The sequence below is a fragment of the Capra hircus genome, chromosome 4 (genome assembly GCF_001704415.2).
Source record: "Capra hircus breed San Clemente chromosome 4, ASM170441v1, whole genome shotgun sequence".
Classification (NCBI taxonomy): domain Eukaryota; kingdom Metazoa; phylum Chordata; class Mammalia; order Artiodactyla; family Bovidae; genus Capra; species Capra hircus.
This window is the reverse complement of record NC_030811.1, coordinates 6,593,964-6,662,920: the sequence shown is the minus strand read 5'-3', so window position 1 is coordinate 6,662,920 and position 68,957 is coordinate 6,593,964. Positions and strand designations below refer to the sequence as shown.

Genomic DNA, 68,957 nt, shown 5'->3' with positions numbered 1-68,957 from the left:
CTGTCTGTTTCCTCCTTCAGTTCAAGGTTCATCCACCTCACTAGAACTGACTCAAATGCGTTCATTTTTATTGCTGAGTAATACCAAGGGAACATTCCATGTGAAGATGGGCTCAATAAAGGACAGAAATGGTATGGACCTAACAGAAGCATAAGATATTAAGAAGAGGTGGCAGAAATACACAGAAGAACTGTACAAAAAATATCTTCACAACCAAAATAATCACAATGGTGTGATCACTTACCTAGAGCCAGACATCCTTGAATGTGAAGTCAAGTAGGTCTTAGAAAGCATCACTATGAACAAAGCTAGTAGAGGTGATGGAATTCCAGTTGAGCTATTTCAAATCCTGAAAGATGATGCTATGAAAATGCTGCATTCAATATGCCAGCAAATTTGGAAAACTCAGCAGTGGCCACAGGACTGGAAAAGGTCAGTTTTCATTCCAATCCCAAAGAAAGGCAATGCCAAAGAATGCTCAAAGTAGTGCACAATTGCACTCATCTGACACACTAGTAAAGTAATGCTCAAAATTCTCCAAGCCAGGCTTCAACAATACATGAACTGTGAACTTCCAGATGTTCAAGCTGGTTTTAGAAAAAGCAGAGGAACCAGAGATCAAATTGTCAGCATTTGCTCGATAATGGAAAAAGCAAGAGAGTTCCAGAAAAACATCTATTTCTGCTTTATTGACTATGCCAAAGCCTTTGACTGTGTGGATCACAACAAACTGTGGGAAATTATTCAAGAGATGGGAATACCAGAACGCCTGACTTGCCTCTTGAGAAACCTATATGCAGGTCAGGAAGCAACAGTTAGAACTGGACATGGTACAACAGATTGGTTCCAAATAGGAAAGGGAGTACGTCAAGGCTGTATATTGTCACCCTGCTTATTTAACTTCTATGCAGAGTACATCATGAGAAACGCTGGGCTGGATGAAGCACAAGCTGGAATCAAGATTGCTGGGAGAAATATCAATAACCTCTGATATGCCGATCCACCACCCTTATGGCAGAAAGTGAAGAGGAACTAAAAAGCCTCTTGATGAAAGTGAAAAAGGAGAGTGAAAAAGTTGGCTTAAAGCTCAACATTCAGAAAACGAAGATCATGGCATCTGGTCCCATCGCTTCATGGTAAATAGATGGGGAAACAGTGGAAACAGTGTCAGAATTTATTTTGGCGGGGGGGGGGGGGGGGCTCCAAAATCACTGCAGATAGTGACTGCAGCCATGAAATTAAGCGATGCTTACTCCTTGGAAGAAAAGTTATGACCAACCTAGATAGTATATTCAAAAGCAGAGACATAACTTAGCCAACAAAGGTCCATCTAGTCAAGGCTATGGTTTTTCCAGTGGTCATGTATGAATGTGAGAGTTGGACTGTGAAGAAAGCTGAGCACCGAAGAATTGATTCTTTTGAACTGTGGTGTTGGAGAAGACTCTTGAGGGTCCCTTGGACTGCAAGGAGATCCAAGCAGTCCTTTCTGAAGGAGATCAGCCCTGGGTGTTCTTTGGAAAGAATGATACTAAAGCTGAAACTCCAGTACTTTGGCCACCTGATGCGAAGAGTTGACTCATTGCAAAAGACTCTGATGCTGGGAGGGATTTGGGGGCAGGAGGAGAAGGGGAAGACCGAGGATGAGATGACAGGATGGCATCACCGACTCGATGGACATGAGCCTGAGTGAACTCTGGGAGTTGGTGATGAACAGGGAGGCCTGGCGTGCTGCGATTCATGGGATCACAAAGAGTCAGACACGACTGAGCGACTGAACTGAACTGAACTAAGGGAGGCCTGGCCTGATGCGATTCATGAGGTCACAAAGAGTCAGACACGACTGAGCGACTGAACTGAACTGAACTAAGGGAGGCCTGGCCTGATGCGATTCATGAGGTCACAAAGAGTCAGACACGACTGAGCGGCTGAACTGAACTGAACTGAATATTCCGTTATGTATATGTACCACAACCTCCTCATCCATTCATCTCTCAGTGAACATCTAGGTTGCTGCCATGTTCTAGCTATTGTAAATAGTTCTGCAACGAACAATAGGATATATGTGTCTTTTCAATTTTGGTTTCCTCAGGGTATATGCCTAGGAATGAGATTGCTGTGTCATATGGTGGTTTTATTCCTAGCTTTTTAAGGAATCTCTGTACTGTCTTCCATAGTGACTATATCAATTTACATTTCCACCAACAGTGCAAGAGTATTCCCTTTTCTTCACACCCTCTCCAGCATTTATTTGTCGACTTTTTGATGATGGCCATTCTGACTGGTGTGAGATGGTATCTCATTGTACTTTTGATTTGCATTTCTGTAATAATGAGTGATGTTGAGCATCTTTTCTTCTGTTTGTTAGCCATCTACATGTCTTCTTTGGAAAAATGTCTGTTTAGGTCTTTTCCCCACTTTTTGATTGGGTTGTTTGTTTTTCTGGTATTGAGTTGTATGAGTTACTTGTATATTTTAGAAATTAATCCTTTGTCTGTTCTTTCATTAGCTATTATTTTCTCCCATTCTGAGGATTGTGTTTTCACCGTGCTTATAGTTTCCTTTGCTTTGCAAAAGCATTTAAGTTTAATCAGGTCCCATTTGTTTACTTTTGTTTTTATTTCTGGTACTCTCGAAGGTGGGTCATAGAGGATCTTGCTTTGATTTATGTTATCGAGTGTAGTGCCTATGTTTTCCTCTAAGAGTTTTATAGTTTCTGGTCTTACTTTTAGGTCTTTAATCTATTTTGTGTTTATCTTTGAGTATAGTGTTAGGAAGTGTTCTAATTTCATTCTTTAACATGTAGATGTCCAGTTTTCCCAGCACCATTTATCGAAGGGTCTGTCTTTGCCCCATTGTATATTCTTGCCTCCTTTGTAAAAAATAAGGTTCCCATAGGTGTATGGGTTTATTTCTGAACTTTCTATCTTGTTCCATTGGTCTATATTTCTATTTTTGTGCCAGTACCATACTGTCTTGATGACTGTAGCTTTGTAGTATAATCTGAAGTCAGGAGGCTTGATTCCTCCAGCTGCATACTTTCTCAAGACTGTTTTGGTTATTCAGGGTCTTTTGTGTTTCCATATGAATTGTGAATTTTTTTGTTCTAGTTCTGTAAAAAAATGTTATTGGTAATTTAATATGGATCGCATTGAATCTGTAGATGGTGTTTGATAGTATAGTCCTTTTCACAATGTTGATTCTTCCTACCCAGGAACATGGAATATCTCTCCATCTGTTTATGTCATATTTGATTTCTTTCATTAGTGTCTTATAATTTTCTGTGTACACTTCTTTTGTCTCCTTAGGTAAGTTTATTCTTAGATATTTAATTCTTTATGTTGCAATGGTGAATGGGATTGATTCCTTAATTTCTCTTTCTGACTTTTCATTGTTAGTATATAGAAATGCAAGTGATTTCTGTGTACTGATTTTGTATCCTACAACTTTGCTAAATTCACTGATTCACTCTAGTAATTTTCTGATACTCTCTTTAGGATTTTTTATGTACAGTAGCATGTCATCTGCAAACAGTAAGAGCTTTACTTCTTTTCTGATCTGGATTCCTTTTATTTCTTTTTCTTCTCTGATTGCTGGAGCTAGGACTTCCTGAACCATGTTGAGTAATAGTGGTGAAAGTGGACACCCTTATCTTGTTCCTATCTTAGGGGGAATGCTTTCAGTTTTTCACCACTGAGAATAATGTTTGCTGTAAGCTTATCATATATGGCCTTTACTATGTTGAGGTAGGTTCCTTCTATGCCCATTTTTGAAGCGTTTTAAATTATAAGTGGATGCTAAATTTTGTCAAAGGCTTTTTCGGCATCTATTGAGCTGATCGTATGGTTTTTATATTTCAATTTGTTCATATGGTGTATCACATTGATTGATTTCCGTATATTGAAGAATTCTTGCATCCCTGGAATAAACCCAACTTGATCATGGTGTATGAGCTTTTTGATGTGTTGTTGAATTCTGATGGCTAAAATTTTGTTGAGGATTTTTGCATCTATGTTCATCAGTGATATTTGCCTGTAGGTTCCTTTTTTGTGTGTTGTCTTTGTCTGGTTTTGGTATCAGGGTGCTGGTGGCCTCATAGAATGAGTTTGGAAGTGTTCATTCCTGCAATTTTTTGAGACAGTTTTAGAAGGATAGGCATTAACTCTTTTCTAAATGTTTGATAGAATTCTCCTGTGCAACCATATGGTCATGGGCTTTTGTTCTTTCAGAGATTTTTGATCACAGCTTCAGTTTCAGTGCTTGCAATTGGGTTGTTCATAATTTCTATTTCTTCCTAGTTCAGTCTTGGAAGATTGAACTTTTCTAAGAATCTGTCCATTTCTTCCAGATTATCCTTTTTATTGCCATATAGTTGTTCATAATGGAGAAGGCAATGGCACCCCACTCCAGTACTCTTGCCTGGAAAATCCCATGGACGGAGGAGCTTGGTCTGCTGCAGTCTGTGGGGTCGCAAAGAGTCGGACACGACTACGTGACTTCTCTCTCACTTTTCACTTTCATGCATTGGAGAAGGAAACGGCACCCCACTCCAGTGTTCTTGCCTGGAGAATACCAGGGATGGGGGCGCCTGGTGGGCTGCCGTCTATGGAGTCACACAGAGTCGAACACGACTGAAGTGACTTAGCAGTTGTTCATAATAGTCTCTTACAATCCTTTGTATTTCTGCATTGCATATTGTAACCTCTCCTTTTTCATTTCTAATTTTGTTGATTTGATTCTTCTATCTTTTCTCTTTATGTCAATTTTGTTTATCTTCTCAAAGAACCATCTTTTAGCTTTATTAATCTTTACGATTGTACGTCAAGGCTGTATATTGTCACCCTGCTTATTTAACTTATAAGCAGAGTACATCATGAGAAATGCTGGGCTGGAGGAAACACAAGCTGGAATTAAGATTGCCGGGAGAAATATCAATGACTTCAGATATGCAGATGATACCACCCTTATGGCAGAAAGTGAAGAAGAACTAAAGAGGCTCTTGATGAAAGGGAAAGAGGAGAGTGAAAAGGTTGACTTAAAGCTCAACATTCAGAAAATGAAGATCCTGGCATCTGGTCCCGTCACTTCATGGGAAATAGATGGGGAAACAGTGGAAAGAGTGGCTGACTTTATTTTTTCTGGGCTCCAAAATCACTGTGATGGTGATTGCAGCCATGAAATTAAAAGACACTTAATCCTTGGAAGGAAAGTTATGACCAACCTAAACAGCATATTAAAAAGCAGAGACATCACTTTGCTAACAAAGGTCCATCTAGTCAAGGCTATGGTTTTTCCAGTAGTTATGTATGGATGTGAGAGCTGGACTATAAAGAAAGCTGAGTGCCGAAGAATTGATGCTTTTGAACTATGGTGTTGGCAAGACTCTTGAGAGTCCCATGGACTGCAAGGAAATCCAACCAGTCCATTCTAAAGGAGATCAGTCCTGGGTGTTCCTTGGAGGGCCTGATGTTGAAGCTGAAACTCCAATACTTTGGCCACCTGATGTGAAGAGCTGACTCATTGGAAAAGACTCTGGTGCTGGGAAAGATTGAGGGCAGGAGGAGAAGGGGATGACAAAGGATGAGATAGTTGGATAGCATCACCAACACAATGGACATGGATTTGGGTGGACTCCAGGAGTTGGTGATGGACAGGGAGGCCTGGCGTGCTGCAGATCATGGGGTCACAAAGAGTTGGACACGACTGAGCAACTAAACTGAACTGAACTGAACTGATTGTTTCTTTCGTTTCTCTTTCATTTATTTCTGCTTGGATCTTCGTGATTTCTTTCCTTCTACTAACTTTGGGGGCGGGGAGGTTTGTTCTTCTTTTTCCAGTTGTTTTAGGTGAAAAGTTAAGTTGTCCATTTGATGTTTTTCTTGTTTCTTGAGGTAGGATTGTACTGCTATAAATTTCCCTCATAGAACTGCTTTTGCTGCATCCCATAGGGTTTGAGTTGTCATGTTTTCACCGTCGTTTGTTTCTAGAAATTTTCTGATTTCCCCATTTGATTTCTTCAGTAACCTGTTGGTTATATATAAATGTATTGTTTAATCTCCATGTGTTTGTGTTTTTTACAGTTTTTTTTGTAATTGATATCTAGTATCAGAGCATTGTGGTTCAAAAAGACGTCTGATATGATTTCAATTTTCTTAAATTTACTGAGGTTTGATTTGTGACCCAAGATGTGGTCCATCCTGGAGAATGTTGCACATGCACTTGAGAAGAAGGTGTATTCTGCATTTGGATGGAATGTCCTGAAGATATCAATGAGATCCATCTCATCTAATGTATCATTTAAGACTTGTGTTTCCTTATTTATTTTCTGTTTTGATGATCTGTCCATTGGTGTGAGTGGGGTGTTAAATTCTCCTACTATTATTGTGTTATGGTCAATTTCTCCTTTTATGTCTGTTAGTGTTTGTCTTATATATTGAGTTCCTCCTATGGTGGGTGCATAGACATTTACAATTGTTATATCTTTCTCTTGGATTTATCCCTTGATCATTATGCAGTGTCCTTCCTTATCTCTTCAGTTCAGTCAGTTCAGTCACTCAGTTATATCCGACTCTTTGTGACCCCATGAACTGCAGCACGCCAGGCCTCCCTGTCGATCACCAGCTCCCAGAGTTCACTCAGACTCATGTCCATCGAGTTAGTGATGCCATCCAGCCATCTCATCCTCTGTCGTCCCCTTCTCCTCCTGCCCCCAATCCCTCCCAGCATCAGAGTCTCTTCTAATGAGTCAACTCTTCGCATGAGGTGGCCAAAGTACTGGAGTTTCAGCTTTAGCATCAGTCCTTCCAAAGAACACCCAGGACGGATCTCCTTTAGAATGGACTGGTTGGATCTCCTTGCAGTCCAAGGGACCCTCAAGAGTCTTCTCCAATACCACAGTTCAAAAGAATCAAGTCTTCAGTGCTCAGCTTTCTTTATAGTCCAACTCTCACATCCATATATGACCACTGGAAAAACCATAGCCTTGACTAGATGGACCTTTGTTGGCAAAGTAATGTCTCTGCTTTTGAATATGCCATCTAAGTTAGTCATAACTTTCCTTAAGCATCTTTTAATTTCATGGCTGCAGTCACCATCTGCAGTGATTTTGGAGCCCCCAAAAATAAAGTCTGACACTGTTTCCACTATTTCCCCATCTATTTCCCATGAAGTGATGGGACCAGATGCCATGATCTTCGTTTTCTGAATGTTGAGCTTTAAGACAACTTTTTCACTCTCCTCTTTCACTTTCATCAAGAGGCTTTTTAGTTCCTCTTCACTTTCTGCCATAAGGGTGGTATCATCTGCGTATCAGAGGTTATTGATATTTCTCCCGGCAATCTTGATTCCAGCTTGTGCTTCTTCCAGCCCAGCGTTTCTCATGATGTACTCTGCGTATAAGTTAAGTAAGAAGGGTGACAATATACAGCCTTGATGTACTTCCTTTCCTATTTGGAACCAGTCTGTTGTTCCCTGTCCAGTTCTAACTGTTGCTTCCTGACCTGCATATAGGTTTCTCAAGAGGTAAGTCAGGTGGTCTGGTATTCCCATCTCTTGAAGAATTTTCCATAGTTTATTGTGATCCACACAGTCAAAGGCTTTGGCATAGTCAATAAAGCAGAAATAGATGTTTTTCTGGAACTCTCTTGCTTTTTCCATGATTCAGCAGATGTTGGCAATTTGATCTCTGGTTCCTCTGCCTTTTCTAAAACCAGCTTGATCAGGAAGTTCATGGTTCATGTATTGCTGAAGCCTGGCTTGGAGAATTTTGAGCATTACTTTACTAGTGTGTCAGATGAGTGCAATTGTGCACCAGTTTGAGCATTCTTTGACATTGCCTTTCTTTGGGATTGGAATGAAAATTAACATTTTCCGGTCCTGTGACCACTGCTGAGTTTTCCAAATTTGTTTGCACATTGAGTGCAGCACTTTCATGGCATCATCTTTCAGGGTTTGAAAGAGCTCAACTGGAATTCCATCACCTCTACTAGCTTTGTTCATAGTGATGCTTTCTAACGCCCACTTGACTTCACAGTCCAGGATGTCTGGCTCTAGGTGAGTGATCACACAATTGTGATTATCTTGGTTGTGAAGATCTTTTTTGTACTCTTATTTTAAGGTCTATTTTGTTTGATATGAGGATTGCTACTCCAACTTCTTTTGTTTTCCATTGCATGGAATATATTTTTCCATCCTCTCAGTCTATATGTGTCTTTAGGTCTGAAGTGGCTTTCTTGTAGACAGCATATATATGAGTCTTGTTTTTTTAATCCATTCAGCCAGTCTGTCTTTTTGTTGGAGCATTTAATCCATTTACATTTAAAGTAATTATTGATATATATGTTCCTATTGCCATTTTCTTAATTGTTCGGATTGATTTTGTATATCTTTTTCTTCTCTTGTGTTTATTGACTATATAAGTCCCTTTAACATTTGTTGTCAAGCTAGTTTGGTGGTACTGAATTCGCTTAACTTTTGTTTGTCTGAAAAGCTTTTTATTTCTCCATCAGTTTTGAGATCCTTGCTGGGTACAGCAATCTTGATTGTAGATTTTTCCCTTTCAGTACTTTAAATATATCCTGCCATTCCCTTCTGACCTGCAGAGTTTCTGCTGCAAGATCAGCTGTTAAACATATGGAGTTTTCCTTGTATATTATTTGTTGTTTTTCCCTTGTTACTTTTAATATTCTTTATTTTTGCTAAGTATTTGTTAGTTTGATTACTATGTATCTTGGCATGCTTTTTGTTGGGTTTATCCTGTATGGGACTCTTTGCACCTCTTGAACTTGATTGAGTATTTCTTTTTCCATCTTGGGGAAATTTTCAACTATAATCTCTTCAAAAACTTCTCATACCCTTTCTTTTTCTCTTCTTCTGGGACCCCTATAATTTGAATGTTTGTTCTCCCACTCCAAAGGCTCAGGGCTTGACTTCAAACACAGGAATGTCAACTATGGCAAAGGTGTTGCTTTTTTTCTTTTAAATAATTTGTGTCACTATCTCCTCTCTCCTGGTGCAGGTTCCACAGCTATGACAGGGGAGTTGGTGCAGCTTGTACCTTCCTTGTATTCCTCTTCTGGTGGGGTACTGGGGAGGGACACTGGGCTGCAACCATCTCCAATTGTCCCCAAAAACGGGTGTCACAGTCACTGAAAGACCTTCCTTCTCTTCCCTAACCCAGACTTTATTAACAGTAGTCCAAATCTAATAGGACATAGTACTTCCAACTCTCTGAGTTGATCAAGCAACGCACAGAAACACAAAGCCAGTTCCAGGGACTAGATCTTGGATGGTATTGACAATTTGGAATATGCAGTGGAAATTTGCACCCTATAGCCCCACTTTACTATTAGAGATCCTGTTTTCTGTTCTTCAGTGATTTTGGCCCAGTTTTGTCCATATTCTCAGTATTTGCCCATTTTTGCGTGTTATTTCATGAACAAACACATACCAAGGGGACAGTTATATTCCAAACTGCCAGTAAATAATAATTACCCAGAAACTTGGCTGACAGATTCCATCTCTAACTCCTGACATGAACAGTTGATGGTATACATTTACTAAACTGTGCCCACCTGTTCTACCTGTTTTCCCACAGGCTAAGCTCAGGTCCTTCTAGTCACAACTTTGGCTCAGGCTAATAGGCAGAATGAAGGCAGAAGAACTCATTCCAACTAAGTGGCCATCTGCTTGCCCACAAGAGTCTAAAATGCTCATTGCCATGCCTGCTCTGAATGAAGCCCTGGTGGTATTTGAAGACTCAGAAGAAAACAATCCTGTTTCACCATTGGGCCACCACCAACCTGAGGGAGTCTCCAGATAGTTATACCACCTGCAAGTAGTAGCAGATTTGTTTTTTCTTTTCTAATTGTTGTGACTAATTTTTCCTGTCTTATTGCATTGGCTAAGACTTCCAATGTAATATTGGATAAAGGAAGTGGTAGAAGACATCCTTGCCTTGTTGCCAACTTTAAAGGGAAAATTTCAGGTGTTTCAGCATTAAATTATAAATAAAAATGGACTTTGATTTCTTTCTTTTTTTCTACTTTCTGCCTTACTAGATTACTTAACTTATTTAACTCTCCTTTATGCTGTAAATTATAGATTATATTTTTATTCTTTTAAAATCTACTCTTAAATTTTAAATATATAAATTAATGAGAATTGAAGTTAATCAGTAGCTCTATGCTGCTCCCCATCAGTGACATTCTTAGGTCACTTTGAGATCTTGGGTGTCAGTCTTTTTTTTGTTTGTTTTTGTTTCTCTTTGTCTTGTTTCTTTACTTTCTTCTTTTTTAAAGTATAGTTTTGAAGTCTTGTTGATTTATAATATTTTTAGTTTCATTTCTACAGCAAAGTGATTCAAATATATACATAATTTTTCAGATTCTCTTTCATTATAGGTTATTACAAGATATTGAATATAGTTTCCTGTGCTATACAATAAACCCTTGTTATTTGTTTTACCTAGAGTGGTTTGTGTCTGTTACTTCCATACTCGTAATATAGCACATTCCCTCCGTTTCCTCTGTGGTAATCATAAGTTTGTTTTTTATGTCGGTGGGTCTGTTTCTGTTTTGTATGCAGATTCATTTGTATTATTTTTGAGATTCCACATATAAGTGATATCCTATAATTTTATCGTTCTGTGTCTGACTTACTTCACTTAGTATCAAAAGTTCTAGCTTTATCCATGTTGCTGCAAATGGCAATACTACATTCACTTCTATGGCTGAGTAATATTTCTGCTGCCACAAAATTAAAAGAAATTTGCTCCTTGGAACAATATGTATCTCAAACCTAGACAGTATTTTTAAAAAGCAGAGACATCACTTTGCCAACAAAGGTCCGTGTAGTCAAAGCTATGATTTTTCCAGTCATCATGTATGGCTCTGAGAAGTCGTACCATAAATAAAACTGAACACTAAAGAATTGGCACTTTCAAACTGGTGCTGGAGAAGACTCTTGACAATCCCTTGGACAGCAAGGAGATCAAACTAGTCAATCCTAAAGGAAATCAGTCCTGAATATTCAGTAGAAGGACTGATGCTGAAGCTAAATCTCCAGTACTTTGGCCATCTGATGAGAAGAGCTGACTCTTTGGAAAAGACCCTGATGCTGGGAAAAATTGAGGGCGAGAAGAGAAGGGGGTGACAGAAGATGAGATAGTTGGATGGCATCACTGACTCAGTGGACATGAGTTTAAACAAACTCAGGGAGATAGAGATGGACAGAGAAGCCTCTGCTGCAGCTCATGCAGTCACAAAGAGTTGGATATGACTTAGCAGCTGAACAGGAACAACAAATATTTCACTGAGAATATCCATATTCTATTTAAACCAATTGTCTGTTGATGTGCTTTTAGATTGTTTCAGTGCCTTGACTATTGTAAATAGCGCTGCTATGAACACTGTGGTGTGTGTATTTTTTAAAATTAGTTTTCATCTTTTCTGCATACCTGCCCAGAATTGAGGTTGCAGGATCAAAAGGTAGCTAATTGTTCCACATGTAGATGTATTTTTAACGTGTTTGTTGCAGGAGGGAGGTGCGCTCCACGTCCTCTTACTCTACCGTCTTGATCCCTCTCCTTAGGTGTCATTCCTGATTTGGCCGGGTGGGTGGGGCGGGAACAGCTCAATGAGATCTCTATGGTGAGATCAATTGTCCTTTCCGAAGTAAGATCTCTCTTCCCCCCAGCTTTCCCACTCTCTCTCATTCTAAGTCCCATCTCACATAAAGAGTAAAAGGCACATGGCCCAGCATTTTAACTCTCTCCTGTGAAGTGACCATAACATTTTGTGATGGGGAAGGAAAATGGTGGAGAAGTTGAGGTAGAAAACTGCTGTGGCAGAGACAAGAAGTAATGTAGCTGCACACAGATAGAGTGACAAGTCTCGTTCCTACTATGTGAGACGGTTCTGGGAAATGCCCTAACCTCACTTGTACACACAGACTTCCTGGGGATATGCTGAGATGCACAAACAAAACCCCTCATCATACTGTTAAAGTCAAAAACAAATATAGACCAGCCTTAGAAATTCCCTGGCAGCCAAAACCAGTGTTGTCATACAAAGTTTAATTTATCTTATCTTGAAAGACTAACTTGGACTGGGTCATTTCTTGCTTATGTCTCTGGAACTCACAAGCAAACCTTGAACTGTGCCCCAAAACTGATATGAGATAATCACTCACCAATTCCCCATCATTTAAGAAAATCCTAATATTATTACCATCACTTTGAAAAATAGTCACTGCCTTGTCACTAACCTAAGCTGTCTTGCAACAGCATACCCCTGAGCCCCTTCCATGTTCTGCTTTGAGTGCTCCCAGCTTTCAAATTGTCTTTTTGGTATGGGCAAAATAAACCTTTACAATGACTATTTCAGCAATTCATTGGTTTTACTTCTGTAGTTTCTGAACTTTCAACAGTATCCATAGTAGTAAAGAGGTACAAACTTTGATGAGTGATAGAGAATCTGCATCAAGCAAAGATGGTAATTTGCAGAGGGGAGAACTGCAGACAGTAGAAGACATTGTCCAGACCTAGTGTGGAACCTTGCTGGTGGCACATCACTAGACTGGTGATTCTTCCATGCCTGTCCAGGATCTCCTGGATGGAGTCTGCTCCCACCACCGACATTAAGGAATCGGTAAGAATTCAGGGGCTATTAAAGTGAATAGTGTGCTTTGTGGGGAAGTGAGGAACTTGGGGCTATCTGGAAGGGGCCATGTACACCCTCGTCTCCTTGTTTGAAAAAGTGAACGTGTTAGTTGTTCATTCTTAGCCGACTCTCTCCACCCCATGGACTGTGGTCCAGCAGGCTCCTCTGTCCATGAAATTCTCCAGGCAAGAATCCTGGAGTCTGGTGCCATTCCCTTCTATCAGGGATCTTCTTGACCCAGGGATCAAACCCAGGGATCTTCTGCATCGCGGGCAGATTCTTTACCATCTGATCTATCAGGGAAGCTTGTACCAAAAGGTGAGTATAAATGGCTTAATTTACCCTCAAATGTCTCCAACTCAACATTTCTGAGATGAATCTAGGAATCAAAACCCCAGGACCCAGAAGGCTGGCTTTTATTGCTATTGCCCTGGTAGGACTCTTTATTGTAAGTTTCCCAGATTTGTCACTGTCCCTCCCCTGGACTGGTCACCACCTAGGATCTCTCATCAGGGAGCACTGGTCCTCTGAGCCAGCCCTGCAAAGTGAAAAGTGCATTCTGACCAGCTTTCTGAGGATTTATGGGTTTGTGAGGAAGAGATCATGCTCTTGGGTGATCTGGACTCTCATACTCACTGGGTATGCTAAGAAATGAGACCTCAGACCATTGGCCACAACCTTCATTTTAACCATAAACAAATGCTGCTCAGAAACTTTATGAGCCTTGCCCATAAAATACAGTGGCAGCCCCTTGCCCACAACTTCCATCTTTTGATCTCAACACATATTTTTTTCACTCTATTTGTGTTAACAAGAGGCACAAGTGCTGAGATGACAGTGGGAATGTCCAGTGCTGAGGGGGCTCACAGGAGCAAACCAGCAACTGTGAGCTGATGCAAAAGTCTTAAAGTCACCCACAAGCATAATGAATACTGAAGGACACTCAGAGAGGGAAGATCTAATGTCTTAATAGGAAGAGGCAGAGATGATTTTAGGGGAAGACTGGGGGAAAGCCCCTATATATTTTAATGCAGCGGAAAAAGGGCTTTTGGAGCTAATACAGCCCCCTTTGTTAACCACAATACAGTTTTTTCTAGGTAGGAATTCAAGTTCCTGCCATTGTGTCAATGTGTCTCACTGCCAGTAGGTCTTGCTTATATGAAAGGGGGTTTTGTAACAATCTCTGACCACCCTAACCTAACAGTCAGTCTGCTCCCTGAAATGTCCTTCGTCTCTTAAAAAAGAAAATCTTTGCCAGTATCCAGATTAAATTAACCTGTGAAAAACATTCTTCCATGAGGATGCTAATCTTCAGAAAGAATAAGACCTGAAAGCAGGACAGGCTGGGAATGGGCTGGGGGCTGAGCACCAGAGTTTGTGGTGTGTGTGGGTGTGTGTGTGTGTGTGTTTGTGTATGTACTTAAGTTGAAGAAGTCTCCGAGGAGCAGCTCGGGCAGAGTCTGGAACAGCCTTTCCAGAAAATCTAGTGCCTCTGTATTCTTTGTGACCCTCAGACTCACCGGTTCTCAAATCTGCCAGGACCCCAAACCAGAACTGAAGGGAAGGGTGTTCTCGTGAGGTTGGGTCTCTCAAACTCCCTGGTATAGTGGGATCAAGAACTGGGGTCAAGAGTTAAAAAGATGTTGTGTGAACCTAAAAGCCCATCAACAGATGAATGGATAAAGACACTGTGGCACATAAATACAGTGGTATACTGTTCACCCATAAACAAGAATGAAATCTTGCCATTTGCAGCAACATGGATGAACCTAGAGATTATCACACTAAGTGAAGCAAGTCAGACAAAGACACATGATATCCTTATATGTCAAATCTAAAAAAAATACAAGTGAGCTCATTTATAAAACAGAAATAGATTCACAGACATTGAAAATAAACATGCTTATCAAAGGGGAAAGAGGGGAAAGATAAACTGGGAGTTTGGGATGAACAGATACACATTGCTATATATAGAATAGATAACTAACAAGGGCCTACTTGTAGCACAGGAAACTATATTCCATATCTTGTGATAATCTATAATGGAAAAGAATCTGAAAAAGAATACGTATGTATGTATAACTGAATCACTTTGCTGTTCACCTGAAACTAAGCACGTACATGCTCAGTCACTTAGTCCTGTCCAACTTTTTGTAACCCCATGGACTGTAGCCTGCCAAGCTCCTCTGTTCGTGGGATTCTGCAGGCAAGAATACTGGAGTGGGGTGTCATTTCCTCCTCCAGGGGATGTTCTTGACCCAAGGATCGATTGAACCCGTGTCCTCTGCAAGAGATTCATCAGCAGGCAGATTCACTGAGCCACTTAAGAAGCCCCACGAAACTAAGATAACATTGTAAATCAACTATACTTCAGTTTTCTTTGTTTGTTTAAAAAAAGACATTGTGCAAGAAAGATAGGAGAGGAAGTGGAAGAGAGACCTAGACTGATGCTGGGTAACGCAGGATTGGTGGAGTCAGAAAAAAAGGGAGAAGGGAAAGAAAAACAGGAATTTCAGTGGATAGATGGTAACTTCCTATTGTCTCAGTTTCACTTCTTTAGTCTCCTCTTACCAAATCAAGATTATGCAACTCAGCTTTATCCTGTGTCTGTTGCTCAAGAGACCCCCATTGTAGATCTCAGGTCATACTCCCTGGCCTGGAATTGACAGATTTACCTCAGGCTGCAAACTTTTTCTTCACAGCCCCATCTCCTTACATTTTGCTACACACACTAGCCCTGGGGACACAGCAATAGGCCTGGGGTCCTCAAAGTCCCCTTCCTGGCTCTAACCCCACACTTATTCTCTAAATTGTTCAAGTTATTCACTTTTCTGAACATTGTTTTTACTTATGTAGATATGGATATAATAATCTGTACTTCCCAGTGTGGCTGTAAGTATTAGGTAAGAAGAAGATATAAAACACAGTGTTTCACTTCAGTTCAATTCAATTCAGTTGCTCAGTCATGTCTGACTGTTTGCAAACCCATGAACCACAGCACACCATGCCTCCCTGTCCATCACCAACTCCTGGAGTTCACCCAAACTCGTGTGCATAGTGTTTAGGTCAAAGTAATTAAATGGTAGTGGTGTCTGTTTCACATAGTTCACTTGTGCTCTTCTTCCACCCATATAATGCTTCTACCTCCAAATCATCACTCATGCCACTTCCTCCCACCTGTCTGCTTATCCCCAAAGCACTCCATGTATCCCATCCTCCCATCCTTTAGAGAAAATCTCCTCCATGACTTCCTACATGTCAACTTGAGATCACTGATCAGCCCTCCTCCCATCAATCAGACACTGCCTCCTGGCCACTATTCCACAGTGTCAGTTCTTGTCTCCTCATCAATATATGAAGACACCTGTAGAAAGGAAGTCATATAGGTTTCTTCTTTTTTCCCTGACCTCATCTTCTGACACATGACAGGCACATCAGAGACATCTGAATCTATCTATAGTTTATCTAAATGGCCACTTACTCTGATCATCTCCTGAGTCATGGAAAATGCTACTATCAACTACTTTGCAGACTTACTGCGTAATAGACCAGGGCTTCTCAAAGTGTGGGCCATGGACCTGCAGCATCAGCTTGAACTAGAGACTTGTTAGAAATGCAGTCTTGAGCTCCATCCCAAACTTACTGAACCAGAAACTCTAGGATTAGAGTGAACTTACTGAACCAGAAACTCCAGGATTAGAGTGTAGCCATCTGTGTTTTTACAAACCCTCCAAGTGAGTCTGATGCAAAGTAAAAATTTGAGCACCACAGGGCTAAGGCATTTTCTGTAAAAGGTCTTTCACTTCAGATTAAATCAGCTACCAGGATATCTTAAAGGGGATAGACAAAGCACATGTGAAATGTAAAGGCTTTGGGTGAGAAAGTCAGCCCTGGACCCTCTCATCTAGAATGGACCTCAAAGCAAATGTAGGAGTGCTTTGGACAACCAGGAAATGTCCTAGATGACCCATGTATGGAGAAACCAGAAACTAAAAGTGCCTCAAGGATAAAACTACTACTTCTATTTATAGTTGGTTCTGGGCACATGATGGTAACCCAGCTTCAATGCAAATGATGACAATGACCTAGGGCAGTCGTCCTCAAAGTAAGGTCCTTGGCCCAACAGCACTCATATCACCTGGGAATTTGTTAGAACTCCCACATTTCAGGCTTCACCAAATCCTCCTAATTCAGAAACTCTAGGAATGTTGCCTAGCCCTCTGTGTTTTCACAAGTTCTTCAGGCACACTGGTGCAAGCTAAGGCTTAGAAATCACAGTGGTAGGCACTGGGGTGGCATACTTTCCATACATTTTTCCACTTAATTCTGATAATTCTGTCAATAGTTGAAGTTTTTTATCATTTGAAGATGAAAGAAATTAAGGTCAGATTTGCCTTAAGAGCACATGGCTGGTCAGTGACCAAACAGGAATTGAAATGGCATGTTTCCCAAACCCCACTGAGTATACAGAGGATGTGTTTTGGTCATCCGTGGTCACTGATGGGCCCTGGGAAACTAAAACTGATGGAAGGTGGGGGTGGGCAGGTGAGGACAGCAAGTTAGAACTAGAGCAAATAGAGCCATCCCTACAGTTTCAATGGAGTTGAATACAGTTGAATGGAGTTGAATACAGTTTCAATGGAGTTGAATACTTCAATACAGTTTCAATATTCAAACCCAGGATCTGGCAGCAAGTTAGATCTGAGGTATCCACCTCTTTTAAAATACCCTGTACATCTGAGAGTAAAGGGCCATAGGCTACAACAGCCAAAACTTTCAGACTATATAATGGTGTTTGGAGGACTTGAAGCTTTAACTCTTCGTTTGAACTCCTTCAACCTGTATTCAGCCCCGTTTGACTTCTTTCTCAGTCTCTCTCCCTGTATGCTATTTTCTTTGCCTAAGCACCTCCTGGAAGAGCTTTACTTGAAAGAGAGGAAAGGCAGGTGGTGTTTGGTAGAGGGGGTTTCAGCCCCTTTGGATCACACCTGATAAATTGGTTTTCCTCTCAGAGGAAGGAGCTTGCCTCAGGAGTAGCTCTGGGTCTTGTGGTTTCCTTTTGCAGACAGAATAACAAACAGTTATTTTTCTCTCTTGGTTCAAAAGAAATGCCCCCAAACCAAGCTCTTCTCAAGACATAGTTGAACTTAGAACAAGAGGTGAAACAAGAAAGCATTTTATGCAGGAAGTGGTTGGAAAAAAGTGAAGGGTTGACAGAGTCCTGAGCATGGGGGAGGGTGTCAGGAAATAGTTGAGGCAGAGGGCTTGCCTCAGAAGTCACAGCCAGGGTACTTCTCGAGCTCACCTGAACCACAATAGGTCTGTTTCCACGCCCTGAGTGGAGTGAGTGGGGAGGCAGAGGAAGTGAAAGAGAACATTGAGGAAGACCCCAGGAAAGATCCCCAAATGCAGATCATATAAAGAAGGACAAGGGACAGGACTTTCCTACCCATTCTTCACACAACTCATATTCGGGGCCAGGACACTACAGCCCCAAGTCAGTCCCAGAGGGAGTTTCCATTGTTTCGCAAGAAAACATTTAGGACCAAAACTTGACAAATCCCTGTCTTGATCTCCAACCTCATTTCTACATAATCTGACTTTCTGCCTCTGGGTTCTAGCCATCCTTGGCTTCCTTTAAATACCTGAGAACTCCATGTGGTCACTTGCCTTGGAATGTGGTGTGACTTATTCCTGGAAATACCTCCAATCCCCACCTCCCTCACTTTTCAAGTTCAGCTCAAACAATGTTGGGCTTCCCCAACAGCTCAGTTGGTAAAGAATCTGCCTGCAATGCAGAAGATCCTGTTTCAATTCCTCATCTGGGAAGATCTGCTGGAGATGGGATAGGCTACCCACTCCAGTATTCTTGCCTGGAAAATTCCACCAACTGGTATAGTCCATGAGGTCACAAAGAGTCAGATGCAACTGACTGACTTTGACTTTCAAACAATGTTACTTTTTCTCAGAAGTCTTTCCTGACAACCCCACTCCAATCAGTTAAACTCATCTATTATACATTCCTGATGCACACTGACATTTTTCTTAAAAAAAAAAATCACTATGTTGTATAATCTTCATTCAATGTCAGACTTGCCTAAGAAAAGAAGAGAAGATGGAGAAAGGTGGTGATGGTAAAAATCTTATTTTCTTTAAAGACAGAACCAAGATTCTTCTGTAGTGCAAGTATCTACTCAAGGAAAACATCATGGTTGATATGTTCAGAAGGAAAAGGAGACTCCCAAACCAGGGTAATCAAAAGGAAAAGAATCTCTTTGTTTTAGAAAGGAATAAAATTACTCACAAAGGAATGCAGAACCTCAAAATTAGCTATTATCAAATAAAATACAGCAATAACTTAGATGATAAAGATTTGTCCTAGGTGTTCAAAGAAGATTCAATATGAGGAAATATTTTCATATAATTTAATGTATTATGAAGCTATGGAGCAACATAATCCAATCATGGCCTTAGCAGTTGGAAAGTAATTTGGTAAAAATTTAGCATCTAATAATTGGCCAACAAAGGTCTGTCTAGTCAAAGCTTTGGTCTTTCCAGTAATCTTATATGGATGTGAGCTGCTGCTGCTGCTAAGTCGCTTCAGTCATGTCTGACCCTGTGCGACCCCATAGACGGCAGCCCACCAGGCTCCACCGTCCCTGGGATTCTCCAGGCAAGAACACTGGAGTGGGTTGCCATTTCCTTCTCCAATGTATGAAAGTGAAAAGTGAAAGCAAAGTCACTCAGTAAGTGTCCAACTCTTTGTGACCCCATGGACTGCAGCCTACCAGGCTCCTCCATCCACGGGATTTTCCAGGCAAGAGTACTGGATTGGGTTGCCATTGCCTTCTCCAATGGATGTGAGAGTTGGACTATAAAAAAAAGCTGAGCACCCAAGAATTGATGCTTTTGAACTGTGGTGTTGGAGAAGACTTTTAAGAGTCCCTTGGACTGCAACATCCAACCAGTCCATCCTAAAGGAAATTAGTCCTGAATAATCATTGGAAGGACTGATGCTGAAGCTGATGCTCCAATGCTTTGGCCACCTGATGCAAAGAACTGACTCATTGGAAAAGACCTTGATGCTGGCAAAGATTGAGTGCAGGAGGAGAAGGGGACAACAGAGGATGAGATGGTTGGATGGCATCACCGACTCAATGGACATGAGCTTAAGTAAGCTCCAGGAGGTGGTGATGGACAGGAAAGCCTAGCGTGCTGCAGCCCATGGGGTTGCAAAAGTCAGACGTGACTGAGAGACTGAACTAAATAATTGGTTACATTTTTACAATAATAATTTCCATCTCAATCTCAAAGCTTGTAATTTACTTAACTGGAAGCATTGAGCTATTGCCACAAAAGTTAGAAACAAGTTAAGGAGGCCTACTATATTGTGATTTTTGAACATTCTTCTAGATTTTGTTGTTGTTGTTGAGTCACTAAGTTGTGTCTGACTATTTGCCACCCCATGAACTGCAGCACGCCAGACTCCCCTGTCCTTCACCATCTCCCTGAGTTTGCTCAAAGTCATGTCCATTGAGTCAGTGATGCCATTCAACCACCTCATCCTCTGTCATCTCTGTGGATCACAACAAACTGTGGGTTCTTCTAGATACTAGCCACAATAAACTAACAGCAAATGAAATTAGATTTTTTTTAATCCAAGAAGAGGATGTAAAATGATCATTTTGACTGCATAAAGAACTTCTCCAAATCAATATCAAAAGGATTAACAGAATTTAACCATGAGTAACAAATATATTCTGAGCTTCTCACGTGGCTCAATCATAAAGAATTCACATGCCAATGCAGGAGATGTAGGAGATGAGGGTGTGATCCCTGGGTCAGGAAGAACCCCTGGAGGAGGAAATGGCAACCCACTCCAGTATCCTTGCCTGGAAAATCCCATGGACAGAGAAGCCTGGTGGGCTACTGTCCATGGAGTCACAAAGAGCCAGATATGACTGAGCTACCAAGCATGCACAGCACAAAAAACAAATATATGAGAAGATATCAATTAAAAAGACATAGTTCTTTAACAATGGAAAAATAATTTGACCACATTCATATTGAGTGATACATGTTACCAACACATGAATTTGCCACATCCTCACCAACACTCCTCTCCTGTCTTTGTAATAATAGCCATCCTAACGGGTGTGAGATGCAATCTCAGGATGGTTTTGATTTACATTCCCCTGATAAATAGTGATGCTGAGCATGTGTTCAAGTACCTGTTGGCCATTTGTATGTCTTCTTTGAAACAATATCTATTCAGGTCCTTTGCCCATTTTTAATTGAGTTATTTGTCAGGATACTTACATTATCCAATACCTTTCTTTCATAAATCAAAAACATTTTGGGTATTCAAAATAGCAATATTTTACGCTGTTTTATTCTATGGAAAGTTTTATAGAGGTGCTTTACTGAATTTTACATATGATTTAGAAAATCAGTGGGTTTTGAATTCGATATTGCATTATATTTGTTTTCATATAAAACAATTGGAAATAGGTCCCTGTTAGTGTTTTGACACAGAATGTTTTGTTTTTAGGAAGAGATTACTGTTATTAAGTAGAAGACTACAAAGTAAAGGATGTGGAAGAACTCAAAACAGTGATAACAGTGGTGTCCCCCTGGGTCCCGCTGCACTGTGTTTTCCAGCCTCTCGTATGATGAGGTCCGGGCCTGGGAATCGTTTCTCATCAACAGTTGGTAGGGAAAGTGAAGTGCATCACTACTGATCTGGGATGTTTAAAGGCTGCCTAAGAAGTCCCACATTTCCTCTGTCCCTACTGCGCTGAATGTCACAGAAATAAAGATAAAAACATTTGAGTGATTTCAAATTTAACCCTTTGGGTCGTTCCCGCTGACTGTAGACACTCAGAGCATTATTGTAGACATTGCCTAGATCATTGTAGACACTGCCCGGATCACTGCTCCCCCAGGGAGGCTGCCCTGAACTGTGTAGCTGAGCAAAGGAAAAGCAAAGAAACCATGAATGAGTCATTTCCAAATGCATTCAGACAGGCATCTCCCTCTCTCATTTCCCCTTTCTGTACTCTCCCCTTGCACAGCGCCCTGTCCTTGCCCCCAAGCGCATACTTTCTGCCCCTGCAGTGGCACTTGCCTTTAGAACAATCACTGCTAAGTGTGGATAAGGTTATTTCTCCTGGGAGGCCTTGGAGGGTTGCATTCAGGCAAACTTGTAAATGTAGGGACACAGCCTTGGGATGGGGGAAGGAATCAAATCTCCCAGCATCGTCAGCCTCCCTTTTATTCCACTTTAAACAATTCAAATGTTGTTTGTTTTTTCAACTGAGGCAAGGACAACAAACGACAACAAATGACTCATTAAATTTTGCCATTTTAACTGTTTATTTTTAAAAAGAGAATTTCAGACAGTCATGGTGCAGGGGCTCTGTTGCAGCACAGAAGCTCACTGGAGATTCAAGAGAGGAAGAAGCAGACTAGATTTTCAGCTTTTCTCTCTCTCTCTCTCTCTCTCTCTCTCTCTCTCTCTCTCTCTCTCTCTCTCTTGAAGCTGAACTGTCAAGTCACAGATTTGAACAAGGAAGCATCTGTTTCTTTCAACGATAACTCAGGTAAGCCCACACTCGTGAGAGTTCTGTGCCGTTCATTCCTAGTTTTCAGGCTATGCTTGAAAAAGAAAAAAAAAAGTCTAAACAAATTTGCCCTGTTTTCAGGGAAACAGAGTGATGCTAAAGTGAGGCCAGTTTGCAGGACCTTTAATCTTCTTGGAATTTGGTTTACACAATTGTGGCAAAGAGAACATTACACAAAAGGGCTGACTGGGAAGAACTTGCTCATTAACACAAGAGTTTTCTGTGCCATGTCGCTTGGTACAGGTTGTCAGTTTTTAAGATACTTCCCTCTGCATAGGAAAGGGAACTAAATGGCAAGGCTTCTTGTGGAAAGAGGAAAATTCAAGTAACTAACAGATCAAATAAAGCACATTTCTGGTTTGAAGAAGAGTGCACTTTCCCGAGTCGCGTTTTTAATTCACTGAGTCTCTCAGAAAGTCCTCCGTGTGAGGGCAGGGGTTTGGCGGCAAGTGGAGAGCTAAGGATGGGAGCAGGTGGGGAGGAGGGAAGGAAAGAGGACTCAGCCTCGGACAACCATGGCAGACCTGGAAAGGAAACAAAAGAAGGCCACGGAAAGCAAGAGAGGGGGCGGGGGGGGGAGGTCCCCCACGGAGGAGGGACCCTAGAGGAGAGGTGGGAGTGGGGGTAAGACGCAGCAAGTGGGGCCACAAACGAACCCAATCTTCTGACTCACTGAGTGAACTCTGAGCAAGTGACTACATTTCTCTGTAAACCAGTGATCGTAATTCTTTCCACCCACCTCCTCAGCTTTGTGCAGACAACTGAGGCATGGTTGTGAACATGCTCAAGAAATATAAGGTTCTTTCATGTGTCATAACTCGAAAGTGATCATTTTTTAATTGACCTCTGGTCTCTCTGTCCCTCAGGAACAGCCACGGGCCAAAATGAAGGCAGTCCCTCTGGTGAGTAAGTGACCTCCTGTGCGTGGCATTTCTACCCTACTCTGTGCCTGAAGTGAAAGGGAAAGTCACTCAGTGGTGTCCAACTCTTTGTGACCCCATGGATTTCATGGTCCATATAATTCTCCAGGCCAGAATACTGGAGTGGGTAGCCTTTCCCTTCTCCAGGGGATCTTCCCAACCCGGGGATCGACCCCAGGTCTCCCACATTGCAGGTGGATTCTTTACCAACTGAGCTCTCAAGGAAGCCCTATTTTGTGCCTAGTTTGTATAAAAATCATGCTATCCTCTAGAATCACAATATGAGCCAGAAACTGTTTCTTCATCAGAGAGAATAACTTTGCACTGTTCATTTCAATTTCCCTGGTCCAATCATTTCACTGGTGATCGTGACCACATCTCTGCCCAGACAAGGTCAGAGGAACCATCTCTGGCCCTGGAACAAGCAGGTTACTTACCCACCTGGAGATGGAACCACCATCTTGGCTACACATTTCTGATCTTCAGAAAATTTGCCTTTTAGGGGGCCAGAACCGAGTGATATAGACAAACTGAATGACAAGATACATTTCTAATTCTATCTCATCCCCCAGTTTTCTTGGATCCAATATGACAATGCCCTGCAGACCTAGAGAAAGCTAGATGCTTTAAAATCATTATCTTGTTGATCATAGACTCAGCTTCTACTTTATAAATACAATATATTTATTATGAGAGTATCTTCTCCCAGATATTTCCTTATCATTAAAAATATTCCATTGGCATGACAGTATGGTAATAACAAAATAAGTTTGCTCTTTTTTCACCTTTTTTTTAATTGAAATATAGTTGATTTACAATGTTGTGTTAGTTTCAGGTATGCAATGAAGCGATTTAGGTCTACACACAAACACACATATATTCTCTTTAGACACTGTTACATTACAGGTTATAACAAGATATTTAGTACAGCTCCCTGTGCTCTGCAGTAGTCCTTGTTTGTTATTTTATATATAGTAATGTGTACATTTTAATCCCAAACTCATAATTTATCCCTCCCCTGCCCCTTTCCCTTTTAGTAGCCATAAGTTTGTGCTCCATGTCTGTGAGTCCACGTCTGGTTTCTGTGATTTATTTATGCTGCATCGGGTTCATTGCGGCACTTGGGACTCTTTGATGTATTGTGCGGGTTAGCTAGGTGCAGCACACAGCCTTTTCTTGCAGCGCATGGGCTTAGTTGCCCTGCAGCATGTGGGATCTTAGTTCCCTGACCAGGGATTGAACCTGCGTCCTCTACATTGGGCCATCAGGGAAGCCCCTATAGCTGTTTTTTGTAAGTGAGTTCATCTGTATCCTTTTTTTGGGGGGGAGACTCCACATATAAGCGATATCATGTGTTATTTGTCTTTTTCTTCTAAGTAAACTTGCTCTTAGCAGGACCTCATACAAAGAGTCACCCAGCTCACTGTGCCAGAGGATCAGAGCTGAGAATCATTCTGGTGGGCAAAACGGGAACTGGCAAAAGTGCGACAGGGAACAGCATCCTCCAGAAGCCAGCATTTGAGTCCAGGCTGAGTGCCCGGTCCTTGACGCAGACTTGCAGTGAGAGTCGGGGCAGCTGGGGAGACAGAGAGGTGGTGGTTATTGACACACCAGATATGTTTTGCGGCAAGCACCTCTCTGACTCCCTGTACCAAGAGGTGCAGAGGTGCTACCTGCTCTCTGCCCCAGGCCCCCACGTGCTGCTCCTGGTGACACAACTGGGCCGATTCACCACGGAGGACCAGCAGGCTGTTCAGGGGGTGAAGGAGATCTTCGGAGAGGGTGCCATGAAGCACACAGTTATTGTCTTCACCCGCAAGGAAGACCTCGAGGGAGGCTCCCTGAGGGATTATATCCAAGGCTCAGACAACAGAGCCCTAAGCGAGCTGGTGGCAGCGTGTGGGGGGCGAGTGTGTGCCTTTGACAACCGTGCTACAGGGAGCATCCGGGATGACCACGTGAAGGAGCTCATGGACTTGACTGAGAGCCTGGGGACAGTGGAAAGGGGTGACCACTACACTAACAGGCTGTACAGCCTTCTAACACAGTCAGACTGTGGGCCTGTACAGTCAGAGGAAAGACTGCAAGATGTCAAAAGGAGCTTGGTAAAATACATGGAAATTCAGAGACGTGGTACAATCATGGCCAAAGCGAACTGCCTGAGAAAAGCCCTAATCCAAGCTGTGCTGAGTATTGTATGGTGTGCTCAGGTGTCTGCCGCATTGCTCATTCAGTTATTTTGTGTATTGCACAGGACGTGTGATTTCTTTTGCCGCTTACCCTTTAGTATGTGCAGTTTATTCTGTAGTTTACTCTTAGTCGTACCCAAAAAATTAGTGATGATTTTTAGAAAGACTGGTAGACTGGAATGCAAGACTCCTGTGTCATAGTTGCCAATCAGTGCCTCTTCATTCGCTGTCATATCCTGGGTAAGTTACAGTTGCCTGCCCCAGATAGTCAGTGTCTGATATCGCAAAATGTTTGAGATTCTGTGAACTGTTTAGATCTCAACCTCATCCTATTTGTTAATGAATCAAATGATTTTAAAATTTCCTGTTTGTTTTGAAATATAATACCAAAACCTTCTGAAAGTTATAAACATAAAATTCCTCTCATTTGCAAGTCTCTATCTAAAGTCAGTTTTATGCTCCTGAAAACTCCGTTTCTTCTTTATACTATCACTATTTCTTCTGAATATAACAAAAATGGCAATAAAATTTCTACAAGGTATAGTAAATTAACAAGTGAGCTGTAAAGTTCCTGAGATCACATGACTTTAACTCCATGCTATGGTTTTATCCTCTGAAGATGGTAAATGGACATATGGCTTATTTCTCTGACACAACCAGCTCACACTCAACAATCACACACAGACACACACATGAATAGTCTGTTTTATGTGCATCAAAAGAAGCTCAACTAGACTTTATCCCTTGTGTCCAATCCCAGTCAGCATTGAAACATACTAGAGGCTTATGTTTCAGACAAGAGTGGACCTTTTGCATTTTACAGTATTTTACATTTAACATCTTCTTGTTAAATGCAACTAGGATTTATTAAAATAAACACAGTCTTTATGACTGATGAGCTCACTAGATAATTAGGAAAACTCCAAGGAAGCAGCAAACAATACACATAAAAGAGAGGTGGGAAAAAGTAAGAAGGATGTAGAGCTAAAAGCACCCTCTCGTAACCAGGTAAAGCCTCAGGCAAAGTCACAGGTGGTGAAGAAAGACTCCACATGCGTGCATGAGAACACAGAAAGGCAAGGAGTTATCGAAGAAACACTGGAAGCATCTTAATGAAAGGTATACGTTGTGTAGCAAAGACTTAGTCAAGACTCGTCTGTGGTTCGGACTCGGGTGAAGCCAGTGAGGAGCCATATTCTCCTCAGTCTTAAGGAAATACTCACTGCCGGGGTCATTCACCTGCAGGATTGGCACTTGAGAAACCTTGGCAGTGTGTCTCCTTCAACTCTGTGCCCTGGACACCAAACTTTCTTCACACTAGTCCTGGCCCCACTAGCCTACTGGGAGAATGAGAGACCCTGGGCTTCAATAATGCTGAATGGAAAAAATGGAGGTGTCAGTCATTCAAGAGACACTGTACCTGGAAAAAAAAAAAAAAACAGAAAACAGTTGACCTTGGGTCTCTTTCCCACCTGAGAAAATGGGCTGGAAAGAAAGATGAAATAGCAGGTCCCAGCCAGTAGGTTAGGGCTCAGGACAGTCTTCCTTCCCACATCCAGCGACAGTCAACTCTAAAGTCAACTCCTGAGTTGGATTGGTGAGCTGACCAGTTCTAGGGCCAGTCCTTTGGTACCTGTTCACCACACCACTGGGTCTTTTACTGACCTCACTCTCATGACCCTCACGAGAGAAGGCAGAATAACTAGAATAGGTGCTACCAACACAGATGACCAGACTAAGCTCTATATAATGCTAACTCAGAAATAGTGTAAACGCATGGTGGCTCAGCAGTAAAGAATCCACCTTCCAATGCAGAAGACACAGGCTCGATCCCTGGGTTGGGAAGATCCCCTGGAGGAGGAAATGGCACCCCACTCTAATATTCTTTCCTAGAGAATCCCATGGACAGAGGAGCCAGGCGGGCTAAGTCCATGGGGTCACAAAGAGTTTGACACGACTGAGTGACTAAACAGCAACAGCAATTCATCCTCATCCTCAATACATCGGCTGGCTTCAAGTCCTTCCACGGCTGAGAAGACATCCTTTCTCAGATAAAACTCTGCTTCTGGATTTTTCTGACAGACTGGACCCAGAGGGGCACTGGCCATAGGGACGTCCAGTCAATGGACAGCTGTTGAGAAAAGCTATCATGTGTTTGTTCTGAAGCAGGAATCACCCTGGACTTTTTTTATATGGGGGAAATGCTTACATGGTAAAAAGTAACTGAAGATTAGATCACTAAGCAGTTCTAAAAAGAGACTCAGGCCTTGGGGTCCTACAAGAAGATATTTGGTATGGGGGTGGGGGAGGGCCCTGCTAGAGAACACAGATTAGTCACAACAGGAGAGAGGTTTTGTGAGATAAATGCTTTGAGCCTACAATGAATGTTCCTGTCTCTTTAAATCATCACCACCACCTAACCCTCCCTCTGGGCTCACAGGAGCTATGAGTCTCAAAGACTTCCTCTATGCAGAGTGGAAGGAAACAGCCTGCCAACTCAAAACTGAAGGGAAGGCAGAGATCAGGGCCTTCTTGGATCACCGGTGAGAGCCTGTCACCAGGAAAGGCGAGCCCCGCAGGGAGCAGGAGCTACAACCAACCAGAAGGAACATGGTTCTGAGAGCATTTACTGTCTGAGCACCCGGGCTCCACCAGGCACCTTTCAGGTGAGTAACAGCCGGACCCAGTAAGATGGGGCGTCCAGATTTGTGAAGATGTTCCAAGTTTCCAACAGAGGAAGTTCAAAAAAGGTTTATGAGAATGGTCCCCAGTCTGGAGGGCCCACATGTCTGTCTCCATCCACACTTCCCCCATACAGTAAGAAAAGTCTGTACTCATGTCTAGGAGTAAAATGCATTTTAAAAGGCATTCAACATTGCTCAGATTGAACATTCAGCACAGGCAAAATATCTTTCTTGTGGCCCCAAAGCCATCTAACTTCAGAGCAAGTTACAGTGTGCTGAGTCAGGAAACCATCAGAATTCAACCCCGCCCCAGATTCCCCTTCTCCCCTATGTCCACAATAAGGGACCCTCAAGAGACTAAAGAGGTTAGGAACCAGGTCTTCAACCCCTCATCCTCATGACCCCTGACACGCTGGCTCCCTAAATCAAGTCTCTCCCACCCCTGCTGTAGGAACACCTCAGTTTCCTCATCCGTACAATGAAGGGGTCTGAATAAATGGTTCGTTTCCAAACTCTGATGTGTGGACTGATGATATCAGATACACTGGATTCATAAATCAGAATTTCTGAGCATGGTCCCCCCAGAATCAACATTTTTAAAGAACATTCAAGTAGTTCTGAAAAACAATATATTTGAGAGGCACTGAGTTACGTGAACTTTGAATTTTCAGAGTATTCAGAATACAGGAATTCAACATGCTTTACAATAAAGGAAAGAGCTATTTATCACCCCAGATTTCAGGAAGAGCTTATCACCTTCTTAAAATTTATTTTAAATGGTTTTAACCCACATTTCAAACTATCTGGAAATCCCAGTGACCTACTCGAGAGTTCTGTGGATTCCCTGTAGCACACTTTCTCATTTCCATCTTTGGCGAGGACCTCTTGCTTTAGCTACTCTTCTTCTAGGGTTCGAATCTTGCGGCTTTTTCTTCATTTCTGCTCTGATGTCAATTATGGGAGTTTGTTGATGCTTAGACACAAAATAACTAATCATATCATGTGATTTGTCCTGGGGTAAACTTTACTGAAAGCTTTGCGTGGGGCAGCAGGAGAGCGACAGCAGAAACACAAACAGCTTCAGCTTGAGTTCTGGACAAACTTGCCCTCTGAGTCCTTTGGCCAGAGAGGGGCTATTCACCCAGCCTCTCCCTTCGTTTTTCCTTCCCTGTTGGTGCCAAATGGGGTTGAATACAGTTACCTGCAGAAAACAGGTGGGCAACGGAGAGGAGGTAGAATTTGAAATGGATGTTGAAGTACAGACAGGACTTTCAGGCAGAAATGTAGGGTGGGATGAAGGGTCCTGGGAGGGAAAGCAGAGGCGGGTTGGGAAAGGGCGCTGAAATCTGTGTCTGGAGTGGCTGACTGGGGGCAGGGGTGAAGAGGGGGCAGGCGAGGTGGGATTCATTGGAAATGAGGCTGGAGAAGTAGACTGAGCAGAGACTGTGGGCTCATGGTCAGAAGCTTGTGTGATCAGGCAAACGACCACAAAATGTTTAATTGTATTAGATGATGTCTGAGTGGGTGTAATCATTGTACTTTGAGACGCCTCAGACTCGAGAGCCAGAACATAAAGAGCCAGAGGGGAGCATCCCAGTCTCCCCATATTTAGATACATAAGGAGAAGCCAAACTATGTAGTTATCTAAGAGCAGAAACTCTCCAGATGAGTTTGGGAAATACATCTGTTTTCCAATTTTCTTCTTGCTTGTTTCATAGGCCAGAGACCCTAAGGTAGTTCCTCAGTCAGTGAGCAAACTCTTGTTCTCAGGGTTTTCTGAAGCCCACCCTCCATCACCAGCCTCGCTGCTGAAACTCCTGGGAAATCTTGTTTCCGACAGCTTACATCACTGACAAAGGTGCTCAGTCTCTTAGTCGTGTCCGACTTTTTCTGACCCTTTGGACGGCAAACTGCCAGCCTCCTCTGTCCAGGAATTTTTCAGGCAAGAGTACTGGATTGGGTTGCCTTTTCCTGCTCCAGGGGATCTTCTTGACCTAGGGATCGAACCCGAATCTCTTGCATCTCCTGCATTGGCAGGCAGATTGTTTACCACTAGCACCACCTGACATAGAATCACCTGGAGAAATTAACATCTGAAGTTCACTCATTGGCATGGGTGGGATTAAGCGTTATCATCTCCCCTTTGCTCTTTGCATTTGGGGGCCCTGAGACGACAAAGCCAAGCTCACCAGGTATTCTCACAGCATCATCCCAACCCAGACCAGGCTACTCCTTCCCTAAACTCTGATGCTCAGAGGAGGGCAGGGACTATGACCTTCTCACAGTGGGGTCACCAGCATTTTAGACTTGACCTGACATTGTAGACAGTTACACCTATTTGATGAATGAGTGAATGAACAAATTGTGTCTGGGATTCTTTCAGGTAATCATGGGAGGACGGAAGATGCCAAGAGATGAAGAAAATGCCTATGGTAAGAACATGTCTCACAATGAGTGTTTGTCCCCAGGAGTGAGCTCTAGGTAGTAGGGGAATGGGCTAATTCAAGACTGAACAGAGAGAAGCCGAGAGGTGACTCGATGCTGGGGTGAAGCAGCAAGAGCCCTGGGGCTGGCACTTCACCTGATCTGTACCACCGCCCTGCAGTGAGATATTAAGTTCTTTGACTAACCTGCAGCCCTGTTCCCAAAGTAAAATGAATAAACAGAAGGCGACGTAGAGGGCATCAGATTGTATATTAGAGAGAACATGATTGACCAGGTAGAACGTGTTAGGGAACACGGATGGAAGTTATTAGACGGCAGTTTTAAGAGAGAGGAGAAGAGAGGAGGAGGAGGGAGGGAAGAGAGATGGCCTGGTCTTATCCTCCCAACAGCCTATGAGGACAGCGCTACAATATTGATTCTGTTTGTGCAGAAGAGGTTTAACACTTAGATTAAGCAGCTCCCAGGATTACAAGGCTGGTAGAGGACAGGTCTATGATTCAAAGCCCCTGCTTTGGGACTCCAGATAGCCCTCCTGGCTGGGCCCACTGCCCCACCCTTTTCTCCAGTGGGACAGTATCAGGGAAAATAAGACAGAAATTGTCACTGGGGACCAGCTCTGCACAGCCTGGATGACAGATCATATCAGACGAAGTAATGGCCTGTATTACAAAGGCGCATTCTCTAGAGAGACATTCAGCAGCTGCTGGAGTACCTACAGGTGCACGTGTGACGCCAAAGACGGGAGAAACAGACGGGTAGAGACCCCTTGGAGTGCCCAAATCTCACACCAGGTCACTCAGTAAAGGTCTGGCCCCAAACACAACCGAGAAAGCGCTCTGTTCTTTGCTCGCAAGGCGTCCAGGAGACCCGGGGACCGGGACATGTTGCTCTCAGATCCCGAAGCTTACAGACCACCGGTGCCCACAGGTTTCCAGGAGTTCAGGTCCGCCCTGCAGGAGCGCAGGCTGCGCCTCCTCCTGGCCGGGAGGTCGGGGACCGGGAAGAGCGCCACGGGCAACAGCATCCTCCAGCGGAAGCACTTCCTCTCCAGGCTCGCGGCCACGGCGGTGACCAGGGCCTGCGCCACGGGGAGCTGCCGCTGGGCCTCGTGGGACGTGGAAGTCCTCGACACCCCCGACCTCTTCAGCCCCGAGGTCGCCCAGGCAGACCCGGGCTTCGAGGAGAGAGGCCGCTGCTACCTGCTGTCGGCCCCGGGGCCCCACGCCGTGCTCCTGGTGACCCAGCTCGGCCGCTTCACCGCCCAGGACCTGCGGGCCTGGCAAGGGGTGAAGGCGCTCTTCGGGGCGGGCATCGCGGCGCGCACCATCGTGGTCTTCACCCGCAGGGAGGACCTGGCGGGGGGCTCGCTGCAGCAGTACGTGCGCGACACCGACAACCGCGCGCTCCGGGAGCTGGTGGCCGAGTGCGGGGGCCGCTGCTGCGCCTTCGACAACCGAGCGGCCGACGGGGAGCGGGAGGCGCAGGTCGGGGAGCTGATGGGGCTGGTGGAGGAGCTGGTGAGGGACCACGGCGGCGCCCCCTACACCAACGACGTGTACCGCCTGGCGCAGACCCTGGGCGGGCTGAGCCCCGAGGAGAGGCTGCGCAGGGTGGCGGAGCGACTGGCTGCCCACGCGCCGTCGTGGCCGGAGCGCTGGCCTCTGGCTGGGTTGTGGCGGTGGCCCAAGGTGGGGCCGGGGACCCGGTGTAAGCTGGGCCTGGCCTCCCTGCTGGGTGCCCTGTTCCTGCTGTACCTGCTCTGCAGGCGCCGGCCCGAGGCGGTGACGGTGTGACCTCAGTCTTGCAGGTCACCTGGCAAGAAAGGACCTGGACCTTAGATCTGAAGGGGGATTTCCAAGGAATCATGCTTACTCCAGCACATAGTTTTAAAATAAAGTTGTACCACTCTAAAACATCCTTAAAAATGTGTTTAGTTATTTTGAGGTATTGGTCATCTGTGAGAAATCGTAAAATGACTGGCAGTTTTTGGTAAAAAATGGATTCCTAGCCAAGGGAAAACCCACTCTTTATTTTGAGCTTGTCTGTGTCTGTTTGCTGGTTTGTTTAGACCCGGCCTTCCTCTCTTTGGACTGCTATTTTAAACACACACACACAGAGCTGGGTGGCTTAAAAACAACAGACATTTATTCCTCACAGTTCTGGAAGCTGGAAGTCCATGATCATGGTCAGGTTTGGGGGAGAGTCCTCTCTGAGATTGCAGAATGCCAACTTCTGACTGTGTCCTCACACTCAATTAGAACAAAACACTAAGTCCAATCATGAGGAATCTACCCTCCTAAACTAAGATCCTCCCAATGACACTACCTCCTATACCCTCCTCTCCAGACTAGGTTTTCAACCTGTGAATGTTGAGGGGGGAGGGGGCGGACACAAACATTCAGACCATAGCCTACACAGACTCTTCTTGATATTTTCTAGTTCTTACAGCTAGTTACCTCCCTTCAGTGTTCTTGCAGATTTTTATTATCATCAAGGAAACAGAAGTCACAGTCAAACATGTAAATGTTTAATTCCAGGTGACATTGCAAGTGAAAGTCACTCAGTCCTGTCCAGTTCTTTGCAAACCCAGAGACTATACAGTCCATGGAATTCTCCAGGCCAGAATATTGGAGTGGGCAGCCTTTCCCTTCTCCAGGGGATCTTCTCAACCCAGAGATCAAACCCAGGTCTCCCACATAGCAGGCAGATTCTTTACCAGCTGAGCCACAAAAAGAATCCACCTAGCAATGCAGGAGACCCACGAGCTGTGTATTCAATCCCTGGGTCAGGAAGATACCCTGGAGCAGGTAATGGCAACCCACTCCAGTATTGTTGCCTGGAAAATCCCATGGCCAGAGGAGCCTGGTGGGCTACAGTCCATGGGGTTGCAAAGAGTTGGACACGACTGAGCATGCACACATACATCAGTTTATTTACCAGTACAATGACTTAGAACCAAGAAGTTAAATGTGACTATACTGAAAATAACACAATTTCAAATTTTCTAGCATGTATTATGGTTCATGTCTGTCCCAAATGAAGTAAGATTTGGGGAAACTAACATGCAATGTCTTCAATGTAGTTTTCTCTCTGGATTTTTATGCAAATAATAATAAAGTTCCTGTCTCAGAGAAGACAGGAAGCCGCAGGTACGTCAGCAGAGAGGCACAGAGAACTCGAGGTTAGGTGTGGCTGCACCGCTATGGGTTTTTACATGGGGTGGGTCAACCCACCTAAGTCCTTGAACCCTGTCCTTAGATTGTGTGAACAATCGTTATCGTTATCATTTCCTTATGTCTGAAACAACACTTCAAAGGGAAGCCTTTCTATCAGCCACGCCCTAGTTAGGTGGTGTGGATGCGGCAGGATGAAGACACCCCAAGACTATCAGGGCTCAAGTGTGCTAACGGGGAGGGTGATGTGCGGGGGGCATGGAACAGGCCAGAGGGATAATAGAGGGTGGGAGGAGTGAGGTTGTGTGCAGGCACCCTAGGGCCATCCCAGTTCCGTGGAGCAGGAGTCTATGCTCATGCGCTTCAATGCCACCTCAGAGTAAAGCTCTAGGGAGAGGGAGACTCGGGATGAACTCTGGCCTTAAGGCTGCCTGCAGTTGGGGAGCCTGAGGGCAGTGACTTAGACTCAGTGAAGTTCAGCTGGAAAAAAAATTTATTATCAATTCCTTCTTTAGCTGCCTTCTGGGCCCATGCAGAGACTGTCAGCCAGAGAGAAAATCCTTCTACAACCTGAGGCGCCCAGGAAAAGGCCGCTGTGGCGGGGATCGCCAGGTCTGCAGCTTGCCCATCCAGGGCCACGTGTGCATGAGCACGCGCTGTGGGCCAAGTCTGCTTACCACAGGGCTGAATTTAACCTGCTGTTCTTTCAGGTTTTCGTTTTCTCACATCTGAATGTGCATCTATACCCTCCAATTTCTATCATTACTTGTTATTTGTCTTGTTTGTAAATGTAAATACAATTTTTAAGACAAATATGAGTGTTAGTTGCTCAGTTGTATGCGATTCTTTGTGACCTGATGGACTGCAGCCTGCCAGCCTCCTCTGTCCATGAAATTCTCCTGGCAAGAATACTGGAGTGGGTTGTATTCCCTTCTCTAGGGGATCTTCCTGACCCAGGGATTGAATTCAAGTATCCTGCATTGCAGGCAGATTTTTTTACCGTCTAAGCTACCAGGGAAGCCCCAAATATGAGTGTTCAGTTCAGTTCAGTTCAGTCGCTCAGTCGTGTCCAACTCTTTGTGACCCCATGAATCGCAGCACGCCAGGCCTCCCTGTCTATCACCAACTCACGGAGTTCACTCAGATTCACATCTATCGAGTCAGTATTAGGAATGCCAAATTCTCATGCAAACTATAGTGTCTAGAAATGTATAGGATCAGAAGAAACCTTGACATTGTGGGTAAAATGCCCTGTTTGGGTATTAGTGGGACTGCTGTGGGGTACAGTAGAAAGAGCAGGAGATGTGCGGAGGGCTTATGTTCTAAAACCCATCCCTATGAACTTGCTCAGAGACTTTGTGGCCAAGGGGCTTCATCTTTTCTTGAGATGTTATATTAAAATTAATCTTAATATGTATGATGAAGTAATGCAAAAGAAAGCACTTTGTAGGTTGAATTCCACAAGAATATGATACAGAAATGAAAAGTGTAGAGGAAATATCATAATAATAATCTTCATAAATAAACTTCATACTCAGAAATACATAAATTTCACACTCATGAATTCTCCACATTTAGTATTTGTAATAATAACTATTCCACATTATTCTATTCTACAGAGTTGGGTGCTAGTGGTAATAAAAGGTCTGTATGATTAGTCATCAAATATATTTACAAAGTACAAAGTTGTATTTATTCTCTAAAATATTGCTAATTTCTAATTCTTAGATTTAGAGCTATATAGACTCATAAGTGGGACTTCCCTGGTGGCTCAGACAGTAAAGAATCCACTTGCAATGCAGGAGACCTGGGTTCTATCCTTGGGTTGGGAAGATCCCCTGGACCAGGGCTCAGCAACCCACTCCAGTATTCTTGCCTGGAGAATCCTCATGGACAGAGGAGCCTGGCAGGCTACAGTCCATGGGGCTGCAGTGTCAGACAAGACTGAGCGACTAAGCACAGCATAGCACAGGCTCATAAGTAAATGGAAGACACAATTTTTAGTTTTTTAAGTGTAATAATTTAAGAACTTCCCTGGCACCTCAGAAGTTAAGACTCCCTGTTTCCACTGCAGGGGGCATGGGTTCAATCCCTGGTCTGGGAACTAAGATCCCACATGCTACATCAGTTCAGTTCAGTTCAGTCACTCAGTCGTGTCCGACTCTGCAACCCCATGAATCGCAGCATGCCAGGCCTCCCTATCCATCACCAACTCCCAGAGTTCACTCAGACTCACGCCCATCGAGTCAGTGATGCCATCCAGCCATCTCATCCTCAGTCTTCCCCTTCTCCTCCTGCCCCCAATCCCTCCCAGCATCAAAGTTTTTTCCAATGAGTCAACTCTTCGCATGAGGTGGCCAAAGTACTGGAGTTTCAGCTTTAACATCATTCTTTCCAAAGAAATCCCAAGGTTGATCTCCTTGCAGTCCAAGGGACTCTCAAGAGTCTTCTCCAACACCACAGTTCAAAAGCATCAATTATTTGGCACTCAGCCTTCTTCACAGTCCAACTCTCACATCCATACATGACTACTGGAAAAACCATAGCCTTGACTAGGCAGACCTTAGTCGGCAAAGTAATGTCTCTGCTTTTGAATATGCTTTCTGCTGCTGCTGCTGCTAAGTCGCTCAGTCATGTCCGACTCTGTGTGACCCCATAGACGGCAGCCCACCAGGCTCCCCCATCCCTGGGATTCTCCAGGCAAGAACACTGGAGTGGGTTGCCATTTCCTTCTCCAATGAATGAAAGTGAAAAGTGAAAGTGAAGTCGCTCAGTTGTGTCCAACTCTTAGTGACCCCATGGACTGCAGCCCACCAAGCTCCTCCGTCCACTGTATTTTCCAGGCAAGAGTACTGGAGTGGGGTGCCATTGCCTTCTCCGAATATGCTACCTAGGTTGGTCATAACTTTTCTTCGAAGGAGTAAACATCTTTTAATTTCATGGCTACAGTCACCATTTGCAGTGATTTTGGAGCCCCCCAAAATAAAGTCTGACACTGTTTCCACTGTTTCTCCATCTATTTCCCATGGAGTGATGGGACCGGATGCCATGATCTTCGTTTTCTGAATGTTGAGCTTTAAGCCAACTTTTTCACTCTCCTCTTTTACTTTCATCAAAAGGCTTTTTAGTTCCTCTTCACTTTCTGCCATAAGGGTGGTGTCATCTGCGTATCTGAGGTTATTGATATTTCTCCCAGCAATCTTGATTCCAGCTTGTGTTTCTTCCAGTCCAGTGTTTCTCATGATGTACTCTGAGACAGTTCCAAAGAATAGCAAGAAGAGATAAGAAACCCTTCTTCAGTGATCAATGCAAAGAAATAGAGGAAAACAACAGAATGGGAAAGACTAGAGATCTCTTCAAGATAATGAGAGATACCAAGGGAATATTTCATCCAAAGATGGGCTCAATAAAGGACAGAAATGGTATGGGCCTAACAGAAGCTGAAGATATTAAGAAGAGATGGCAAGAATACACAGAAGAACTGTACAAAAAGGATCTTCATGACCCGGATAATCATGATGGTGTGATCACTCATCTAGAGTCAGACATCCTGGAACGTGAAGTCAAGTGGGCCTTAGAAAGCATCACTATGAACAAAGCTAGTGGAGGTGATGGAATTCCAGTTGAGCTGTTTCAAATCCTGAAAGATGATGCTGTGAAAGTGCTGCACTCAATATGCCAGCAAGTTTGGAAAACCCAGCAGTGGCCACAGGACTGGAAAAGATCAGTTTTCATTTCAATTCCAAAGAAAGGCAATGAAAAGAATGCCCAAACTACCGCACAATTGCACTCATCTCACATGCTAGCAAAGTAATGCTCTAAATTCTCCAAGCCAGGCTTCAGCAATACGTGAACCGTGAACCCCCTGATGTTCAAGCTGGTTTTAGAAAAGGCAGAGGAACCAGAGATCAAATTGCCAACATCTGCTGGATCATGGAAAAAGCAAGAGAGTTCCAGAAAAACATCTATTTCTGCTTTATTGATTATGCCAAAGCCTTTGACTGTGTGGATCACAATAAACTGTGGACAATTCTTCAAGAGATGGGAATACCATACCACCTGACCTGCCTCTTGAGAAATCTGTATGCAGGCTAGGAAGCAACAGTGAGAACTGAACATGGAACAACAGACTAGTTCCAAATAGGAAAAGGAGTACCTCAAGGCTGTATATTGTCACCCTGCTTATTTAACATGCTACATAGCACAGCCAAAAAAAGTTTAAATATATATAATTTAATAATACAGATGTAATACCGTGGTCATGTATGGATGCGAGAGTTGGACTGTGGAAAAAGCTGAGCACCGAAGAATTGATGCTTTTGAGCTGTGGTGTTGGAGAAGACTCTTGAGAGTCCCTTGGACTGCAAGGAGATCCAGCCAGTCCATTCTGAAGGAGATCTGCCCTGGGTGTTCTTTGGAAGGAATGATGTTGAAGCTGAAACTCCAGTACTTTGGCCACCTCATGTGAAGAGTTGACTCACTGGAAAAGAGTCTGATGCTGGGAGGGATTGGGGGCAGGAGGAGAAGGGGACGACAGAGGATGAGATGGCTGGATGGCATCACCAACTCGATGGAGGTGAGTCTGAGTGAACTCCGGGAGTTGATGATGGACAGGGAAGCCCGGCGTGCTGCAATTCATGGGGTCACAGTCGGACACAACTGAGCAACTGAACTGAACTGAACTGAATACAAAATAGATAATAAAGCAAAAGAATGCAAGATTGACCATAAAATAGAAAACCTAATTGTAGAGAGAATACTATAACAATTTATTGCTTAATATTTCATGATAAAAACTACCTCATGAAGTATGAAGGATAATTAATCAGTAGGAATAAGGAAAACAATTCATAAGGAAAATCATTAAGAACCTTTTATTTGCAGAGGAAAGTAATCTACTGAGAATCAAGTGATTTTCTAAAGGCAAAAAGTGGCAAATCAGAACCTGAAATTATTTTTCCTTACTGTCATATAAAAAGAGCTTCCTTAACCAAACACAGGATCAAAACACTATAACTTCTCAAAAATGCTCTAAGTGAATGTATATTCATATCATTTACATAGGTCTCCTCTCACCTTTTATCTCTTCATGCACAAAAATTCCTTGTTCGTGTGTTGATCAGCTTCTTTCGTATTTCCATGCCCCTACTGCCTGAATCAGCTTCATTTTACACAGAGAGGTTCATCCTTAGCTTACTTCTGAGAGTTGTTTTTGGCCATGATGAGGTTTTCAAGCAGATTTCAAACAATGCATACCCTCTTACCTAGTCTTGTACCATATTCAGTGTTGTACAATATTCAATAATTATGCACAATATTCAGTGTTCATCAGCCTGGCTGGACAGATGCCACTACTCCTTCCAGAGAATACCATGTGGGCTAAATGCCCTAGAAGAGGAAGCCAGAGCTAGACTATGACCCAAGACTTTTTTTTTCCCTGCCCTGGAGCCTTCATCTGATAGTGGTAATATATGCCTTTTCTAATAGAACTGGATTTGTGCTTGCTTATTTCAGCAATAAATATTTTAAGTTTTTTTTCTAAATTTGTCTTTTACTTTTTCTTTTAATGTAGTTGTCTTCCAAAGTAATGTAGTATTTTGTTTTATTTTATATCTTATGAAAGTGAAAGTCGCTCGGTCGTGTTCTACTCTTTGCGATCCCATGGACGATACAGTCCATGGAATCCTCCAGGCCAGAATACTAGAGTGGGCAGCTTTTCCTTTTTCCAGGGGATCTTCCTGACCCACGGATCTGTCAAGGGTGTGTGTAATTTCCTCCGTTCTGTCTCGTCACAACAAAAATTTGAAGCAACAGACGTTAAAGCCCTTTGACAGACCATGTCTCAGCTCTCAGAGAGACTGTTACAGCTCTCAGACAGATCAGTGTCACAGCTCCATGTTACAGCTCAGTTTTATTTAGAAAATAAAGGAAAATACATCCTCCAGGCATGAGGGGGCATGCTGACCCAAAAGACTGCGAAGAGGAGAGAGAGGGAGAGCAAGGGAGGGAAGAAAGGAGGGAGAAAGAGCAAGAGAGAGACAGACAGAAAGGGGAGAGAGAGAAAGAGGGAAGGAGAGAAAGAGAGGGAGAAGAAGGGAAAGACAACCCCACCCCCCACCCCACCCCCACGGCCCTTTGGCTCCTCATGTTTTTTCCCTCCCCTGGGCCTGACCTATGTAAACTGGGCTAGCCAGAGGTGCTGTTTGTTCTACCTGAGGTTCTCTCTCCAGTCCTCAGACCTTCCTTTGTTCTTTTTTATCAGGCTTTTCCCTTCCTAGTCTCTTAGCCACCACTATTCTGGATTCTTTTTTTCTATTCCAACTACCTAACAGATCGAACCCAGGTCTCCAGCATTGCAGATGGATTCTTTACTAGTTGAGCCACAAGAGAAACCCCAGTATAGTCCATGTGGTACCCACTCAAGTGGGTAGCCTATCCCTTCTCCAGTGGATCTTCCCAACCCAAGAATCAAACCAGGGGTCTCCTCCATTGCAGGCAGATTCTTTACCAACTGAGCTATGAGGAAATATCTCATATTCAGCCTCATTCTTGGCCCAATTCTTATTTTGTATTTCTTTCACTCTTTACCCCCACTAAGTTTCAGTTCAATTCAGTTCAGTCACTCAGTCATGTCCGATTCTTTGTGACCCCATGGACCGCAGCATGCCAGGCCTCCCTGTCCATCACCAACTCCCCAAGCTTGCTCAGATTCATGTCGGTGATGCCCATCCAACCATCTCATCCTTTGTTGTCCCCTTCTCCTCCCGCCTTCAATCTTTCCCAGCATCAGGGTCTTTTCCAATGACTCAGCTCTTAACTGGAGAAAGCAATGGCAACCCACTCCAGTACTCTTGCCTGGAAAATCCCATGGACGGAGGAGCCTGGTAGGCTGCAGTCCATGGGGTCGCGAAGAGTTGGACACAACTGAGCGACTTCACTTTCACTTTTCACTTTCATGCATTGGAGAAGGAAATGGCAACCCACTCCAGTGTTCTTGCCTGGAGAATCCCAGGGATGGGGGAGCCTGGTGGGCTACCGTCTATGGGGTCACACAGAGTCGGACACGACTGAGCGACTTAGCAGCAACAGCTCTTAACATCAAATGGCCAAAATATAGGAGCTTCAGCTTTAGCATCAGGCCTTCCATCCAATGAATACTCAGGGCTGATTTCCTTTAGGGTTAACTGGTTTGATCTCCTTGGTGTCCAGGAGACTCTCAAAAGTCTTCCCCAGCACTACAATTTAAAAGCATCAGTTCTTCAGTGCTCAGCCTTCTTTATGGTCCAACTCTCACATCCATATATGACTACTGGAAAAACCATGGCTTTGACTATATGAACCTTTAATGACAAAGTGATTTCTCTGTTTTTTAATACACTATCTAGGTTTGTCATAGCTCTCCTTCCAAGGAGCAAACATCCTTTAATTTTGTGGCTGCAGTGATTTTGGAGCCCAAGAAAATAAATATCTGTCACTGATTCTACTTTTTCCCCTTCTGTTTGCCATGAAGTGATGGGACTGGATGCCATGATCTTAGTTTTTTGAATGCTGAGTTTTAAGCCAACTTTTTCACTCTCCTCTTTCACCCTCATCAAGAGGCTCTTCAGTTCCTCTTGGCTTTGTGCCATTAGAGTGGTATCATCTGCATATCTAAGGCTGTTGATATTCCTCTTGGCAATCTTGATTCCAGCTTATGATTCATCCAACCCAGCATTTCACACGATGTATTCTGCTTATAGGGCTTCCCAGGTAGCTCAGCTAGTAAAGAATCTGCCAGCAATGCAGGAGAAAGTGAAAGTGAAGTTGCTCAGTCATGTCTGACTTTTTGCAATGCTGTGGACTGTAGTCCAGCAGGCTCCTCTATCCATGGGATTTTCCAGGCAAGAATCCTGGAGTGGGTTGCCATTCCCTTCTCCAGGGGATCTTCCCAACCCAGGGATTGAATACGGGTCTCCCACATTGCAGGCAGACTCTTTACCGTGGCAACCCAGGAGACGCCAGTGCAATTCCTGGCTGAGGAAGTTCCCCTGAAGAAGGGATAGGTTACCTACGCCAGTATCCTTGGGCTTCCCTGGTGGCTCAGATGGTAAAGAATCCACCTGCAATGAGGGAGAGCTGGGCTCAGTCCCTGGATTGGGAAGATCTCCTGGAGGAGGACATGGCAACCACTCCAGTATTCCTGCCTGGAAATCCCCATGGCCAGAGAAGCCTGGTGGGCTTCAGTCCATGGCGTTGCAAAACGTCAGACAGGACAGAGCAACTAAGCAAAGCACAGCACATTCTGCGTATAAGTTAAATAAACAGGGTGACAATATACAGCCTTGATGTACTCCTTTCCCGATTTTGAACCAGTCAGTTGTTTCATGTCCAGTTTTAACTGTTGCTTCTTGACCCACATACCAGCACCACAGTTCAAAAACATCAGTTTTCAGGAAACAAATAAGATAGTCTGGTATTCTCATCTCTTGAAGAATTTTCCAGAGTTTGTTGTGATCCACACAGTCAAAAAGAACTGCCTACCACTCCTCAAAAATCACACACACACTCCCTAAGAACAGACACTCCAACCCCAAAAACAAAAGACAAGGACAGTGGCTCTCTGCCTCCCAGTTCTGCGGAGTTTCTGGAAAGGAAGAGGGTTCCATTCCATCCTGTTCTGCACCTTGCTCCAGCTTTGCGCTGAGGGTAAAGAAGTTCTCCGCGAAAACCCAACACTCCCACGGAGGCAACCAGTGGGCTTTAGCAACGAGGAGGTGAGGGACAGGAGTTGGAGGGGGTCCATATTTTGCTCTCTCACAATCCAAACATCACTTCTTTTCTTCTCTCACGTCTTAAGGAGGAAATGAGATGGGGCGAGCCGCTCGCGGTCTTCGACAGGAAGCATCCCTGGGTGCAGTGGGGGTTGGGGGGTAAAGGTTGGGGGGCGGGGGCTGGCCCACGCTCTGAACCCAGTGCTCTCGGTTTCGGCGGCAGCAGTTTCTCCCCGCCCGGAGGGGACAGGGGGCGCCCTCCGTCAGCCCCACTTTCCTTCTTATCCTACAGTCGTGCCCTGCAGCCTTCGGCCGCGCGCTCTCACCGACCTGCCCGCACCCAGCCCGCAGTACCGCGCCTGGTAAGGGGACCCTGGCGGGGGTCCCGGGGTTCTGGGGAGGCCGGGGGGTGGGCGGCGAGGAGCAAAGCAGGAGGGGAGCTGGGGCTGGGGAGTGCGTCTGGAGCCAGCAGTTGAATCAGGGCTACTGACTTCTGGTGCGACCTCACACCGGTTCCATGCCTCTGGGCTCCTCTGTCAGTGAAACCCGGCGCCAGTGGAGAGCGTTATGGACAACAGCGGGTTCCCAGTGCGACTGAAGCGGGTTTGGGAACCTCTCACTCCGCGTTCACAGCCCATCGCTTTCCACAGGGCTGCGATCTTTTCCGTTTTGTGGCTTACTTCTTAGCTCCTTTGATTTTCATAAGCTTCACAGGGTTTCACAGAGCTTCACTAATAGTCTTCACAAATAGTTCATAGCTTGTGAAACTTCCATAGAGCTTCACAAATAGTTCATTTGATAGATGAGAAAAACTCAAATTCACAAGGTGAATTCACAAGGTAGGTAGAACGTACATCTTAAGTTTTACCTTCTTAATTTCTTCGATACCACCCCCGGCCCATCCCTGACAAGCACCACCTCCCAGAGACGGCAGGGTGCAGGAATCCATTCCTAGGGCTCCACAGGACGAGTACCCTCGCTGAGTCACGTGTTCCCAATGAAACCTCTCAGTGGACATTGTTCCAAGACCTTGATCTTCTGAAAGCCACCCCATTCTCCCCCAGAGACACCACACGTTTCCTGCGACATGATGTAGAACTCAATTCTATGGCAGAGAGACACCAGCGTGTACAGGAACCATCCTTGGTCTGCTGTCAACCCCCTGTAAGAGCTGTGTTATGAAATTATGATGCTAAACTGTGAAACCAGCGATGCCAGGAAACAGAGGGACTGGGGCACACCAGGAAGGAGAGCCTCATGAATGAGGAAAATGAAAAATATTTTTACCTTTCCAGAAACAGCATAATGAGAGAGCCTGCTTTCTCGTGGTTTGATAAAATAATGTATTGTCAAGATAACATCAGCTTCGTCCAATTTAAAGATCAGAAGGTATATGATGTCCATTTGCTTCAGCTTCCTCCCTAAGTTAGCTCCTCCTGCTGTTCCTGTCAGATACCCTTATAATCTCTGCTTGCACACTGTCTCTATCATGATTCCTGACCCTGTTTGGGGAGGATTAAGATTTTCTTTGTGGAGAAGAAATCTGCCTCCATTCTTCATTTCCCCACTTTTGTCTACTCTGCGATTGACACGTCACATTGCTTCAGGTTTACAGTGCTTCCGGATGTCTTCCTAGGCTTGATTCAGTCCTTTTAATATCCTGTCATTTCAGCATCTCCATTAATATCCTTTCTGACTAGTCTCTGGACACTTTGGTACTTATTAATATCCACCCCATCCCCAAAAATTCCATTCTTCAGTGGGATGTGTCTCCCCGGCAGCCTGACCCACTCAGAAGATGGCTCAAGAGGACGGTGCTGCACCTCTGCTCACCAACCAGAAATTTGATGGCATTTTGTGGCAGCCACAGAGCTCCATCTGGATCACACTGATCATCAAGCAGCAGAAAAACACCAGATCGTTTAAAACTGAAATCCTTCCATTCTGAGCAACTTCTGTCCCCTGCAATTTTATGTTTGAATATTTTTTAAATGCACCCAAAATTTTGCAACACACTTCTCTTTGTTGGCTTTAGGGCAAGCTTCGAGCCTGTTGGCTTCAGTTTTGTCTTGATCAGAGATGGCAACATGGTATGTGATGTTCCAAGAGGTTGCTTGACCTTATAATTGCTTTTCTGCCCTGATAAATCTAAGAGAATATCCAGGCAAATGTGTCATTTTTGCTCTTAGCCCCATGGCAGTTGTGTGATCATGGGCAGATCAGTTAAGGTTCAGTTTCCCAATATTTTAATAGAAAAGTTAATACCTATCTTGGTCACATCATAGGGAATTTTGAAGAACAATTAAAATAATGGATATAAAAGAAACTTTAAAGTTTAAAATAAATGTGCAAAGGATTATTACGATGCTAAAGTTCATCAACACTGTCACCACTATCTTCATCATTTTTACCACATTGATATACTGATTCCATTATATAGAAAATCTCATCTGAGGTAGGAACCGTGTCAGAGAATTTGTTCAGTTTTAGCAAAAGCCACCTGACCTGCCTCTTGAGAAACCTATATGCAGGTCAGGAAGCAACAGTTAGAACTGGACATGAAACAACAGACTGGCTCCAAATAGGAAAAGGAGTACATCAAGGCTGTATATTGTCACCCTGCTTATTTAACTTATACGCAGAGTACATCATGAGAAATGCTGGGCTGGAAGAAGCACATGCTGGAGTCAAGATTGCAGGGAGAAATATCAATAACCTCAGATATGCAGATGACACCACCCTATGGCAGAAAGTGAAGAGGAACTAAAAAGTCTCTTGATGAAAGTGAAAGAGGAGAGTGAAAAAGTTGGCTTAAAGCTCAACATTCAGAAAACTAAGATCATGGCATCTGGTCCCATCACTTCTTGGCAAATAGATGGGGAAACAGTGGAAACAGTGTCAGACTTTATTTTGGGGGGCTCCAAAATCACTGCAGATGGTGACTGCAGCCATGAAATTAAAAGATGCTTAAGGAAAGTTATGACCAACCTAGATGGCATATTCAAAAGCAGAGACATTATTTTGCCAACAAAGGTCCGTCTAGTCAAGGCTATGGTTTTTCCAGTGGTAATATATGGATGTGAGAGTTGGACTGTGAAGAAAGCTGAGTGCTGAAGAACTGATGCTTTTGAACTGTGGTGTTGGAGAGGACTCTTGAGAGTCCCTTGGACTGCAAGGAGATCCAACCAGTCCATTCTAAAGGAGATCAGTCCTGGGTGTTCTTTGGAAGCAATGATGTTGAAGCTGAAACTCCAGTACTCTGGCCACCTCATGTGAAGAGTTGACTCATTGGAAAAGACTCTGATTCTGGGAGGAATTGGGGGCAGGAGGAGAAGGGGACAACAGAGCATGAGATGGCTGGATGGCATCACCGACTTGATGGACATGAGTCTGAGTGAACTCCGGGAGCTGGTGACAGACAGGGAGGCCTGGCATGCTGCGATTCATGGGGTCACAAAGAGCTGGACATGACTGAGTGACTGAACTGAACTGAACTGAGTATAATTTATCAGAGGCAAGGACAGCATGTGGGAAAAGGTGGTGAGGAAAATGCTCTTCTGGGGGTGAAGGAAGGGAAAGGGGTGTGTGGGAGAAAGGGAAAGGAAGGAAGTTATCTTAATATATTCTGACAGTGTGACAAGGGATGGTTTCCCTAATGGGGACCATATTTATGCATCCAGACTGAGTGAAGAGAAAAATGTAAAAAAGGTAGGAATACCAGAATCAAGCTAAATAAGCAAATCAGTTATGAAAACCGTTCTGAATTCAATGCTAATCAATAAAATGCAAGTTTAAACCAATTAAGACATAAGACACTTTAATGTATGCTCCAAAGGGTAACCAAAAAATTAAAAACCTGGTATTACTAAGTGTAAGTGAAGATATAAGGGATGCTCACATGTGGCTGCTGCCAGCATGATAGCAGAAGTGTCCTGGAGTGGGACTTGGCAGCGTCTAGTCAGGTGGAAGCTGTCCATGCCAGAGATTGTCACGTGCACAAAATGTATGCAGGACTCTTGTGCAGCACTCTTGGTAGCAGCAAGGATGTATTTGGAACTCCACATGTTTGTTAAGAAAGAATTGGATAAAATGTTACATAAATAATGCCACTTCCATAAAAGATTAAAATACCAAAAAGTACTATATCTTAACTATAGACTCATGTGTGTACAAGTGTAAATACACAATTGAGAAAGAGACATAAACATCTTGGAATACTGATTACCTCTGAAAAGAAGAGTGAGAATGAGACTGGGAAGTGGAGAAGTCAAAAAATAAAGAAATGGAGCTATATGTGTAATGTTCTTTTAATGTTTTCAGTCCAACAGAATAGCAGCAATAACAATGCCAAAATACTGAGATTTGTTCATTGCAAATGGTGGGCATTCATTTCATTCCTCTGTGTATTTCTCTCCTTAAAATGTTTGTTTCATGACTGCATAATCTTTCAAATTGACTAAATAAAATACAGGCTCAGAGTTCATCTTAATTATAGTTGCATATTGCAGGCTTGCCTTTTCTAATGCACAATTATCTTTTCTAGCACCAAGAAGAATGACACAACCACATGCCTCAGCTGAATGAAACCTCTCCACGGTTTTGCCAATTTCTGGTGACATCGACTGGGATTTTTTAAAGTGGCTATTGATTTAAAGACATTTGATTTAAAACTGAGCAGGCAATGACTTTATCCTGAATTTGTCCTTAATCTTGCTTCTGTCCCTCAGTTATGGCTCCAGTTTCTCTTCCCCCAGCTGCTCAGAGGAAGGAAGGTTGATGACCATGTTTGGCCCTCTTCCCCTTCTCCCTCTCATGTCCATCCTCAAAGGCGCCCTGGACCCCAATTCCACACTCCCACTGGAAGCTATATTGTACTTTCCCCTTTGCCACTGGGATGTCCATCTGATACAGAGTTTCTGGGACTGGAAATGCCCGGTACTTCAAACAAACAACTACTCATTTACAGTAAGGCAACTTTGCCTACCTTGATTCTAATAATAATAATAATAAAATAATTACAGTAAGGCAACTTGCCTACAGTAGTCAACTTACCTACAGTAAGGCAACTTGCCTACCTTGATTCTAATAATAATAAAATAATAAAAAGTCCAGCTTCTCATTCCTAGAAGAAGGCTTTATTTCATGCCTTTTCAGCTTGAAGGGAGATAAACAACTGATGCATATTCAAACATTTCTTGCTTTCCTGTAGGAGGAAGAATAGCAAGAGTTCACTATGTTAACATAACCTGGCTTGCTTAAAGTTATATATGGATAACTGAAAGCAAAATATAAGTTAGAAAGTTAGCAAATGTAAAGATAATTATTTTTGGCTGTCTAAATTGGAGGTGTTCTCAGGCCTTCAGTTCAGTTCAGTTCAGTTCAGTTTCTCAGTCGTGTCTGACTCTTTGCAACCCTATGAATTGCAACATGCCAGGCCTCCCTGTCCATCACCAACTCCCAGAGTTCACTCAAACTCATGTCCCTCGAGTCAGTGATGCCATCCAGCCATCTCATCCTCTGTCGTCCCCTTCTCCTCCTGCCCCCAATCCCTCCCAGCATCAGAGTCTTTTCCAGTGAGTCAACTCTTCGCATGAGGTGGCCAAAGTACTGGAGTTTCAGCTTTAGCATCGTTCCTTCCAAAGAACTCCCAGGACTGATCTTCAGAATGGACTGGTTGGACCAACTCCTATAAGGACACTTGCTTTAATTCCTTTCTTCTTTTTATTCCAGAAGCTAATGGAAGGGCTTCAGAGGAGCAGATACGGAACCATGGCTGAAGGTAAGAAACCCTCCAAATTCTCAAGCTCTCTGGTCACCAGGGGAAAATCACTATCTTCCCTCCTCCACTCCCTGACCTCAAATATTGAGACAGAAAAGAAACCCAATTATTTTAAGCTGCAGAAGAAAAAGGTAGCTATCGTGTTCATTGGGCTTCCCTGGTGGCTCAGCTGGTAAAGAATCCACCTGCAATGAGGATGAGCTTGGTTCAGTCCCTGCGTTGGGAAGATCCCCTGGAGAATGGAATAACTAGCCACTCCATTATTCTGGCCTGGAGAATTCCATGGACTGTATAGTCCTTTCCCTTCTCCAGGGGATCTTCCCAACCCAGGGATCAAACCCAGGTCTCCTGCATTGCAGGCAGATTCTTTACCAGCTGAGCCACAAGCGCAACCCCAGTATAGTCCATGGGGTAGGAAAGAGTTGGACACAACTTAGTGACTTTCACTTTCATCTTGTTGTTTATCTTCCCTACCATCAGCACAGCCCACACACCCAAGTGTGAAGCTCTGCTCTGTGCAGTGATGTATGGGAAATGTGGAAACAAAACTTCAAGTCAGAAGTCAGGAGATTTGGAACCAAATTGTGAAAACGTTTTTCCCTACCTGTGCTCAGCTGAAAAGAGGGCAGGTTCCCCATGTGTGTGTGCTAAGTCACTTCAATTATGTCTGACTCTTGGCGACCCTCTGGAGCTGTAGCTAGCCAGGCTCCTCTGTCTGTGGGATTTTCCAGGCAAGAATACTGGAGTGAGTTCCCATGCCCTCCTCCAGGGATCTTCCTGACCCAGGAATCAAACCTGGGTCTCTTGCATCTCCTGTATTGGCAGGCCGCTTCTTTACCACTAGTGCCACCTGAGAAACCCAAAGTTCCCCCATAGAGATTTAGTAATCATGTTTGAAAAAAATCCAGAATACTTAAGGAAAGGCAGAAGCAACGCAGAGTAAAACGAGTAAAATAACAGATTTTAGGAGCCTAGAATGAATTTAATTCATTTGGGCTTATAAGAACTCCAGAAATCCTTGCACTCTCACTCTCTTCATCCCTAGAAGACTTAGCTGTTGGTACAGAGTGACCCTCACCAACACCACTTTTATTATAATTTCCTATAATTCTATCAGCCACATCAATGATCTTTCCAAAATATGTATTGTTAACGTTCTTATCATCTCTTCTTCAGCCACCCATCCAGGGTCATCTGTCAGACTCTGTCCCTGACATTAACCACAGGCCTTCCGTAGGCTCACTTTCCAATATTCAAATCCCTACCCTAAGAGCAGAAACCCAGGGACATTCAGCTGGTCCTCAGTGGGAGGTCACTGAGACTCTAACATCTGAGACTTCCTTTACTCCCAGGGTTCAGATGACTGTAATGAGCAGTCTGTGTGCCTGGGAATGGTGGGTGAAAAGCAGATGATAATATTTTCTCATTTATGATTTATCCTCACCTCCTTGTAATTTCACCTGAGATTAGCGTGAAACTGGCCTAAGCAATGTCATGGGAAAAGCAAAGGATCACTTTTCTTTCCGAAAACCTGTATTTTTGTTGGTCCTGAAGAAGTCCTTGGAGCATCCCTCATAGTGTAGCAGTTCTGGCTCTTGGCTATGGGTCCAAGCTTGGGCTCCCAATGTGGGCTTCCTATCAGTCAGGAGCCACCCAAAGTTGTATGCAAACACCTGTACGATTTTCATATCACTGTTTGGCAGAGAGAGGTCCATAGCTTTCATGAGATACCATGAAAGGTCAGTGACAGAAAAATCTTATGAATCACTAACTTTACCAACAGAGACCTACTGTATGGCACAGAGAACTCTGCTCAATATTCTAAATAATCTAAATAGGAAAAGAATTTGAAAAAGAAAAGATACACACATAGGAATGACTGACTCACTCTGCTGCACGCCTGGAACTGAAACAACAGTGCTCACCATCTTGTTGTTGCTCAGTCGCTCAGTCATGTCCTCCTCTGAGACCCCATGGGCTGCAGCACACCGGGCTTCCCTGTCCTTCACCATCTCCCGGACTTTACTCAGACTCACGTCCACTGGATGTCATCCAACCATCTCATCCTTTGTTGTCTTCTTCTCCTCCTGCCTTCAATCTTTCCCAGCATCAGGGTCTTTTCTACTGAGTCAGCTCTTCTTTGCAGCAGGTGGCCAAAGTATTGGAGTTTCAGCTTCAGTATCAGTCCCTCCAATGAATATGCAGAGTTGATTTCCTTTAGGATTGACTGGTTTGATCTCCTTGCAGTCCAAGGGATTCTCAAGAGTCTTCTCCACAATTTGAAAGCATCAGTTCTTCGGTGCTCAATCTTCTTTATGGTCCAACTCTCACATCTATACAGGATGGAGAAATCATAGTTTTGGCTAAACAGACCTTTGTTGGCATAGTGATATCTCTGCTTTTTAATACACTGTCTAGGTTTGTCATAGCTTTTCTTCCAAACAGCAAACATCTTTTAATTTCATGGCTGAAGTCACCATCTGCAGTGATTTTGGAGCCCAAGAAAATAGTCTCTGACTGTTTCCATTGTTTCCCCATCGATTTGTCATGAAGTGGTGGGACCGGTGCCATGATGTTAGTTTTCTGAATGTTGAGTTTTAAGCCAGCTCGTTATCTACTCCAAGAGTAAATAAAAATTTTAAATTAAAGAGAAAAAAAAGAATCACTACCATGGTAAAACAAGAAAATTCTTTTTTCAACAGGTGGAATAGAACATCAAGGCTTTGAACCTTCCTCCTCGTTGAGGATCATCCTGGTAGGGAAAACAGGCAGCGGGAGAAGTGCCACTGGGAACAGCATCCTCTGCCAGCCCGTCTTTGAGTCCAAGCTGGGGGCCCAGTCGGTGACCAGGAAGTGTCAGAGGGCAACAGGCATGTGGAATGGGAGGACCATCCTGGTGGTGGACACGCCCCCCATCTTCGAGGCCGGGGCCCAGGATCAAGAGGTGTATGAGAATATCGGAGCCTGTTACCTGCTGTCGGTGCCAGGGCCCCACGTGCTGCTGCTGGTGACCCAGCTGGGGCGCTTCACCGAGCAGGACGTGGTGGCCGTGACCAGGGTGAAGGAGGTCTTTGGGGTAGGAGCTGAGAGACACATGGTCATCCTCTTCACTCACAAGGAGGACTTGGCGGGCGGATCCTTGGATGAGTATGTGGCAAACACAGACAACCTCAGGCTGAGGAGCCTGGTCCGGGAGTGTGGGCGGAGGTACTGTGCCTTCAACAACCGGGCCTCCGGGGATGAGCAGAGAGAGCAGCTGGCCAAGCTGATGGCCGTGATCGAGGGGCTGGAGCGGGAGCACCAGGGAGCCTTCCTCACCAATGAGCTCTTCTTTGATGCACAGATGCTGCGACAGATAGGGGGTGGAACCCATGGAGAAGGTCAGAGGCACTACCTGGACAAGGTACGGCTGCAGGTTGCAAAGCAAAAGCAAGACCTGAAAGAGGCTGAGAGAAACGGTGCCTCTAAGGCACTCCTCCAACTCAAAGACTGGATTGTTTCTCATGTCAAAATATTTGTTCTTCTTGTCCTGTGCCTTTTTATTTTTCTTGCCATTGTAATTATTTTGTGTAGTACCCATCAAGGCTGAGCATTTTCAGATGACATCTGCTGTCAGCTTCCATTTTTTTCAGAGTCAGTGTATCACTGATTCAGTGGACATGGGCTTGGGTGGACTCTGGGAGTTGGTGATGGACAGGGAGGCCTGGTGTGCTGTAGTTCGTGGGGTTGCAAAGAGTCAGACACGACTGAGTGACTGAACTGCACTGATATCTATGTTGATCAGGAACTTTGTTTGCTTTTTACATAATTTCACTTACAATTTCGCTTCCTTGCATCAGACATGCCATCACTTTTCTTCAGTTGCTTTCTAGGTAAATAAAATCCAAAGGGGGAAAAAATTCCCTTTCTGTTTTGTTAAAAATGGTGATGGCAAATAATAAACTAAATGCACACCATCAAGAAGTGTTGAGGAGTTTGCATAAAGGAAATTGAGTGGACTGACATGCTGTGCGAACGAGCATCTTACCAGGGACCTACTTTTTACAGTTGAAATGGCTTATTTTATATGACAGATACTCTGACTTCCTTGTAGGTTGTAAATATATATATATACACACTCCACAAGAAAGAAAGACTAGGATGTTCTGGGACATCTCTGGGGTGTGAAGAGGCTAGGGAAGAAAGGAAGAAGGCCCTGGAGATGAGCTGGGGAGGAAGATCTCCAATAGTCAGCCCCTGGGAAATTAAGAACCGGAAATCCTTAGAGCAGGGCTGGATGAGAGCCAGATGATAAGTGTAGGAAGTCAGGCTTAGCCAGCCATCTGGTCTCCTTCAACACTCAACTGTCCTCTTGAGCAAGAAAGCCACCCTGGACAAGAAGGAAGTGACCTGCAAGGCTGCATTCCCTACAAGTTTAGAAATTTGAATTGCATGAACTTTTCATATGTGGTGATGAAACATTCTGTTTCTTTTGATTTATTCACCCTTTAAAAAAATGTAAAAGCCCTCCTCAGCTCACAGGTTATATACAGAACTGGCCTCAGCCTTGATTTGCTCTGCAGGCTGTGGTTTGCCCACTCCCGTTTTAGAGGAGATTTTCCATCATGGGTTGAGCTGGGATGTAGTGGAACATCTTGAACCCTGGGTTAGCACAATCACGTGTGATATCTGTAGAAATTTGGGGAAAAGGTGGCATTGCACATTTCAGTGGTAGAAAAGAGAAGCAGGCAGACACTGGAGTGAAGTCTGAGTGGAGGCCACCAAATCAGTGGAAAGAGGAAGTCAGATGAGGAAGGGTCTGGGTGACCCCTTCCCAACTTCTATGGGATAGCTGCCCATGCCTTCATACCCTGTAGGGGAGACCCATGGTCGCATAGGCACCCTGTGACTGGGTAGGTAAATGATGAGCTCTCTGTGATGCCCAAGCTCATTGTCCATGTCCCCGCTGGTGATAAAGGTGTGGTTTATCTCAACAGTGCTATCCCATAACCAATTCCAATCTGTGCAAGGAGAGTTATGTATGAGCTCCTCAAACCCTTGAAACACCAAGCAACTCGGAGTTCTCAGACCAAGGACCTCCTCCTCGGTGTGGTCTTCCCACACTGTCTGATCCAAGTTGGCCTCTCCCTTCCTTGACTTCATCCAGTCCCGCTCCACCCACATGTAGCTGAGTGCCCAATGTTGGGGTCTCTGCTGGGCACCAGGGACCTGAGAGAAGTAAGGCCAAAGGCACCTGTGCGGTAGAGGGAGGAAGGCATATAAAAATGAGGGTGAGCCAGAAGTGAGCATCCACACAGGGAAGCCAGAGTAGCCCTCGCTGGTCATGACTAAAGAAAGCCTGGGCAGCAACGAAAACCCAGTGCGGCCAATGAATAAATTAAACTAAAAATGGGTGTGAGAGAATTTGTCAACCAGAAGGAGAGTACAGGCTTGGGGGGCAGAGGCGCCTTGGCCAGGGTGGGGCCTGGGCTTCTAGAAACGTGCCGGCCCCTCCTTCCAGGACTGACTTCAGGCAGAGGGAGCAGGCAAGGCATTCGGTATCACAGTAATCCAAGTCTGTGCCCCAACCAGTAATGCTGGGTCAGGCAGGAGACTGAGAATCACTGGAAGAGGTAGGGAGGGACCTGGCTGGGTGGGTTCAAGGGCTTTCTCCCCGAGGTTTTTAAGCAGGTTAGGAATTTCAGGAAGATCACACTGCAGCAATGTGGTGGATGGACTAAATAAGTGTGAGCTTAGGTACATGGCATCACACTCAGAATAAAAGAATTCCATCTCAGCCATCCATCGGGCCCTGAGCTGTAATGGGAGGTGTGGGGATGGAGAGACACGACAGGAATGGGGACACCGAGGGGGTGAATTGACACAGAGTGGCACTGATATCAAGGTTGGGAAGGAGCCAGCTTTCTGTCGGCCTCCCGGGGACCCTGGCTCCCCCCTCTGCCCGGGCCTCAGAGGAGACTGGGCTGAGTAGAGGAAGGCGGAGACTTCAGATCCAGTGGAGTCAACCGTGAAGCCCTCTGGGCTGGGCAGTCTCCTCCTCCCTCCAGGGAAGGCACTGGACCAGGGAAACTCACTAAAGAAAGTATTTGGGAGCAGGGCTGCTGGAGGATGGCTTCCCTCCAGGGATGCAGATGGTCTGTTCCCAGGCCTCCCCACAATGAGAAAGTATCTCTCACCCCAGAAGCAGCGTTTCTCAGTGAGCCAGATGGCATTCCACCTTTGTTGACTTTCTAGGGGAGTAAAGCTGGAGGGTGAACCCAGGAATATTTTGCAGTAGAGGAGGAGACAGGGTCGCGCTCCACCTTGACTCACACATGGATGTTCCCCAACGTGATCTCTTGGAAACTGTTCAAACATGAGCACTGATTCTCCCTCAAAAGGGAAAGGAAGCACAGAAAAAAACCACCTGGTGGCCATCCCATTTCCTCTGACCCTCCTTTTGTCATTTTCAGAATAATTCATTCCAGAGGTTTTTCAATTCTTGGGATGCAGTGAACTTCCATTTCTTGAAGTAGGAGCTTTAGATATAGGCAGAGGTCCTCCCTGTCACCTGATATAAGAGAAATTCATTTATTTATTCTCGATTCACTTTTTTGGCAGGAAGCATGAAAACACAGGTGTTCTGATAAATTTCAGGATTTCTTTTAGAGATATGAAGAACTCTTAATCAGTTCAAATGTTTTCAAATGCAGATAAAAGAGACCCCAAACTCCAATGTCTTAAGTAATAAAGGAATTTATTGGCTGACATAATCAGAAATGAGAGATGGGGCGGGCTTCAGGGCTGGTTGATTCAGGGGCTAGGGCTGATTCCATTACTCTGCTCAGCTTTGAAGTGTTGGGTAAGGTGACCATGGAGAAAAAGAGAGTGAGCCAGACATTCAGGCAGAAAAAGATTCATTATAGGAAGAAAGAAAGAAAGAAACTGGCTTTAGAGAAAAACCAGTGCCCTCCTTTTACAGACAACCCTTCTTATAACTTAATGATGTGTCATTGTACCCCGAAGGGAGGAGGCCTTAGTTTATCTTTAGCCCGCAGCTGGGGTCTTGTGGTCACGCAGTTGAAGGGGTCTCACAGTTGGGGGGTCATGTAGTCTTGAGAAACGGGCACCAGCAGGGAGAAACAGGATACTGCCTTCAGGGAAAACAGGTTGCCCACCCGGGCAATGTGGCCATTGTGACTTCATCTCGTTTGTCAGGGTACCACAATGAGCCATATTTTAACTATATACTATGAGTCCTCTGTGAACCCTAACATTCCAGGCTTTTTGATATAGGGTAAGGGCTGAAGGTCAGTCTTCTGTATCTGTTTTGCACTGGTTTTGTTAGGGGAAACACACTGATTGAAACCACCCACCCTGGCCAGGCACCATTTGCATGAGTTGTTTTACAACAGGAGGTCCTGGTAAGAAACACAGAACCAATAAGCCTCCACCAACTGGAAGAGTTCAGGAAAGGTCAAAAGGAGACACCACATTTCCAACCTCCTCCCAGAATCCTTCTCCCTGGCATCCATCTTGGCTGAACAAGGTGTGCACCACCAGGAAGAACTCTGAGTCTGAAGGATTGGCTAAAGACAACCAGGAAACTAATCCCATCACCACAAAACCCGAGACTGCAAGCCATGTGGCAGAGCTGTTCTCCTGGGTTCCCTTACTCTACTGCTCTCCGCCTGGACACCCTTTCCCATTAAAATCTCTTGCTTTGTCAGCACATGTGTCTCCTTGGACAATTCATTTCCAAGTGTTAGACAAGAGCCTAGTTTCAGACCCTGGAAGGGGTCCCCCTTCCTGCAAAAGTTTGGGGTGTTGTCATGGGATAAGATAAGAATAGGCTGAATGTGGGTTAAGGGAAGTCAGAGTGGGCTCAAAGCTTGTGACAATTGGAGCGAGTTAGAAGTAGCTCATGAACAGTCTGGCTGGTGAAGGCTTATAGGCAGTCCTGGAGAAAAAAAGACGCATTAGACAGGGGCCGAAATGCAGAATAAGGGTTAATATGAGAAGGGGGCCCAGTAAAGGTAGGACCCATGGCATCCAATCCCAATTGCTTAGCCAGTGTTCCCATAATTTACTAAGATGTTGATGTATTCTTGAGGCCCTGTTTGTCAGAGTCCTTGCTGCCTGTTTTGCAACACCCTACTTATTGAACTGTGGTGTTGGAGAAGAGTCTTGAGAGTCCCTTGGACTGCAAGGAGATCCAACCAGTCCATCCTAAAGGAGATCAGTCCTGGGTGTTTATTGGAAGGACTGATGCTGAAGCTGAAACTCCAATACTTTGGCCACCTCATGTGAAGAGCTGACTCATTGAAAAAGACCCTGATGCTGGGAGGGATTGGGGGCAGGAGGAGAAGAGGACAACAGAGGATGAGATGGCTGGATGGCATCATGGACTCAATGGACATGAGTTTGGGTAAATTCTGGGAGTTGGTGATGGACAGGGAGGCATGGCATGCTGCGATTTATGGGGTTGCAAAGAGTCAGACACGACTGAGTGACTGAACTGAGCTGAACTGATTTATTGGCGTAGAAGCAACAGGCTTTGTCTATGAAAAGACAAAGGCCTCCTTTTTCTGCTGTGAGAAGGTCTAATCCTCTTCTGGTTTGAAGGACCACAGCTGTCAGGGAATCTAGTTGGCCCTGAAGAGTGATAAGGCCAGCAGCTACTTCTAGGCTCTCAGTAAGATTCTTAGAGAGGCTGTGATAGTAGTTTAAAGAGGTCGTGAGCCCTGCAGCCCCTGTTCCAATTCCCACTGGTCTTCCTACACATATCAATAAGAGAATGAATTGAATTGTTTGTTTGGTTCAGTTGTGGATTAGTCTGATAGGGAAGGTTTGGTTGTTAGGAGGAATAGAGATGTATTAAGTGAGATCAGGGTTATTGAAAGGGGCTGAAGAGATATGGGAGAAATGAGGCATCAAGTCTTCTAATGTCTCATTGCAAGTGTGACTTGGAGGTTCAGAAAAATTAGGGATGAGGGTGGTGGGGTTTAGTAGAGCAGCATTCAAAAGAGAACTCAGGAGATTCTAGGAGGGTGACATGAATTAGTTGGATACGAGAAGGTGATAGAAGAGCCATGGTCTTGTGTGAGAGTTAAGTCCTTAAGGTCATGTTGTGAGCGAATGACCATGGGTGTCCCCACAGAAAGTTTTTTGCTTTCTTGAGTGAGAAGTGTAGCTGCAGCCAGAGCACACACGCAGGCTGGCCATCCCTGTATGGTGGTATCCAGTTGTTTTGACAGATAAGCAGTGGGGGCACAGGAAAGGCCCTGCATCTGTCCTAGGACTCCTAGGGCAATTGTATGTCTCTCAGTAGTGTAGAGTATAAAAGGGCGAGAAAGATCAGGCAGTGTTAAAGCTGGGGCTGACAGAATAGCTCGTTTTAGAGCATTAAAGGCTGACCAGGTGTTTGACTTAGGCTCAAGAGGCTCCGAAAGATCCCCCTGGGTTGTGCTAAAGGAGGGCAAAACTGGGGATCCAGCCAAGCCCCCAAAGGACAGAATTTCCATTTTTGATGTAGGGAGTGATTAGGGCAGATATAAGGGGCTTTCTATCAGTAGTTATATATCTCTTTGTTGGTGGCAGGAGAACTCCGAGATAGGTGACCTCAGGAAGGGGAGGTGGAGGGGATATTTGATAGCCTCAATCAGCTAGGAAGTTGAGGAGTTGTGTGTCACTGAGAGTGTATGAGTGAGGGGCTACAAAGGAGAAGGTCATTTATGTATTGGAGGATAGAGCTTGGGGCAAGATTGAGGGAGGTTAAGTCTGAGGCCAAGCTTGGCCAAAGAAATGAAGACTATCACGGAATGCTTAGGGAAGGACAGTCCAAGTTAATTGTTGGGAGCGGTGACTTTCTGGATCAGTCCAGGTAAAAGCGAAAAGATCTTGAGAGTCTGGGTGTAAAGAGATGGTGAAAAGTGCATCCTTGAGGTCCAGGATGGTGAAATAGTTGGTAGAAGGAGAAATAAGGGAAAGAAGAATATAGGGATTTGGGACTACTGGGTCAATGGGGACAACAGCAGCGCTGATAAGTCTCAAGTCTTGAACCAGGTGGTAGGAGCCATTTGGCTTTTTAACAGAAGGATAGGCATGTTGTAAGGAGAATGAGTACGGCACAGCAGCAGCTTAGAGATGATGGGCTTAATCCCTGTTGATGTATTTGGGAAATAGGGTATTGAGGTTGATTGGGAAACTTTGTTGGATCTTTTAGACGAATATAAACGCGAGTATGGTGGGAAGCGATGGAGGGGTTATCAGTATCCCAGTCTGCAGGGTTTATGGAGAAGGAGGGTAATGGGGGAGGTGAGGAAATAGTAGGTTTGAGGAGCAGTAGCCAGGCCAGATCGGGGAGAAAGATTTGGAATAGTGAGCCTTGAATTTGGAGAGTAGATCCCTTCCAAGGATTAGAGTGGGGCATTTTGGGAGTATGAGGAAGAAGTGAGAGAATGGGGTATTTTGAAGTGTGCAAGACAGAGGTTTGGTAATCTGTGGTGTAGACACTAAACATCAACTCCCACAACAGATCTGAGAGGCTTTTTCTGGAATAAACAGGCATGGCAGAATAGGTGGCCCCCGTGTTGATAAGAAAAGAAATCTGCTTACCTGCCATTGTGAGAGTCACCCTGGGCTCCATAGAGGTGATGAGAGTTGGGGCCTGGGGCCCTGGGCACCTTTGGTCTTCAGTGGTGAGTCCGAGTCTAGGCAGAGCTGGGTCCAAGGACTCCTCCTTTGGACCGGGAGGCAATGTCTGGTCCCTAGAGGCGGATGAGGGCAGTCTACCTTCCAATGTCCCTTTATGCCATAATTAGGACTTGGACCCAGAGGGGGCCTGGGCTTTGGGCATGAGCAGGCCCAGTGCCCTTCTTTACCACACTTGTAACAGGGCCTAGATGATTTCTTTTCTCTGTCAGAGGATTGAGGTTTGGAGCCATGTAAGGCAGTGGCTGAGGCCTGATCTCTTTGAGCATTTTCTAGTTTTGCCTGTTCTTCCAAGTTATTGAAAATTTTAAAAGCCAAATTTAAAAGATCTCGTTGAGAGGTTCCAGGGCCTTCCTCTGCCTTTTTTAGCTCTCTTTGAATGTCTGGGTATGATTGGGAAATAAAATGTGTCAGTTTAGTCAGTCAGTTCAGTCGCTCAGTCATGTCTGACTCTGTGACCCCATGGACTGCAGCACGCCTGGCCTCCCTGTCCATCACCAAATTCCAGAGTTTACTCAGATTCATGTCCATCGAGTTGGTGATGCCATCAATGGCTATTAAGGACAATAGTACCTTCTGTTGAAGTTGGAACTAATTTTGTATATTTTTTCAGGGCTTCTGTTAATCTAGCTAGAAATTATGCTGGATTTTCACCTGGTCTTTGAGTTATTTCTCTGAATTTATCAAAGTTAACAGCTTTTTGGAGGCCTGCAATAAGGCAAGTCACCATATGATTATGGACTGTTCACCCCGGATGCCCTGCCTGGTAGTCCCAGTTAGGGTCATCCCTGGGAATGGCAGCTGAGCCTATAGGATTAGTATCATCAGTTTGATGCACTTCATGGGCATGAGCTCAAGAAGCTTGCTGGACTCGTTCTTTTTCTTCTGGGAGGATAGAGGAGAGTAAAATGTAAATATCATGCCAGGTCAAGTCATAAGACTGGGTGAGGTATTTAAATTCTTTTAAATAAGTGTCAGGGTCAGAGGAAAAAGAGCCAAGACATTTTTCGATTTGAGATAAATCAGAGAGGGGGAATGGGATGGAAAGCGAGAAGGGGACATGTACCCAAACAATGCCTTCTGTACCAGCCACCTCTTGCACGGGAAGAAAGGGAGTGAGAAGGGATTCAGAGTCCTGTTTCTTTAAGGCCATGCAGCCAGGATTGAGGAGGGGATTTAGAGAGGTCGGGATGGGGACTTGAGACTCTGGTCATAGAAAGTGGAGGTGGAGCTGAAATCCCAGAGCCCTTTCCAGAAATAGGCGTGGGGGAGGTTCAGAAGGCAAGAGGAGAGGGGGAACATGGAACCGGATCTGCTACGATAGGATTAGAGGGGAGAGGAGATGCACTGTGGTCAGAAGGGTCAAAAGAAGAGGAGGGAAAATCCCAACAAGGATCAGGAAATATAGTTTAGGGGGATGTGGCCCAGAATGGGCTAAAAGTATCTGAGAAGTGGAACAGGAAGTACAGAGAGAGGGCCAAGGGCAGAAAGTGAAGAAAGCCTGAACAGAAGGGATCTGTGACCACTTGCATTGTGGCGGCAGAAGTTACTGGGGTCCCATAAAGTACTGTAATTGAGAGTTCCTTTTTCTGGCCACTGGGACTTATTTTCCAGTCAATATTGTGGCCATACAGTGTGAGAATAATAAGTAAGTCTCTTTGGCTTTGTTTCTCCTTGAAAACCCAACGTTTTTAAATTTCGGAGAAGGCAGCCTAAAGGGGTAGATTTTGTAGATTCAGTTCAGTTTAGCTCAGTTCAGTCGCTCAGTCGTGTCTGACTCTTTGTGACCCCATGGAGTGCAGCACACCAGGCCTCCCTGTCCATCACCAACTCCCAGAGTTTACTCAAACTCATGTCCACTGAGTCGGTGATGCCATCCAACCATCTCATCCTCTGTCATCCCCTTCTCCTCCCACCTTCAGTCTTCCCCAGCATCAGGGTCTTTTCCAATGAATCAGTTCTTTGAATCAGGTGGCCAAAGTATTGGGGTTTCAGCTTCAACATCAGTCTTTCCAATGAATATTCAGGACTGATTTCCTTTAGGATGGACTGGTTGGATCTCCTTGCAGTCCAAGGGACTCTCAGGAGTCTTCTCCAACACCACAGTTTAAAAACATCAATTCTTCAGCTCTCGGTTTTCTTTACAGTCCAACTCTCACATCCATACATGACTACTGAAAACACCATAGCTTTGTAGGTTGGGACTGAGAAATTCCTGTTACAATCGAAAGGGAAGGAGGGCAAACCAGGGTGAGTGAAAAACGAGAAGAAAGCTCGGAAGGAAAGGCATCCCCATTCTCATAGCCTTCTCAGACAGTGATAGGGTCTACCTTGAAATGGATATCCCTTATTTCAAAGTGAGACCAGAGCCCAAGGGCCATGGGGATCCTCCACCTAGTGCTAGGGCTTCAAAAACCAGACCAAGAAAGAGGATCCGAGAGAGCCAAATTCACCCACCCTTGCAGCCAATGAAATTTGAACCAGGGTGTGGATGTCAGTCCAGCAAGGCAAGTGGAGAATCCCAACCCGGGGGCTCGACCCAGCTTCTCAATGAGGTCCAAGGGAGTGGGCTCAGGAGAGGAGCCCACCTAGCCACGGTGGGTCTTCCCTCCTGAGTTTCGGCACCAGGAATGCAAGGCGAATGCAAAGAAAAAGAAAGTAAGCCGGGCATTCAGGCAGAAAAAGATTCATTACAGGAAGAAAGAAAGAAACTGGCTTTAGAGAAAAACCAGTGCCCTCCTTTTACAGACAACCTTTCTTATACTTATTGGTGGGCAATTGAGCCTTGAAGGGAGGGGCCTTAGTTTATCTTTAGCCTGCAGCTGGGGTCTTGTGGTCACACAGTTGAAGGGGTCTCACAGTTGGGGGGTCACATAGTCTTGAGAAATGGGGACCAGCAGGGAGAAACGGGAGAATGCCTTCAGGGAAAATAGGTCACCCACCCAGGCAATGTGGCCACTGTGACTTCATCACTTGTTTGTCAGGGCACCACAATGGGCCATATTTTAACTATATGCCATGAGCCTCTTGTGAACCCTAACATTTTGCCTTCAACCTCACATGGCTGCTGTCTTTCCATGCCTTGCACTCAGATGCCATAGTGTCCTGAGGAAGAAGAGACTGTCTCTCTATGGGGGTCTCTCCTGGGCAAGGAGATGCCTCCTGGCCCCACCTCTGCAGACTTTTACTCACTTCCCATTGGCCCAACTTTGGTCTCAGGCCCATGACTGAGCTGGTCACTGCAAAGTAAATGGGATGGTGCACACACCAGCCAGGCATCCCTGAAACTCTGTTGTTGTCTTGCTCTGAAGCACATGACTTCACCAAGGAAGCAGTGGAGGCATGAACCAAGCCAGAAATCTACAAGGAAAGAGGGTCATGGGAGCTGCAGAGACAACAAACCATGTCCTCGGCAGACCGGGAGACTTTATTTCTGAGTTAAACAATGAATCCATGAGGTGATATTTGAGAAATGGCTCTGCCACACAGATAGCACACAGAATTAAAGATGGTACAGGATGATCAGCAGAATAAGAAGAAAAAGTAAACTGCACCAAACAAGACAAACACAAAGCTCATAATTCACAATGATCCAGACTCTGAGTCGGAAGACTGTCTTGAAGACCCAGTTTCTCTCAGCCTTTTTCAAGCCTTGCTTTTGCTTTGCAACCTGCAGCCGTACCTTATCCAGGTAGTGCCTCTGACCTTCTCCATGGGCGCCACCCCCCATCTGCTGGAGAATCTGTGCATCAAAGAAGAGCTCATTGGTGAGGAAGGCTCCCTGGTGCTCCCGCTCCAGCCCCTCGATCACGGCCATCAGCTCGGCCAGCTGCTCTCTCTGCTCGTCCCCAGAGGCCCGGTTGTTGAAGGCGCAGTATCTCGACCCGCACTTCCGGACCAGGCTCCTCAGCCTGAAGTTGTCTGTGTTTGCCACATACTCATCCAAGGAACCACCCTCTAAGTCTTCCTTGTGGGTGAACAAGATGACCATGTGTCTCTCGGCTCCTACCCCAAAGACCTCCTTCACCCTGGTCACGGCCATCACGTCCTGCTCGGTGAAGCGCCCCAGCTGGGTCACCAGCAGCAGCACGTGGGGCCCTGGCACCGACAGCAGGTAACAGGCTCCGATATTCTCATACACCTCTTGATCCTGGGCCCCGGCCTCGAAGATGGGGGGCGTGTCCACCACCAGGATGGTCCTCCCATTCCACATGCCTGTTGCCCTCTGACACTTCCTGGTCACCGACTGGGCCCCCAGCTTGGACTCAAAGACGGGCTGGCAGAGGATGCTGTTCCCAGTGGCACTTCTCCCGCTGCCTGTTTTCCCTACCAGGATGATCCTCAATGTAGATGATCCTGGATTTAAGCTCTCTCCTCCTCCACCTGTCAGAGCACATGAAAAGTTAATGTGCAATCTCTATGGACTGAATGTGTTCCTCCCAAAAAAAATTCATATGTGAAACACTGATCCTCAACGTGATGGTCACTGGTGGTCAGATCTTTGGGAGGTGGTGAGGTCTAGATGAGGGCATGAGGATGGAACTCCATAATGGAATTAGTTTCTTTCTAAGAAAGAAAGGACTATATTCATTAGAAGGACTGATGCTGAAACTGAGGCTCCAATATTCTGGCCACTTGATGCAAAGAGTCAACTCTTTGGAAAAGACCCAACTCATTGGAAAAGGCCCTGATGCTGGGAAACACTGAGGGCAGGAGGAGAAGGGGGCGACAGAGGATGAGATGGTTGAATGGCATCACTGACTCAATGGATGAGAGTTTGAGCAAACTCTGGGAGATGGTGAAGAACAGGGAAACCTATCCAGGTCAGGCATGCTGCAGTCCCTGGGGTCGCAAAGAGTTGGACACCACTTAGGGACTGAACAACAACAAAGAAAAGAAAGAGACTACTCTCTCTCCATCAGATGTGGACACAGCAACCAGGAAGTGGCTTCTCCCCAGACACCAAATCCCCCACATCTTGACCTTGGACCTCCCAAGCTCCAGAACAGTCAGAAATAAATATTTCTTGATTACCACCCTGTCTGCTATTTGTTTTATCAGTTTTAACTGACAAAAAGAGTAATACATGCCTCTTGAGGAAGAAGAAACAAAAGAAAAAAAGGAAAAGATCTCAGAGGACTAGCACATCTGGATCAATTTGGCTGTCACACCCTCAATTCTCACCTCAGGCCTGGGCTCAGAGTAAATATTCTTACATAGAGAAAAAGGGAGCTCACACAGGGCTGGTAGAATAAATCACCCAGGATGGCCAAAGTCTTTAGGATTGATCCTGCCAGGATGCTGGACTTTTCCAACCTTTCCAGAACCTTCTCCTTATTCAGTTCCCACCCAAGAGTCTTTTTGATGCTCTGAGCTTCCTACAACCACTGAATTAAATATTTGTCCCATACTTTCAACTCCTCCTATCCCTTTCTGGTCTCTGTTTTATCACATGGCTGGGTTTTCTATGAAAAAAACGTATACTCACTAAGGAGAGTATGACAGCAAATAGCCTAGTAAGTTCCGTTTCCTGGGGAAATGCATTTTCTTTGTCTTCAGGTGTCTTTAGTCTTGTACCTTGCACTCCAGGTGGGAAGTTGCCTGCCCCAGTGCTGAGCTCATGGCCCCCCAGTGTCATGAAGGGCTCCTCCAGGCCTTACCTGTGGTGCAGCTGTCTCCTCCACCCTGCCGCAGCCCTTCCATTTTGTTCTAGGGAGAGAACAGGCAAGGATTGTTCAGACAAGTTGGATGTGACATCCTGCACAGAACACCACATTTTATAGACAAGGAGACTGAAGGGGGAAAAAACTACTACTGAAGGTCAACATAATCTAATGGATGAGCTGAGACTAAAACAGAAGTCTGCTGACGCTCAGCCACTCTTGTCACTAGACTGAGGCTCCTAGTGAAGAGTATATAGGCAGTCCCAACACGAGGGCACTGACACGTGGTTTCCCACCACCGGTATTTAGTTACTGACAAGATGCACTGGAAAACGTGCTGTCCACCCAGAAGACCATTTCCTGGCATCCTGGTCATTTCCTGGCATCTCTCTCCCTTGAGGGTCTCAGTCCTGTCCTGAGTTCCAAACTCAAGATTGCCTGGCAAAGTTTCTCCCTTTGGTAAATTCACAAAAGAAGCTCTTGCCTAAGTTCTTCCATGGTGATGGTGGTGTAGAGGGTCACCAGTCATCCCAGTTTGCCCTAGACAGAGAGGATCCCCTGATCAAAGGAGTGTCAGTGTTGAAACTGGGAGAGTCCCAGGCAAACTGGGACGAGTTGGTCATGGCAGAAGTAAGAGATGGTCATGAGTCCAGGTGGGTAGGAGGGTGGACCATACATCCAGTAAATAGAGGGAACACCTGATTTGTTAGGTTCAAACCAGTTGTTATGGTACCAAAGATCTATGCTTCTATGTTCTCAGCTCAAACAGTCCTGACCAGTAACTCCCTCAGGGCCATCTCTCTCCTGCCCACTCTCCTTCTTTCACCTTCCCCCATATGCCTTTTTCTTGATCTTTCTCCTTTTTCCCACCTCCTACTTCTTGTGCTCAGTGAGGGGGTCCATTGAGGCCCCACCTAAGGATGACTACTCAAGCTTCATTACTGGGAAAGTTCACAACCCTTTCCAAAACTACATCAGGACCTTGCTGTGTGCAAACTTTTATTTTCTAAAGCTCAAGGAGTTAATGCTAAAGAATGAATCTCTAATTATGGAGTTTCAGCATCTAGGACAGACAAACCAAAAAAATAATAATAATAATAACGTTTTGGAATAAGTGAATTTCCTCCACCATCCGTGGGATCACACCGTATAGAATATTATCTAACCATCTGTGAAATTGGCTGCAATTATTACCTTTGAAGGAAAAATAATTTAATAAATAAATTATTTTCATTTGAAGGTCAACATTCAGCTTCTGTCAGTTTCCTGATAACATTTTGTAATTCGTTCTAATGGTATTGTATTTTTCAAACCAAAAGACAATTCTGCCTTTGAAGGAAAAATAATTTAATAAATAAATTATTTTCATTTGAAGGTCAACATTCAGCTTCTGTCAGTTTCCTGATAACATTTTGTAATTCGTTCTAATGGTATTGTATTTTTCAAACCAAAAGACAATTCTGCCTCAAGACTTCATTGTCACCTCCTGCCTGAGTTTCCAGCCTGCCAGTCTGCCCACAGATTTCAGACCTACCATCCCCCATAATCGTGTGAGCCAATTCCTTCAAATAAATTTCTTCATACATATATCATATTGGTTCTGTTTTTCTAGAGAAAACTGATACATCAGTTCAGCTAATTCTCTCTGTTGAAACTTGGAAAAGGAACAAATCTGAAAATAATTCTCATTTTGGCTGGATCTTTTCAAGGAGGATTTTTAAACATATTGCATAGGGGTGACAAATGGGAGAACTGGGGGTTTTTTTAGGTATCAGCTTGTTTTCTGTGCTGATGATCTTGAAACCAAGATGCTCTATTTTCTCACGTATTGCCCTTGGGTCATCTTGAATGGTGGTCTCCAGAGAGGACCACTGAGGAGGGGCTCCCGAGCAGCTGAGAGTACCACACAGGTACCAGGTAAGTGACTAGAGTGATGAGGGGCAGAGAAAGTGATGCTGAAAGAGCTGCAGAAAGGGGAACTGGAGGGGAGGAGGCTCGAGATGATACACCTGGACTCATAGAGAAATCAAACGACACTGTCCACATCTTTTAAATATAAAGAAACTGAGGCTTCTCAGTTTTACCCCTGAGGGGGTAGGTAATACAGCAATGACATGAAGCTGCCTTCACCCAGGACTGGTGTTGAAGGGATATCAGAGAGAGATGGCAACTCCTTCATTGTGTCTCCTGGCCCATTTAGAATGCAGACAGGACCAGAGAATGCCACCTGCCCTATGTGCTGGAAGAGACTGGTCCCCTCGAGCTGCCCCTAAGTCCTTTGGGAACAGGTCAAGCAGAGCTACTCACATGATATATGTGACTAAGCAACTGGTAGCCAGCCATCTCTTCCAAGAATGAGAGGCTTAAATTGCTGCTCTCTTTGAGCCTAGCCTGAGCAGAAAGAGAAGTTAAAAAAAAAGGTGGGGAGAGTGGGGCGGGGAGGCCTTCTCAAGAACCATCTTTCTCAACTACTTTTTGAAGATTTATTTCTTCTCTCTAGTTTAGTGCAAATGGCCACACCTCTGGAGAGAAGGCTGCCAACACGTCCCAGCTGCACCTCTCCCCTGCTCTGTCCCCTGAAGACCCCTGTGCCCATCAGTCCCCTCCCAACATCACTATCATCATGCTTCCTCCTGCCAACAACCCAGCTCCCTCATTTTAAAGCCATCATCCCTTCATTCATCCATTTAAGTGCTACACAACTGAGCGACTTCACTTTCACTTTCATGCATTGGAGAAGGAAATGGCAACCCACTCCAGTGTTCTTGCCTGGAGAATCCCAGGGACAGGGGAGCCTGGTGGGCTGCCCGTCTATGGGGTCGCACAGAGTCAGACACCACTGAAGTGACCTAGCAGCAGCAGCAGCAGCAAACACTTCTCTTCCTATACTTGGAAGACAGCTGGACCAGTTTAGATAACAGCTCCTTCTGGAGACTGGGAAAGAAGGTGATTCCTTCTACCATGCTTGGATAGCCCCACTTGCCACCACGTTTCCACTGGGCAGAGCTGAAAGGAGCACATGGGGACAGCAAAGATAGAGGCACCCTTGCAAAAATTGTGAAACTGATTCAGTTTCAGGAAAATACTAAAACTGGCCTGAAATGGACCAAAACCTAGGCAGATTATCTTGAAGTGAAGTGGCTCAGTCGTGTCCGACTCTTTGCGACCCCATGGACTGTAGCCTACCAGGCTCCTCAATCCATGGAATTCTCCAGGCAATAATACTGGAGTGGGTTGCCATTTCCTTCTCCAGGGGATCTTCCCGACCCAGGGATCGAACCGAGGTCTCCCGCGTTACAGGCAGATGCTTTACCGTCTGAGCCACCAGGGAAGCCAGATTATCTTACTCTTTGTCAAAAGCATTCAGAATCTCCCCCTACTGGCCCCATAGGAGAGTGTTGGAGAGGGTGACACACTGATTCGGAATCACAGACAAGGTAGCATGGTGAGACACTGTTACCATCACAGGGAGCCAAGCAGGATAATCCTCCAGAATAACACCCTCATGGTTATAACCCATTCTGGTTAATGAGGGAGATAAATCATTTTTTAAACAGCAAGTTGTATTTCTTTCTCAGAAACAAAGCACATGCTTTACCTGAGCAGATCATCTTGAATCCTGTCCCTAAAAATTCCTCCCCTCTTGAAAATAGAAATTTTCCTTCCAGTTAAGCAGTGCATGCAACAGAAACAAGCAACAGATAGTTGGGGAGTTTGTGATGGACAGATACCCACTGTTAGGTTTTAAATGGATAGCCGACAAGGATCTACAATAGAGTCCATGGACCTCAGTTCAGTGTTGTGTGGTGGCCTGGATGGGAGGGGAGTTTGGGGGAGAATGGATACATGTGATTGTATAACTGGGTCTCTACACTGTTCACCTGAAACTGTCACAACATTGTTTGTTAATTGTCTATACCCTAATACAAAGTAAGAAAGTTAAAAAGTAAATAAATAAAAGTTAGCCACCAACATTTTAAAGATAAGGGGTTTCACCTTTAAAAATCTGAATTTATGTGGTTATCAGTGGGAAAACTCTGGAGATGGATGGTGGTGTGGGGGGAGGAACAAATTGGGAGATTGGATTGACATGTATATATGTATATATAGCAAATGAGGACCTAATGTATATAGCACAGGGAACTCAACTCAATACTCTGTAATGAACTATATGGAAAAAAATCTAAAAAAGTGGATATATGTATAGCTGATTCACTTTGCTGTATAGCAGAAACTAACACAATATTGTAAATCAATTATACTCCAATAAAAAAAATTTTACATCCAAAAAAAAAAAGAGAGCGAGAGAGAGAGAAGCAACAGACATCAAGTTAGATTAAAATCGCAAGGCAATTTTTCAGCCCGTTTTTCAAAGGATATCCT

General features: G+C 44.6%; 4 protein-coding genes across 6 annotated transcripts in view; 3 read left to right on the top strand and 1 right to left on the bottom strand.

The window, feature by feature from the left end:
- On the top strand, positions 24,257 to 25,905 carry GIMAP2 (GTPase, IMAP family member 2). Its single transcript, XM_018047470.1, has 2 exons — positions 24,257 to 24,272; positions 24,577 to 25,905. The coding sequence occupies exons 1-2, from the start codon at positions 24,257 to 24,259 to the stop codon at positions 25,587 to 25,589; spliced, it is 1,029 nt and encodes a 342-aa protein (XP_017902959.1). The 3' UTR covers positions 25,590 to 25,905.
- Positions 27,782 to 32,436, top strand: GIMAP1 (GTPase, IMAP family member 1). Of its 2 annotated transcripts, none has more exons than XM_018046749.1 (3): positions 27,782 to 28,054; positions 30,456 to 30,504; positions 31,445 to 32,436. In XM_018046749.1, exons 2-3 carry the CDS (start codon positions 30,462 to 30,464, stop codon positions 32,308 to 32,310), a joined length of 909 nt encoding a protein of 302 aa, XP_017902238.1. In that variant the 5' UTR covers positions 27,782 to 28,054; positions 30,456 to 30,461; the 3' UTR covers positions 32,311 to 32,436. The 2 variants fall into 2 exon arrangements, with proteins under 2 accessions (XP_017902238.1, XP_017902237.1); XM_018046748.1 differs by lacking the exon at positions 27,782 to 28,054 and adding an exon at positions 28,716 to 29,286.
- LOC102184497 (GTPase IMAP family member 5-like) lies at positions 42,648 to 51,822 on the top strand. 2 transcript variants are annotated; one of them, XM_018046739.1, is made up of 3 exons: positions 42,648 to 42,802; positions 48,171 to 48,219; positions 50,922 to 51,822. In XM_018046739.1, exons 2-3 carry the CDS (start codon positions 48,177 to 48,179, stop codon positions 51,806 to 51,808), a joined length of 930 nt encoding a protein of 309 aa, XP_017902228.1. In that variant the 5' UTR covers positions 42,648 to 42,802; positions 48,171 to 48,176; the 3' UTR covers positions 51,809 to 51,822. The 2 variants fall into 2 exon arrangements, with proteins under 2 accessions (XP_017902228.1, XP_017902227.1); XM_018046738.1 differs by lacking the exon at positions 42,648 to 42,802 and adding an exon at positions 42,898 to 43,829.
- Positions 61,579 to 68,957, bottom strand: part of LOC102177217 (GTPase IMAP family member 5) — an 8,395-nt gene continuing 1,016 nt past the window's right edge. Inside the window, exons 2-3 of the mRNA XM_005679652.3 lie at positions 64,572 to 64,620; positions 61,579 to 63,294 (exon numbers count right to left, since the gene is read on the bottom strand). Of these exons, the coding sequence (XP_005679709.2) occupies positions 62,414 to 63,294; positions 64,572 to 64,614 (924 nt within the window). The 5' untranslated portion in view covers positions 64,615 to 64,620 and the 3' untranslated portion in view covers positions 61,579 to 62,413. The remainder of the gene's footprint in view (positions 63,295 to 64,571; positions 64,621 to 68,957) is intronic.

Bases quoted from the DNA above. Each gene is read 5' to 3' on its own strand.
- GIMAP1 (XM_018046748.1), top strand. From the start codon at position 29,254: ATGGGGTTGAATACAGTTACCTGCAGAAAACAG. The intron at 29,287-30,455 runs GTGGGCAACGGA...GGATTCTTTCAG, and splicing joins CAGTTACCTGCAGAAAACAG to GTAATCATGGGAGGACGGAA. The intron at 30,505-31,444 runs GTAAGAACATGT...CGGTGCCCACAG, and splicing joins AGATGAAGAAAATGCCTATG to GTTTCCAGGAGTTCAGGTCC.
- LOC102184497 (XM_018046738.1), top strand. From the start codon at position 43,698: ATGAATGAGGAAAATGAAAAATATTTTTACCTTTCCAGAAACAGCATA. The intron at 43,830-48,170 runs GTATATGATGTC...TTTTTATTCCAG, and splicing joins TCCAATTTAAAGATCAGAAG to AAGCTAATGGAAGGGCTTCA. The intron at 48,220-50,921 runs GTAAGAAACCCT...TTTTTTCAACAG, and splicing joins ATACGGAACCATGGCTGAAG to GTGGAATAGAACATCAAGGC.